Genomic DNA, 72,089 nt, shown 5'->3' on the forward strand with positions numbered 1-72,089 from the left:
ACACACATTGGCCAATAGCCATATGCACTATGGTAAGTGCAACACAGGAAAGAATGTACAGGACACAGACATAGGCCCTCATTCCGAGTTGTTCGCTCGCAAGGCGATTTTAGCAGAGTTACACACGCTAAGCCGCCGCCTACTGGGAGTGAATCTTAGCTTCTTAAAATTGCGAACGATGTATTCACAATATTGCGATTACAAACTACTTAGCAGTTTCAGAGTAGCTTCAGACTTACTCGGCATCTGCGATCAGTTCAGTGCTTGTCGTTCCTGGTTTGACGTCACAAACACACCCAGCGTTCGCCCAGACACTCCCCCGTTTCTCCAGCCACTCCTGCGTTTTTTCCGGAAACGGTAGCGTTTTTATCCACACGCCTATAAAACGCCGTGTTTCCGCCCAGTAACACCCATTTCCTGTCAATCACACTACGATCGCCGGAGCGAAGAAAAAGCCGTGAGTAAAAATACTATCTTCATAGCAAAATTACTTGGCGCAGTCGCAGTGCGAACATTGCGCATGCGTACTAAGCAGAAAAACGCTGCGATGCGAAGATTATTTCCGAGCGAACGACTCGGAATGAGGGCCTTAGGACACAATTACAAATACATACACTAACAAACAAAAACACACACATCTTCATTTTCAAATGTAATGTAATTAATGAAAGATGCAATATAGAAAATGCTCTGTGATGTGGCACTACAAACACACATGAGCACAATATGAGCAAAAAAAATAAAAATAAAAAAATAAAAAGCCATCATAATAGTAAGGTAACTAAGTCTGCAGTGTTGTGTTAGGGTACAAATGCAGCCTAAAACTGAACCAACAAATAGTGGGTTTGCCTTAAACAAGATTACATTCAGTACTAATGAAATTACACGTGTAACTGGCTTCAAATTGACTTTGCACTACTCCAGCCTCTAACATGTCAACCACTGTTTTGGAAACATTGCACATGGATAACTGAAATAAAAAACATAGTCCTACTTTCAAACTGTAAAATGTGCTAAAGGAAAACATTATTGCTGGCCAATTCTATGACACACCAAGGCCAAACTACACATGGAAAATGTACTGTAAAAATACCACATAACATACAGTAAAGTACTATGTGACATTGGCTTTTGTTGAAAACCTTACCCAAAACGATGTCTTTGCTGATGCACACTTGAAGATGTGAGTAATATGCAACGTCACATGACACACATTTGCAAAAAACATTAAGACAGAAGTAATGTAATAGAATGTTTAGACAAATACACATGCTCACCATCCTCCCTGGGCCGAATGGAATCACGGACATAGGTTGCAGACACTACTTCAGGAGGTATTAAACTCTGCATGAGCTCCTCATAGTCCAGATATCTGGCAATAAAGGGCTGTCCACCACCGGTTTTGCGAGCCAACTTCGCCTCCTTGGCCATTTTGGACTTGACACGTCGCTTTATGTCATAGTACCGTTTGCGGCACGTGTCCTCCGTCCGCTTGACCACCCCCTCACTATTTACAGCAGCAACAACTTTCGCCCACAACACCGTCTTCTTCCATGTTGGCACCTTGGCGGACTCAGGCCCAAATAGCTGCCGCTGATACTTCACCAGCTCCCGCACCAATGCCACATTTTCAGCATAACTAAACTTTACATTCCGCCCAGTCTTAGTAGTGGTGCGTGGCTGCGGAGCTGTCTGACTGTCACTATCACTGTCACTTGAGGCTGCTGCAGCAACCTCACCCACCTCCTCAACCTCACTAACCTCACTCTCACTCACCTCCTCCACCTGACCAACCTCCTCCCCCTCACTCACCTCACTCACCTCACCCACCTCACCCACCTCTGACTCACACATAATTGTGTGGTTCAACAATTAACACAGAAAAAAATAAGCCAAACAACACACTCCTCCACTACCACTGCACAACACACACACACACACACACACACACACACACACACACACACACACACACACACACACACACACACACACAAACACTGACAAGGGACTATAAAGCAAAAAAACTTGGACAAAAAATTAGACAAAACCAAAAAAAACAAGACTACAAGAATGACAAGACTACTTTCAAACACAATACTACACTCAGAAATCGCTAACAAAACTCCTCACCAAACCAACTACTCACCAACCTCCACAGCACAACCTCCCTCCTCACCACTAACTAAACCCAGGAGGTGCGGACGTTTTGGGGCGTATTTCTATGGTTGCGCACAGACACTCCTACATCTGAAACACAACCAATCATGAACGTGGATGAAAACGAAACTAAAAGTGAAAATGCGTCCGTGGTTGTTAAAAAAAAACTGCAGCGTTTAACATTGAAAAAAAACAAGTAAAAACAACAGAAACACGAACGCAAACAGCAATGACGGCCGTAAATGGGCCAAAAAATACGACTGCCATCGACATCGGAAAACACGAAAACCAATAACTCGACAGCTTCGTAAATTAGCGTAAATAGATTAAAAAAGTTGCATGAAAATGCACCCGATAAAAAATGAGTTTAAACTCTACACAAACCGACTCAAACACGAATATTAGTAAATAAACCCCCTGGTGTTCTACTGTGTATGTTACCGAGCCTTTATTTAATGCAGATAGAAAGTGACGGAGTGATCCAGTCTAATAAAACAGTTATCACTTCCCCACCAGTGTCATGATTGTGTTGGGAAACTAAAAGAGTCTCCTGTCTCTCTGCCATGGCGTAGGGATCCTGAAGAGAAGGTGCAGGCCACACTGACACACGGCAACATCGCTAGGACGTGTAAGTCTGAAATAAAACTGGAGTCCAATGCAAGGCCCATGTTCTTTATATCATAAAATAAGTAATTAACAAACAATTTTAAAATGAACTTTTTTTATGTGTATTTATTAGCAAACCTTTGTCTTCTTAAAGTACAAGAATAAGAGCAACAATTAAATTTGGACATTGAAAAGTAGAATGACACAAAGGTGCAATCAATTCAAGAGCATTAAAGAATAGACACATACATAACAGTACTAAGATTGATACAATATTGGGCATTTGAAAATATGAACAATGTCCTATCATATTGAATATCTAAATAATTTAACATTATTAAAGCGAAAATAGGAAATAACAGAAATAGTGAAAGGTTTTGGAGAGTAAGAAGGGGTGGGGTGGAATCAGTCAAAAGGTTTCAGGCCATGTGTGGTATTGTAAATAGCAAGTAACTGCAAAATAGTGGTCAGCTGATTGGTGGGTCATTAGAGAAGTTCCTGTTTCATACCACAATGTGGACTGGAAACAGTTCTTTACCACTTGTCTGGCATGGTCGCATCAGATGCCACCAAGCCAGGTTGGGCTTTCCCTGACATGGTCACAGCTGATGTGACCAGTCCATGCCCACTCAAATGGACCTACAAGCCCTCTTGCATCCGCCGTGGCTCTGCCCCCAGTTTATCCCGATCACTGTGGTCAGCAGTCCCTGAGGCCCCCTCAATCCATGGTACCCTCCATCCCCGCTCCTCCCTCTGCCCCGATCACTACACCCAGCAGTGATCAGTGAGGCAGCCAATCGCCAACCCTCCTGCCGGCATAATCGGAAAAAAACATGGTTAGCCGCAGTTCTACACTTCCACTGTCCTGATCACTGTGGCCAGTGCCACCACCCCCCTCTCTCCCAGCTTACCAGCATCAGTCATGATGATCGCAATGTTTTTCAATGTTTCGCTGCTAATAATTTGATGTTCCGATGTTTGAAACCTCTAAATATATATTTTTTTTAAATATTTTGGAAAGATTTGGGGGTTTTTCATTCCTTTTTTATGAAAATTGTTTTGCGTAAGTTTACATACATGTTCTTCACCTAATTCACTCATAAAAAAAACCCTCTCAATTTCAGAGCTGTTTTCAGGGAAAAAAATTGCCAGTTAAGTGGTTAATCTGTGCTTTAATGTATTACAATAAACTTTACTTGAATAACAGATTCTCTGGACTATAGTCAGGGCTAGCTCTACCATTAGGCAGCTTTAGTCAGATGCTTAGGATGCCAGGATCTGGGGGGTGGGGCATCTCTGAGTTTGTTTATCACAAAATGAAGGATAACTCTGAAAGATGCATCCCTGTTACATAGTAACATAGTATCTGAGGTTGAAAAAAGACAATTGTCCATCGAGTTAAACCTATTGAACTTAATGCAGGTGGCAGCTGTTGAACTTCTCATCTGAGGCTGGAAAGTGGGTACAGGTGTGTGATTTGGGAAGGGGAGGGGGCAGCAGGCTGAAGTTTTGCTTAGGGTGTGAAGAAACCCTGCACTGGTTCTGTTTATAGTTCATCAGTTTACAAATAAAGAATATAATTTTATTTCTTGGTCCATCATAATTTTAAATGTTGAATATCTGGTTACTTAGATCTTCACCCATTGCCAAGGCTAGACTGATCTGCCTCTATTGCCTCTCCATATCTGCAGCACCACTCTGCAAATCCCTAATCTGGTATACAGTACCAAATTCCCAGTCTCAGCATCCCCCGACACTTATCAGCTGGCACAACATGCTGGAGTGTGTAGTTTCACAATGCCTGAAGAGCAATAGTTTGTCTAGGCTGCTCTAGAATCATATTACTCACCAAGACCTACATAGCGTCCAATAACAAAAACCATTATACTGTACTGTGGATTCTGTATGATTTACTGTACTCCTCTTCCTCACACTCCATAAGATGTGTCTGTGGCATGCTACCCTCCTATGGAACTCATGATCATGTCTGGTCAGACGTTCCACCAGCATTCAGATATTCCTCTCTGAAATCTCTTTCTTCAAACATTAGAACAAATGATGTTAATTCTTTCATGATGTGGCTGTGTGCTAGGTTTCTTGTCTTGATTGTCAGCATGAATACAGGCCAATGTCACATGAGAATTAGCCCATTATGTCACCATTAATAAGCTCTGTCAATAAGTATAGAGTCTGGCTCAATCATATTGTATTGTACACCTTACACAAACAGGAGTGTCGAATGCTCTAAGGTCACCACATTAGGGTTCAAGAATATGTTTTTTATTTTAAGTAACAGGCTGACATGACAACCATGGAGCTATTATTATCCTTGTTCCATGATGCACAACAGCTTTTCTGACTGTATACATTCCCACACCCACACACAAAATGTAAACCTACACTATCGAGAAACACACGTGAAAAAGATAATATTACATTATCATACCTCCCAACATGGGTGGTCATTCCGAGTTGATCGCTCGCTAGCTGCTTTTAGCAGCATTGCACACGCTAGGCCGCCGCCCTCTGGGAGTGTATCTTAGCTTAACAAAATAGCGAACGAAAGATTAGCAAAACTGCTACTAAATAATTTGCTGCAGTTTCTGAGTAGCTCCAGACCTACTCCTAGACTGCGATCACCTCAGTCCGTTTAGTTCCTGGTTTGACGTCACAAACACGTCCTGTGTTTGGCCAGCCACTCCCCCGTTTCTCCAGCCACTCCAGCGTTTTTACCTGGCACGCCTGCGTTTTTTAGCACACTCCCTGAAAACGGGCAGTTTCCGCCCAGAAACACCCACTTCCTGTCAATCACACTACGATCACTCGAGCGATGAAAAAACGTCGCTCGATCTTGTGTAAATCTACAAAGTTTTGTGTGAAAGTACTTAGCGCATGCGCCCTGCATACCATGCGCATGCACATTTTTGCCATTTTTTTACTTAATCACTGCACTGCGAAAATCGGCAGCAAGCGAACAACTCGGAATGACCACCATGACCCTCTCCAGGAGGGACAGAATGCTCTGTTCCTGGACTTTTCTCTTAATGTAAGTCCAGAAGCAGAGCATTGTGTCCCTCCTGGAGAGGGTCATGTTGGGAGGTATGCATTATGGTGCTCAACATGTCAGTGATGTAAAAGCATGCAGCATGGATTAAGGGGGTAATTCAGAGTTGACTGCAGCAGCAAATTTGTTAGCAGTTGGGCAAAACCATGTTCACTGCGGGGGGGGGGGGGGGGGGTGCAGATGTAGCAGATGTAACATTTGCAGAGAGTTAGATTTGGGTGGGTTATGTTGTTTCTGTGCAGGGTAAATACTGCCTGCTTTATGTTTACAATTTAGATTTCAGTTTGAACACACTCCATCCAAATCTAACTCTCTCTGCACATGTTATATCTGCCCCCCTGCAGTGCACATGGTTTTGCCCAACTGCTAACAAATTTGCTGCTGCGATCAACTCTGAATTACCCCCCAAGATCACAGGGAAGGTTATGGATCACAGGGGCAACCTGAAAAAGGTTGACAGTGTCTAGGCCAAACCCAAAAGGTCGACACAGAGAAGTGGTAGATATTAACAAAAGGTCAGCACCGTAAAAGTTGACACAGGAAAAGGTTGACATGAGTTTTTTTATATTGTTTGGTGTCGTTTTCTCTGTAAAATGACTGGGAACCCCAATTATTGCACTGCGTCCTCTTGCAAGGCTCGCTTCGCTCACCATGCTGCGGCAAGGTGCCTCGCTCAGCTACCGCTATGCTCAGCACAGGTTGCTAATCCCAATCATAGTCTACGTGGATAGTAAATTATGAAAATGTTGGAAATTACAAAAAAACCATCATGTCGACTTTTCCTGTGTCGACCATTGCCATGTCGACCTTTTGTCAGTGCTGGCCTTTTGTCCATGTCAACCGAATGCATGTCTACCAATAGTGGTCAACCTATTGACTGTCATCTTTAGTACTGTCGAACTCTCATCTGGATTACCGCAGGGAATAGGATGACTGAGAAGTTACTCAAATCCACGCTAAAGGTTCTATTTATTATACTATACAGCGATAAGCCAAATTCTATAGTAAGTGGATGTTGCTGCATTTCATTTCATTTATTACGGGTTTTTTGTTTGTTCCTCCCCTGCCTACCTTTTGCACACATCTCTGATTAAATCTTACAAGATTTCCAGCATTATATACTGCTGCACCTGTGTGTAATGCCCACATGCACTCTTTGGCTCATAAATTGTGTGTAAATCTGGCTCTGGTACTAGCCAATGCCTCCTCAGCCATTTACCTCACTGCACGTCCCTGGAGTGTACAACTGTATATAAATGTCCTCAACATAATGGCGGCCATCATGGAGGAGACAAAACAACTGACAATTTAAACCACATATCACAGAATCACAGCAAACTGCCTATCAGACTGGAAACTCCAGCTGCTTAACAGCATAGATGTGCAAGGGCGGTGAAAGGGCAGGAGGATATATGTGAGAGGTAGGTGGCTGAGGGATATGTGTGTCACAGGGAAGTGAATGAGACAGGTCTAGGGTGTATGTGTGAGAAGGAGGTGACTGGGGCAGGAATATATTTGCCTGTGAAGTAGGTGGCTGGGGTATAGGTGTGTGAGAGGGAGGTAGTTGATGCATACTTTCTACTCTCACAGAAAATCGGGTGACCCTCCCGGCCCCTCGGAACTGCAGACAAGTCTCTCCCGATTTTGCTGTTCCCCCCTGCCCAGCCGCCCACTTTGAGTGTAAACTGGGCGGTCCGGACAGTCGATGACGCAATTCTTGTTGAATCGCATCATCATAGTCACGCCCCCTGCTGTAAAATGCCGGTTGTAGTGGCATTACAGAGCGGGGGCATGGCTTAAATGTTGTGAAGGGGTAACCACGCCCCTTGACCCGCCTTCACCCCACCTCCGCCCGCCCCGTTCTGCCTCCACCCCGCCCCCTCTTCTCGTCATTGTCCCGCCCTGGCCCTCCACTGAGCTGACCTGCCAGCTCTCTCCTGGAGAGAGCTGCCAGAAAGTCGGTAAGCATGAGTTGATGCAAACCTAGGTAGGTGTGTGTGTGTGTGTGTGTGTGTGTGTGTGTGTGTGTATTTATGTACAGATGTAGAGTATGAGCCGTCATATAAGCTGCAGCTAGTCACTCCTGCAATGTTTGCTGCAGGGCATGTGTGTGTATAAGTGCTTGTGCATATATTTCCAACCACTGTGCATATACTTCCTATAGTGCAATCGTGGGTGTCAGGGGCGTAGCCAGATTTTTGTGGTCCCCATAGCAACATTTTGAATGGGCCCCGTCCCAATGCTTCTAGAGAGGCAATTCTCTGCAGCAGTTGTTAATTTTATGCCCTGTAATAGTGCCCTAGTTCATTTTCTGAACCATAGTAGAGCCTTATTTAATGTTATGCCCCATAGTAGTGCCCTAGTTTCTTTTATGAATCGTAGGCGTGCTTAAGTTCACCCTATATCACATATCAGAGCTGCGAGTACAAATTATGCCGCACAGTACCCCCAATTCACATTATGATATATATTGCTCCCTATTCATATTGTGCCTCATTACAGTGTCCCGGTTCATATTATATAACATTAAAATGCTCTCCAGTTCATTTTATACCACACTACAATAAGCAGGTCCAGGGGCTCCAAGGAAAAAGTTTGAAAGGACCCCTACGTACCACCCAATGGTGAAAAATGTATATAACAAATGTAACTTTGACGGGGAATGTGGGCCCCTCTCAGCTCTGGGCCCCATAGCAGCTGCACTGCCCGCACCAATGGCAGCTACGCCCTTGGTGGGTGTGACTCGTCCCAGCTGAACACACTTAGTCATTGCTGTGATTAGTATGCATGCAGGGCTGCTGCAGCCCATTCCATTCTTATATAGAAGTATTAGGTGAAGCCCTTTCTGGGGTGACAAAGGACCTGGGGGGGTTGACACAGGATCTGAACAAATGAGGGGGGAAGGGGCTGACACAAGACATGAGGGGAAGGTGAGGGACACAGGACCTGGGCAAATGAGGGGGGAAGGGGGTGACACAAGACATGAGGGGGAGAGGGACACAGGACCTGAGGATATGAAGGGGGGGAAACACAGGTCTTAGGAGGGTGACAAAGGACCTCGACATATGAGGGGTGAGAGAGTGATATGGGAAATGGGGAGTAGGGGTACAAGGCCTAGCGAAATGAAGGGCTGAGGGTAAGGAGGGACACAGGACCTGGGGCCATGAGGGGGAAGTTGGTGACATGGGGACATGAGTGGGGTGGAGGGGGAGTTGGGACACAAGACCTGGAAACATGAGGGGGAATGACACACAACATGGGGACATGAGTAGGGTGAAGAGGGGGAGTTGGGACACAGCACCTGGGGAAAATCGGGGAGAAGTATGTGTGTGTGAAGTTGTACAGGATTCCGCACTGCGCGGGTGGTTTGGCGCTATACAGGCGGGGGAAGGTGGGGGTATCTTCTCTCACCTCGTATTAGTTTCTCCTACTCCACAGGTGGCTCTGGGTCTTATTGTTGTCCTTGGTGGGCGGCTCTGGTCAAGGCGGTTTGGCAGGGCTGTCTTAACAGCAGTGTAAGCCCCTGGACACAGCAATGCACTGGGGCCCCTACCCATCCTCCAGCAGTAAGGGTGGGGGGTGCTATCAGCGGCAGCTTTAAAGTCCCGCGGGCGGTAGGTGGTGTTCTATCTTTCACTCAGCATGTAATTTCTGCTAATTATTAATTTACTGCACAGATGGGGCACGAGGGAGAAAACTAAGCTGTAGAAGGGGGCATTGTGCTGAAAGAAGGGTCCCTGATACATGACTTCCAGGGTGGTAGGGGTGTTTAATACGTAGGAGAGGGGTGGATAGTGGAGTGTGCTTAATATTCATCATTTTCCAGTGGGAGGGCAACATACTTGACTGCAAATATCTCCAGTTCCTGGAAATAGATTTCTTAGCTTCCAATGGGATAAACAACTAGAGAGTCCCACCTTCCAGGAGGTACTGGGGACTTGGGAATCAGAGTTCAGAAGCCAGAGCAATCCACCGACGAAAATATAAAACTGTATACCAGGCGTGTGGAGCTGGAGCAGGGAGCAGCTGCTGGAAGGCTGATAACTCCGGTTCTGGGCACAGTAGAGACAAGCTGCCAGTGTCCACTGAAACGGGAGAGTCAAAGCTTTTGGAGTATACCCTCAGAAAAACTTTAAGTCAGACAGAACCTGAGATATCTGGCTGGGAAGAGCAAGTAACAGGCTTGGATGGAGACCACTGCTTTGACATTGGATATCTCAGGTTCCCCAAGGCTGATTTTCAAAAATTTGGTATCCCTGGAAAGAGAGGACCGTCAGCTATCAGCCTAGCACCCTTATACTCCTGGGGCCTTTGGAAAAGTGCCCACTGAGCCCATACGAAAAGACGGCCCTGCGGTTTGGCGGTAACTGGCAAGAACTCACCAAACTACAAGCGACAGTGACACGCCACTCCAGGAGCAGTCAGCGCCGGCATGGTACAGCTTCTGTGCATGCGCAATGTTACCATGACTTACCATCCTCCTCACTCTTTGGTGCAGTGCCTGTGAAGCTGTCAGCGCTGCATCATTCCCCTCTCGCTGTTGCTGATCTCTAAGGCTGGGAGTCACTTGTGTCTGACTCCCTGAGCAGCTGTATGGTCATACACAGTGCTCTGGTCCTATGGACGCCAATAGAACCCTGGTCTTTCAGAGACATTTTTCTTCCAGGCAGCCTCAGCAGGCCGCCCTCAGGTCCCGACGCCCATAGGCAGCTGCCTAGTGGAAGCTCCGGCTCTGTACGCGTGTGCATTGCAGCAACCATAGAGGCTGCTATATTTGTACACTGAGGTGACTGAGGCAGGGCTATCATATAACGTATATGGTAGATGGACACGTTATAATAACACCTCCCCCCCCCCCACACACACACACACACACGCGTGCACACAGCCCAAACTTTGACAGTTTTCTTTTTAAACTGGTTAACGCTTTCTGCAACAATTTATGCCCGACCCCTGCTGTAGTTTCACCCACAGTATCCACAGCTCCCATCAGAGGTGGTAGAGACTAATACAGTAGCACAATGTAAACATGCTTGGGATAGATATAATGATATCCTTACAAAGAACGAATCAAATAAGGTTTGAGGTAACTAACAATATGGTTAAAGAAGGCTCAGACTAGATGCATACCTCCCAACTTTTGTCCCTTTGGAAGAGGGACACGCCGCTGAAATCGGGACAGTTGGGAGGTATGTAGATGCATAGGCAAATGCATGAGGGGGTTTCTGGTTGCCGGGAACCCCCCTCCCTTTTGCCAGCGGATCAAATTATGAGCACAATAGCAATAGTATGTGATATGATGATTACAGCTGCCACCCCAACATGCCCAGTGGCAGCAGTTTCTTCTACCAAGTTTGCTGTGTGTCTGGCTCTGAGCCATCAATCAATGCACTGGACCAGAGAGTAGCTCTCAGCAAGAAGAGACAGGAGTCTTACCATGAGATGGAAGACTGTGTGATTAGAAAGTGCATTTTTGTCTCCTATTGGTTCTATAGTTTGTATATTTATTTATTTATTTATTTAATCAATCATTATGCTGTGTTTAACCTTTTACTGACCACTTATTGCATTTATATTACTTAAATATGTTTAATACAGCCTAAACTATAGACCATCTATAGAGTTAAATATTAATACTGTATTCCATACAGTATTCAGAGTATAAAAAAGACCAATGTGTACATTAATGTCTGGGGTCGGAACTAGGATCTTCTACCGCTCCCCCAGACTCCCACGCTTGCTCCAATTTTCCACAGGGATATTGTGGATTGCATTTGTAAACCCCCCTCTGAAAATCCTGCGTTTGCCACTGAGATAGGCCAAGTAGTTCTTATCTGCCGTCAAATTCTATGTTTCTATGTGTAGCTGGAATCACTTCAAGTTTGGTAGTGTGTAGTTGAGATAATGCACTGCCAGGTAGAGACTGCATAATATAGAAATTGGGGAGAGACACTATATAAGAAAGGTGGAAAGTTGCAGAAAATTAATAGAAACATAATTAAAGGGGAAAAGAAACCGTGCATGGGTATATGTATATAACACAATATAAAAAAAACACATACAGAAACGCATATGTTATTTGTTAGAGTAAAAGGGAACACAATAAAATATAACTATAAACATTATATTTAATACAATGCACATATTTTAGACTAGCTGATCTACTCATTCTTTGTACAGGAGTTTCTGATTTTCACGGTTGTAAATATAAATGAGTGTTAAAAATGTGGTAAATCTATAGAGATGCAAATTTGAGATGTCTTAATGTAAGTAAATATTAATCCATGGTTCTACAGTAAAAAGTGACAGGACCATTTTTGTAGTTTATTACATTCTACCCACTGGAGATGTAATCCAAATTTTGATCCGATTGTCCGTTTGGCTGTTATCGTTCACACAAAGCAAGTCACGCATCGGTAATGACATCATTATGTCAACCCCCTGATCATCCCCTTAGGGGAGGTTTAATAAAATTTGAATTATGTAGTTTTCCTGTTTCCAACCTGATGAATACCTATGTTAACTGTAATCTTCCTAACATATCGGGAAGTAAGAGAATTAGTGATGAGTGAGTGAGTGAGTGAGTGAGTGAGGGCTTTCACATTTATATATTATTTATTTATTTATTAACAGTTTCTTATATAGCACAGAAAATTCCATTGCTCTTTTCAATTGTACACAATAATAAAACACAACTGGGTAATAACAAACAGTCATAGAGGTAGGAAGCCCCTGCTCGCAAGCTTACAGTCTATAGGAATGTCCAGCTACCAAATTAATATCAACTGCCAGCCACATGCACAATTTAGGTGTTTGGATATTGGAAGTGGTGGAGATGCTACTGATCTTTTTTTTCATGGAATATTATTCACTATGAAGTCCAACACTTTACTGCAATATACTGTATGTGCTAAAAAGTGATCTTTCTCAGGCATACCGTAATGCATGCTCTGCAGCAGGCAGGCGCTCAGGGTGTATAGGTGGAACTAATAAAGCTAATACCTGCATCCCATTTACAACTGATAATAAAAATACCATTTCTCTTACATGTAATAAACTGTTGATTCCCTTGGTCATGTCTAGTAAGCGCTGATTATGGAAATATAAGAATATCCTTGAAATAGAAATAGTTACAACAAATGAGAATTAAGATAGCTACAGTAACATCTGAGAATATTCCCACAGCATTCTCCTTGTGACTGTATAGTATATAAGGAGTAATCCCAGTTATACTTTCACTGCACAACTATTGCAAGGGATCCAAGATGATGAAGTTCCTGTTACTCGCTGTCCTCGTCCTCGTTGGTAAGATACACCTTGTAGTGTGACCTTCTCTCTTGCACGTTGTCTGTCAGTCTTCAACGCACTCATTGTGCCGTGATTTATCTGTGAGCCTTGTTGTTAAATGTTTTGCCAAACACATAGTAACTCTTTAAAATGTTTCCATTCTCAAAAGGGTCAATTATCACTTTTTTTTATATGGGCATCATTGTAACTTTAATGTTACACTATCACATCTGTCATCCATGAGCTCAGAAGAGCATGGTACATCTTGTACATGATACATGCAAGTTAGAACAGGAAGACCATTAACCATAAAGACGAATAATAACGTTCTGACGTGTATTGTGGTTGGTGCATCATGTGGTGATCTGAGTACTGTAAAGTGTTCTTGATTTTCCACAAGGTCTTATATAATATTGTCTTGTGCCGCCCGTTCACATTGTTGACTTTATCCATTGGTCACTATTTTTACCCCAAAACAAAAGCTTCCAAATAGATCCAATACAACCAAATATTGATGGTCAAGTCAGTGACTATTCAACTCAGAATGGATAGATAATGTTCATCAAAAGGATCAGTTTGAAACTGATCAAAATATTTGTGTTATGTGATTAGCGCCTAATGCTGCTACAACTATCCTATATTACTCATAAAATGCAGACGTACTTCTGCTCTGTCTCATTAACCTGTAATGTGCATGCGATGTAATCATTGTTTTTCTTTTTACTTACAGTCATATTGAAAACAAATAGATTATACCACAGAAATATAATCATAGATTTAGAATCAACTTAAGTAGATGCATGTGTCAGCTTAACTCTGTACCAGTGGTTGCCAAATTTTCATGAAATCAGTTTTTTATTATGGTAGCCCTAGGATAAAAGTTTATTATTGATATATTTGGAAAAAAATAATAGGTAAATTGTGCCTACATGTCATCCTTATGATCAGTTATGTGGTGTGTACAGTTGTGCTTCTGATTGTCCACATGTTTTATGATTGGCAGCCACTGGCGCTGGTTTTGCCTGTCACTTTGATCATAAATAATTTGATTTGGTCCTGGACCATCAACCCAAGCCACCCCTGCAAGAGCCTAGCGGCACCGCAGGGTGCCTAGGCACACAGTATAGAAACCACTGCTCTATACCCTATACCTTTTATTATTTTATGTTATGTAACAGATTTTTACAGCCTACACTTTCTGCTATTGAAAATTACACTATGCTATAAGTCAACAACAACTCTCTGGCCAGGCTACACCCTTAGAGGACAGTGGGATTGCGCCATCTTCACAAGGCGTAGTATGGAGAGAAGCTCTATCTGGATGATGTAGAGATGGAATTCATTAGATAAATAGGCCCCCTAACTTCTTGATCCCTAATCATAGCACTCTTGGAAGCTGTAGTACCCCCATTCACTACTGATTCTTTCAACTTTTAAGCAGAACTTCTATGTACTGTACCATATAGTAAGCAGACACATTGCAATATGCACAGCTTAATGAGCTAATCATGTGTCTCATATTAAGGTATTAACACAGTGGATGTATTTCTTTTTGATCTTTAGGATATTGTTCTGCTGATGTTCAGTACATTGAGGACATTGCAGACAATGCACGTGTGGTAGGAGGAACAAATGCAGGCAAAAATGCCTGGCCATGGCAGGTGAGCGATTATACCAAATGCTGTTATAGCCATAATGTGAACTAATCATGGGGCGGGTACTATAGTGATTATTTGTGATTTATTAGCTTCATCTCTGTCAGGGCTGCCCCTGAAGCCTGCACCAATTATCACCCTGCAGTAGTAATCAGTGACTGAGTAGGCTGCTTGATGTAAATTACTATCAGCAATGGCGTCTAATGATCATACATGTGCAGAGGCATTTTATTATAATGGGGTGGCAATGTGCAGTGGGTGACACTACCACCTCATACAGTGCCCCCTTTCCCTCATGCCTGGTGCATGTGCAGATCTGCATTGATGGCGTCATCTTTCTGAAGATATCGCTGGAAATATGGTGCAGTCTGCATACTGGCGCCGGGAGCCCGACCGCCGGCTTACCGACAGTGTGGCGAGCGCAAATGAGCCCCTTGCGGGCTCGCTGCGCTCGCCACGCTACGCGCCACACTATTTTATTCTCCCTCCAGGGGGGTCGTGGACCCCCACGAGGGAGAATAAGTGTCGGTATGCCGGCTGTCAGGATCCCGCCCCCGGTATACTGTGCGCCGGGATCCTGACAGCCGGCATACTGAAGACCACCCACACCGCAATGTATAAGAGAGTCCCCAGGGTCATCCAGTAAAAAGGAAGAAACAAAGCTATCATCCATTCTTTTTTGCACTTTTCATACATTCCTGAATTGATAACCTCAAGAAGAACTTACGTTATACAAAAGGAGAAATAAAGGAGAAATACATTTGTGGGGTGGGGGGGGGGGGGGGGAGAGATATGAAAAGAGAGCAAGGGAAATGTAAATGGGGAAAAGAAGCAGTGAGCTTAGTGGGGGAAAAAAGAAACTAAAACAGCGACTACTGTACTATAGTTATCACTTTCTCACCCCAACAGGGGACACAGTGGGTGTAAGGAGCTATCCCATCTGCACTGGGGGATCATTCAACAATATACGATTTTCATACCATTGTATGGTCTGAAAGCAGGTCTGAATTTGGGACTTGGTAGCATCAGATAAAGAATAAATATACAGTAACTTTCCCAGATGGTGATTTTTTTTTTTTAACTGTACCTCTTTGTGGAGTGAAGTCTCTATCCAATCCATTTTAAATACAAAGGTGGATACTCAATTGTTTGAAAAGTTAGATGTCTGTTATTTCTTATCTAATAGACAGACACCCAACCAACTTTTCAAACATTTGAATTCCTCCCATTGAATAGCTTTTCTTTAAAAAGGGCAAGGGAAGTATATAATTATAAATTGTTCTGTAAAATATGTTCTATCTTCTAGATATCTCTCCAATACATCTCTGGCAGCAGCTGGTACCACACCTGTGGAGGTACTCTGATCCGTGCTAACCGTGTGCTGACTGCTGCTCACTGTGTGGACAGGTAACAGACACAGAAACAATATCAGGTTCATGGTAAAAGGTCTCTTATTGAGACTCTTAAAGGAGACTGCTAGATATTAGCTAGGCTTTATAATATTTAAAGCTTCTACAAATACATTTGAAGCCAGAAAATCAGTTCACAAGGACATGTTTTATAAATTAGAAATACATTATGTTGTGTTCACAATCTACAGATTATTGTGTTCCGCTACAGCTTTGCCATGTATAGCAGCTTGCTGTAGCGGAATCACAGTGCGTACGCATCACAGCCATTGCAGTGTATGGCACAGCGGTAGTGAGCATGCGCAGACACATGACCTGATATGCCACGAGTTGTATGCTGGGATAGTATGCATTGCCGTAAAAATTTAAGAGGACACATCTATATTGAAACACCCCCGACTCCCCCCATAAAACATGCATCAGTATACTTGTGTTCGTGCAGCTGAATGTCTGGCTGCATAGGATGCTGCAACTTGTAATCCCGTTTATAGATATGCCCTGGGTCAAACTATTGTAACTATCATCATCAACTCGGACATTACTCCATATCTAGGGAATCCGGGAGAATAAAAAGTTACTTTGTTTATACATATAAGTTTAAATAGGACATATCTCTAAAGGGTGCTGTTGACTTGTCTCTCGACACCCCCACTGCGCACCTCCCAACATTTGGGAGTTAGACTAAGGGGCAGATGTATTAAGCCTGGAGAAGTGATAAAGCAGTGATAAATAAGTGATAAGTGGAAGGTGATAACGCACCAGCCAATCATTACAGGTTTGAAAATTGACAGTTAGGAACCGATTGGTTGGTGCATTATCATCTTGCACTTATCACTTCTCCAGGCTTAATACATCTGCCCCTTAGACCCTGTGTGTGCCAAAAGGGCTAGGTCTTGTGGTACGCCCACAGTTCCATCAGTCTGGGGTAGTTCCAGCACACCCCAAGCAGTTCGGCTGCAACCAGGCTCACACCCCCACACTAATTAGATCCTGTGCACATGCACATGACATCTGTTCAGTGTTTAACCTCCCCTACTGTGGCTGTCGGTGGGGCATGGTGACAGTGGCTGAAAATCGTGACATTTGGGAGGTATGCTACTGTACTCTGCACACATGTACTAAGGCCACGTTGTATGCATGAGAAGTTTGGAAAATGTTTACGAACCACAAATAAATTTGCTTTTAACTTATCTACTAAAGTAAAGGAAGCCTTAATTCCTCCTATTATCATCAGTTACATAATAAATAATACATCCTATATTACAAGGTAAAATACTGACACAATAATTGAACACTCCACTGATACATTTTAATCCCAACATGATCTTCTAGGTTCTGGACTGTTGGCAGCTATGAAGAAATAAATGAGGTTCATAAAGAATTTAAATGCAATAGAACAAAGTAACTAGAGATTGTTTTTTAATTCACCCATGGCAATTTAGAATACGAGAGTATTTATACATGGTGCTGTAAGATAGACCCCACTGCGCTGCTTCACTGCATAGACCCCACTGCCCTGCTTCACTGCAATTCAGACAAAGTAAATTACCCTAATACAAAAGCTCATTTAAGGCGTAAAGTATCTCTATTTAGTGCAGAGCACTATACAGGGCGATGTTGCGCAAACAGTTATATTAATGGGAACGGCGCATTGATCTGTTATTTTAGGATTCTTGTTGAAAGTGTATTTAGAACCTGGTATCTCTATAAACTGTGACCTAAGTCTGTCTGCTTATTTCTACCTGCTGTTTAGGGTAGCCACCTACCGTGTGGTCTTGGGAGAACACAACCTGAGCGCAAATGATGGAACAGAGCAAACTATCTCAGTGTCAGCCATCCGTATTCATGCATCCTGGAACACCAACAATGTTGCTGCCGGGTACGTTTCTGACACAAATTAAGAGTAACATATAGTTTGCTCCTGAGTAGATTTACTGTTTGGCAAATCACATTTACTGAGCACAAACAGCAATAAGACTTCCTTTTCCACTCTCCAGTTAACTTTTTAAAGGGAAGGACCTCAGTACCTCAGTACTTTAACAGGAAAACTTTCCCATTGAAGGGGAATTTCTCCTTCAGTAGGCTTTCATTTATTAACTTGTTCGTAGTCTCCATTCTCTTGCAGCTTTTGCTAAATACATAACTTTTTCTCTTGGTACCATCTTTGTTTTTCAGGCATATTATTATATCATCAGGCCACTGTTTCACTTTGTTTCTCTGTGATATGATACAAAGCTGGTCTCTGGATATTATTGTATCCAGGCGGTTATTCAGGTTTGTTAGCAAACCATAAAAGTTAGCAATTGGGCGAAACCATGTTGTACTGCAGGTGGGGCAGGTGAAACATGTGCAGAGAGAGTTAGATTAGGGTGGATCATATTGTTTCTGTGCAGGGTAAATCAGGGCCGGATTAAGATTTATGGGGGCCCGAGGCACCTAAGACAGGGAGGATCCCCCTCCCCCCCGGTCCGCACCAGCGCAAGTCCTACTATACCTCCTGGGCAGCCGGCAGGAGATGGGACCTGGGGATCTCATGATTCCGGGGCTGGTACTGCAGCAGCATGCTGGGTAGTCAGCAGCCGGAGGAGCAGGGCTGCAGAACATGGAGGTCAGTGCGGGGGCCTAGCTGGATTGCAGCCGTGGTGCTGCCTGATGCAGAGAGTGGCGGTCGATGCGGCGCGAGCCTCTCTCCTGAGTGCTGCCGGGTGTAGACAGTGATAGCCCCAATCTGTGCAGCCGGGTGCGGTCCGCGGCAGTCAGTACGGGGGCCTCTCTCCTGGGCGTGGATTGAAGACTGAGCCTCAGGAGAGAGCCCCGGTCACCTCTGCCCAGGTCAGCATCCAATCTGTGGTGGCTGGCGGGGGGCCCTTTTATAGATCCCCCAGAGACCCCCCCCCCCCCCCCCCCCTTAATCCGGCTCTGGAGTAAATACTGGCTGCTTAATTTCTACACTGCAAGTTAGATTTCAGTTTGATCACACCCCACCCAAATCTAACTCTCTCCGCACTTGTTACATCTACCCCACCTGCAGTGGAACATGGTTTTGCCAATTGCTTACTTTTTTGGTTTGCTAACAAACCTGTATAAGGCCCTAAGTAAAGAAAGTATCACAGGGCTATGTCATAATCCAGAGCAGCAAAACATAAACAACTAATGCTGATTATATGATAGATGGAAAGACCCATAGACGAAAGATAAAACAAAAAACAATCTTGCATAGGTATGAGATCTTATTACAAGTTTATTTCTCTCATCCCATATAGTTATGATATTGCCGTCCTCCATCTGGCATCCAGCGCTACTATTAATAGCTACGTGAAACTGGCTGCCCTGCCCGCTAGTGGCGTTGTTCTGGGTAACAACCACAACTGCATTATTTCAGGATGGGGAAGAACCACTAGTAAGTTATCCTCCAAGATAGCTTTGTAATTGGTTGTCTATGTAATTGTCCAAGAAACCAGATTGCATGTATAGTAACAGAATGGGGAAGTCCCACTGCTAGGACTACCAGCTAATACATCATGTGCCCTCTAACCTTTGTTACCTGCAGTGTACAGACCTTGCTTCTTGGGTTGGGTCAGAGAGCTCCAAGCAATGTGACATGGACACTGTAGTCATTATACTATGGGTTATATAGATAATAAAGAGTTAATAATAATAATAATAATAATAATAATAATAATAAATATGTACATAGATAATTAAGGTACACATATGGGGTAAAATGTAATAGCCTGTGAGATGCAGCCTGTGCAGGACTTTGTGCTAGTCTGCCCGGATTTTTAAAGAAGCAATTATTTACAAGGCAAAACCAATCTCGTTTTGCTATGTAAATGATTGCTGCTTTAAAAATCTGGGCAAACTCGCACAATGTCCCGCACAGGCTTCTTCTCACAGGCTATTACATTTTACCCATGGTATTTGATAAATATATGTTGCATAAAGCTGAATGGTTGCTGAACAGGGTGTAGGTTGCTGGATGAAGAAATAAAAAACTGTATTAGAGTGAGTGCTGTCAGGGTTATCGTGCACAAATAGAAATGACATTTCTATATTTCCAGCTTTGGATTTTGAGAAATAAAAGTGGCATTCATGAAGCGTCTATATAGGGGCCACAAATAGTGACATGGTGTTACTGACAATTATTTACCTGTAAAGAACGAACTACAAAAAGTTGCCTCTTTCCAGCAATGCTGTATTTACCATGCAGGAAACTAGACATCACATGGTACCACATGCTAGTGGATACATATCACATGCATTATTCATATTGATTAAATTTTCTTTTTTTCCTAATATTTTTATTTTCAATTTGATCTTTATAAAAATCATCTTTGTTCTCAGCAATAACAATAGAGCAAAGGGTGTGCACAATATCTGATTTAGAGTATATTACTCACAGTGTCTAAGATAGTGTAAACGCTAAGTACAGACTTGTTTGCCTGCTACGGTGAATAATTGTATTCTTATTTCTTCTGTTCCAGCCGGTGGATCTCTGCCATCCATCCTCCAGCAGGCCCCTCTGCCCGTGGTGGCCCACGCAACTTGCTCAACCGGCTCTTACTGGGGCAGCACTGTCAAGACCACTATGGTTTGTGCTGGTGGTAATGGAGCCCAGGCTGGATGCAATGTAAGGCTTATAAAAATGCTGATTCTTATTACAAGTATTGTTTTGCTAAATTGTACCTATAAATAGACATCTACATTATTTTACAGTATTTTTAGGTTGTTTGTGTTTGTTGTGTGGGTGTACTACACAGAGCAATGCCCAAAGGGACTTTCACAACATAAGTCAACTGGTAAATAAATAATTAGTTTGTTAAATAAAAGAAAAAGTTGAAAAGAAACCAAATCTGAAATAGAAATGTATAAAATAAACCAGACATTGTGAAACAATGGCATTCATATGGAGAGAAGATATAAAGGGTGAAAGGGGAATTGAATCCTGTAAAACAGGCATGGTTTAGTTTGGGTGGGACTGGCAGTGGTTCATGTTAGGTCACACAGGTGCAGAGACACTTCTTAAAATGGACCTGGTTGGATGTTTTATTGAGCAAACCACAGAGTTCCAATCTTTAGGCATCCCAGGGGAACTTTATCAAAGCTTGGAGAAAGATAAAGTACCAACCAATCAGCTCCTGTCATTTTACAGACTGCGTGTGATTGCAGAAGACGATTGGTTGGTACTTTATCTCTCTCCAAGCTTTGATAAGTCATCCCCATCATATGTGAGAAGGCTTGCTCTGCATGTTGTTTCTGCATTTAGAAATGAGAAAAGTTGTTTGTTATGTGGATGATAATCTGCAAAAGAAGAATATGAGGGCTACAGAGAGATAATGATCAGTGACAGACCTACTCTGATGACACTTTCAATTAGAGGACTGAACACTTAGAAGAATCAATAGCTGGAGTAGTTAAACCAGTTTAAATCAGAATAGAGTTGGCAATAAAGCTTAAACTGTTGAGGATGAGGAGGCATTGTGGCAGATTGCAGTACAGGCTGTGTCCAAATATGAAGGGAAGATTCAGAGGCTTAGATGAATATGACTGAGCAATAAAGGTGTAATTGGATCAGTGGTGTATCTATACTGGGTGCAGTGTGTGCAGTCTGCATGGGCCCCTAGGTCCAGGGCAGAGGCGTCACTCACCTCTTATGCACCCGGTGCGGCCGTGGGCACAATGGGGCGTGGCTTCATGGGAGGGGTGTGGCTAAGCAAACCGACCCATGGGAGGAATGTGGCAGATTGCATTACAGGCTCTGTCCCATACAGTGTATGAAGGGAAGATTCAGAGACTGAGATGTGACTGAGCTATAAAGGTGTAATTGGATCAGTGGTGTATCTATACTGGGTGCAGTGTGTGTGATGCACATGTGCCCCTGGGTCCCGGGGGACCCACTCCACACATGCTGCACTCATTTATTCAGCACTTACCTTTCCGGAGTCACGTGCTGGCATCGGTACCACTGCAAAAGCACTAAGAAAATGGTGCGTTCCCATGTTGCCAGAGACATGCATAGTAGACTCTAGCACAGCGCTAGAGTCTGCTAGAACTCAGGCTCACACAGTCCAAACACAAATATGCTGTTGGTCGGCTAGAGTGGAGGGGGCCCAGAAGGAGACTGCACACGGGCTCCATCAACACTTAAGACACCCCTGAACTGGATGGTCCACAGTTAAAACATCCAACTACTGTACACCTATATCCACGTATTTAAACTATGCTGTTGCACCTGCAGACAAATCAGTGAAGTGTCGTCTTTTTCTTAAAAACAAATGTGTGGATTACCAAAGCAGAAGACTTTGTTACAACAAGAAAAATATCTCCTATAAGAGTCCATATCAATCGAGATAGCATTGGTTCATTTTAGGAGGGCAGTAGTGGCACTGTGTAGCCTTTGTGGAATCCATGTTGTGATCATGATTAAACAATGAAGTGCTGGCGATTATCAACAGATTGGGTTGACTGCCAGTTTTTTTCAGTAGTTTACTAAGATCAGAAAGAAGTGTTATGGTTTGATAGTTCATAAGTAATGGGCAGTAGTTCATATGAGCTTTGGTTCCAGGCCATTAGGTCCAGGAATAGAGAGTAGAAAAATGTCACCCTTAAGAAGGGAGGTGATATAGGTTCAAATACTCTAGCTGGACAGTTCTGAATTAAGTATTGGAAGAGTTAGCTATTGTCACTGGATTACTGCAAGGTATGAAGTTTAGATACATTTCAATACTGTTTAAAATACCTTTGAATTAAAAAATTGAATGAAAAGTTATGGAATTATTATCAGATGTCACAAACATATATTTCTTTTTTTTCAGGGAGATTCCGGTGGACCCCTGAACTGTGTAGCCGGTAGCGGATATGAAGTCCATGGTGTGACTAGCTTTGTGTCCTCCCTTGGATGCAACGCCTACCTTAAACCAACAGTGTTCACCAGAGTATCTGCCTACACTTCCTGGATCAACAGTGTAAGTATTTACTTATAGATAACTTGTTTCTGGAACATAGCTATTAATTTCCTTTTCTACATGTATATTTTCATTTATATGTGCTCACAAACCCCACAGGTTAGTTTACTTGGGATGGCAGTGCCTATTTTGTTGTGTTTATACTGTATATAGGAGAATGTACAGTCACTAGACACAACCTATATAACCCGTTGAAGTATCAGAGTGTGTACAGAAGACATTGCTCTCCATCTGCAGTATGCTAACTTCTGTGTTTATTAGTTTCCGCAACACAGCTCATACTGTATGCAAAATACAACTAATTGTCCTTTGGCAGCATACCAAAGATGGAGAGCAATACCATCTGTACAGAGCCTTCACATAGTTAGGCCAACTTGTAGCCAGTAAGAACACTTAGAATAATATTCATTGAATTAGACTAACCTATAGCCAGTTATACCATTAGAACATTCTACCTTCTTTAGATAATTAGAACATTTAGAAGGCAAGAACAAGATGCTGTCAACCAGTATTGGCAATTTGAATTCTCTGTGATATGCCACCGCAATGTCTAGCTGAGCCCGTTACCACTTACAACAGTGAGCAATCCTTGTCCATTTTCCTGCACGCCTCTATGGGGTGCAAGAAAATATGAGCAAAGAGACATACTGTACGTGGAGTGTATTCATGACCGCTCTAGACACAAATTGTGGGGAACTGCATTACAGCAAGAATATTTAAACTTGACTTAAGGCAAGAGGTGAATCAGCATAAGTAGTTCATAGCATAAATATAATATGTGTGAAATATAGCTCCATGTTAAACATTTCAACAATGCCAATAAACTATGATCTAAGTTTAATTCATTTTTTATGTTGTCTATCTTGCAGAACATCTAACCTTGCCTGATGTGATACAGAGTGAAGATTTGGTAACATCAAAGATACAGTATCTGTAGGGAAAATATTAAATTTCTCTTTATGAAATCAAAGATACAATAAAGACAATATTATTATACGTGCTTCATTTCAGATGTGTATCATTTATTTTACTTCTTTTTAAAGGGAAAATATCAAAATGATAAAGGAGAGATGGACAGAATAGGATAAAATCTAAAGCAAAAATCTAAAATAGTATACAACAATATATAACAATGGCTACTAGTACACCAGTTGATACTCTCCATCCGGGACATTGGCTCTTACCTTCCCCCATAAACCCGTCATTGCTCAAAGAAGCCTGCACACAAAGGGGTATATTTACTAACAGTCGTAATTCTCCCGATTTGGTGGGAGAATAATCACGAATGACATCGAAAGTGTAAAACTGCAACTTTTTGAATTTGTTACGACGGATTTACTAAGCTGTCGTATTCGGGTTTTTCTTTTGTTCCGATGTCGATATCATTCGTGTTTTTTTTTTTTTTTTTACGGCAGTGATTAGCAAAACACTGCCGACTTTTTTACAATGAATCTCGGCCGGATCTGTGTGATCCGTGCTGGGGTTCATTTTTTTTTTTTAAATTAAACACTGTAAAATCCCCAAAAAAAATTGCGTGGGGTCCCCTCTCCTAAGCATAACCAGCCTCGGGCTCTTTGAGCCGATCCTGGTTGCAAAAATATGGGCAAAAAATTGACAGGGGTTCCCCCATATTTAAGCAACCAGCATCGGGCTCTGCGCCTGGTCCTGGTTCCAAAAATATGGGGGACAAAAAGAGTAGGGGTCCCCCGTATTTTTAAAACCAGCACCGGGCTCCACTAGCTGGACAGATAATGCCACAGCCGGGGGTCACTTTGATATAGTGCCCTGCGGCCGTGGCATCAAAAATCCAACTAGTCACCCCTGGCCGGGGTACCCTGGGGGAGTGGGGACCCCTTCAATCAAGGGGTCGTCCCCCCCAGCCACCCAAGGGCCAGGGGTGAAGCCCGAGGCTGTCCCCCCCCATCCAATGGGCTGCGGATGGGGGGGCTGATAGCCTTTTGTGATAATGAAAAGATATTGTTTTTAGTAGCAGTACTACAAGGCCCAGCAAGCCTCCCCCGCATGCTGGTACTTGGAGAACCACAAGTACCAGCATGCGGCGGAAAAACGGGCCCACTGGTACCTGTAGTACTACTACTAAAAAAATACCCAAAAAAAGACAAGACACACACACCGTGAAAGTAAAGATTTATTACATACATGCACACAAACATACATACATACTTACCTTATGTTCACACGAGGGTCTGTCCTCTTCTCCAGTAGAATCCAAGGGGTACCTGTTGAATAAATTCTACTCACCAGATCCCGGGTCCCAGGGTCCTCGGGGCAACCATTTGTAATCCAGGTACTTGAATAAAATAACAAAACGGAAAGCCGAGCCACGAACTGAAAGGGGCCCCATGTTTTCACATGGGACTCCTTTCCCCGAATGCCAGAAACCCACTCTGACTGATGTCTAAGTGGGTTTCTTCAGCCAATCAGGGAGCGCTACGTTGTAGCACCCTCCTGATCGGCTGTGTGCTCCTGTACTGTCTGACAGGCGGCACACGGCAGTGTTACAATGTAGCGCCTATGCGCTCCATTGTAACCAATGGTGGGAACTTTCTGCCCTGCGGTTGACCTAAAGTGACGTCACCGCTGAGCAGAAAGTTCCCACCATTGGTTACAATGGAGCGCATAGGCGCTACATTGTAACACTGCCGTGTGCCGCCTGTCAGACAGTACAGGAGCACACAGCCGATCAGGAGGGTGCTACAACGTAGCGCTCCCTGATTGGCTGAAGAAACCCACTTAGACATCAGTCAGAGTGGGTTTCTGGCATTCGGGGAAAGGAGTCCCATGTGAAAACATGGGGCCCCTTTCAGTTCGTGGCTCGGCTTTCCGTTTTGTTATTTTATTCAAGTACCTGGATTACAAATGGTTGCCCCGAGGACCCTGGGACCCGGGATCTGGTGAGTAGAATTTATTCAACAGGTACCCCTTGGATTCTACTGGAGAAGAGGACAGACCCTCGTGTGAACATAAGGTAAGTATGTATGTATGTTTGTGTGCATGTATGTAATAAATCTTTACTTTCACGGTGTGTGTGTCTTGTCTTTTTTTGGGTATTTTTTTAGTAATAGTACTACAGGTACCAGCGGGCCCGTTTTTCCGCTGCATGCTGGTACTTGTGGTTCTCCAAGTACCAGCATGCGGGGGAGGCTTGCTGGGCCTTGTAGTACTGCTACTAAAAACAATATCTTTTCATTATCACAAAAGGCTATCAGCCCCCCCATCCGCAGCCCATTGGATGGGGGGGGACAGCCTCGGGCTTCACCCCTGGCCCTTGGGTGGCTAGGGGGGGGACCCCTTGATTGAAGGGGTCCCCACTCCCCCAGGGTACCCCGGCCAGGGGTGACTAGTTGGATTTTTGATGCCACGGCCGCAGGGCACTATATCAAAGTGACCCCCGGCTGTGGCATTATCTGTCCAGCTAGTGGAGCCCGGTGCTGGTTTTAAAAATACGGGGGACCCCTACTCTTTTTGTCCCCCGTATTTTTGGAACCAGGACCAGGCGCAGAGCCCGATGCTGGTTGCTTAAATATGGGGGAACCCCTGTCAATTTTTTGCCCATATTTCTGCAACCAGGATCGGCTCAAAGAGCCCGAGGCTGGTTATGCTTAGGAGGGGGGACCCCACGCAATTTTTTTTTAGAAAATAACCACTTTTCCACCCCTTCCCACTGATATACATGCACGGATCTCATGGATCCCTGCATGCCTATACAATCACGGATTAAAAAAGCAGGTCTGGTTTTTTTTAGCACTTTTTTACGAGTTGTAATTTTTCACGGCAGTGTTTGTTTTTTTTTTGCTTTGCACTTCTTAGTAAATTACCGAGATTCATACTTAAACAGCCGCGTTTTGACCGATGGTGTATTCATTTGTATTTTTTTTGTTGGACTTCCAAAAAATTACGAATGCCCTCATCACTGCCGTGATTATTGCTTAGTAAATTACCGAGATGACACTTTGATGAAAAAACGGCATCTCGGTCAAAATCGGGACCTTAGTAAATTTACCCCAAAGATGTAGCTACCTTCACCTATGTACACAATGTGGAAGCAGCAATTCAGTTGGTGTACATGATATGCATGAAACCTATGCCTGGCAATTCACAGCTGTTACTAGCCGGTATTAAGTGGCAAAAAATTATGCATTACCCAGTGATGTCACCAGTTACTAGAAAACTGGTTGGTTCAGGTACATAAATATAGACTGACTCCACTACATTCAATAAAATTAGCTCTCCCAAATGATCCCATATTAAGAAGAATGGTTGTGAAGCATGCTCCTAATGGCAATGGGGGTCATTCTGACCCAACTGTACGCTGCAGTTTATCAAAGCGGTGCGATCGGTTCAGTACTGCGCATGCGCCAGCGCATGCCAGACGGCCGAAGGCCAGCGTTGCCTAGCGATCGCCTCTGCCTGATTGACAGGCAGAGGCGGTTGATGGGCGGGAGGGGGCTGTACGGCGGCGTTAAGCCGCCATTTAGAGGGCACGGTCTGGCCAATGCAGGCGTGGCTGGACCGTTGGGGGGGGGGGGGCGGGCCGCGGCGGCTGCGTGACGTCACACGCTGCCACTGTGACCCGGGCAGGGGAGAGGTTCTCCCAGCCAACCGCCGAAGCTGCGCTGGCCGGGAGGTACTTCTGCAATGCAAAAGCATTGCCGTTGTGCGATGCTTTTGCACTTCTGCGGTAGGGGGGGGTGCACTGACATGCGGGGCGGACTAGCCCTGTGCTGGGCATCCCCCCGCATGTCTGAGTACGATCAACTCGGAATGACCCCCAATGTGCATATACCATAACATGTTGCAGTGCAAAATGATGTAGGCTAATAAAATACCAATAAACAGAACCCTGCTTGCTGAGTGGCTGGTTAAAATAACATTGGGCTTTGGGTGGTAATCCGACATGTTACCCCATGTCCAATCTATCTGGCAATTATCAGCCAATCAATCATCTATTTTTTATCAAGTTGTAAAAGTACCAGTAATTGTTTAATAAAATTTAACATTCCCAGTAATTGCCAATCGGGACTAAAGTATGTACATTTTTAGAAACATTCCAGCAACATGTAATATATCCAGTGACTAACTAGTAATATATATTCCCAATAAATCGCTATATTACATGAACAACATGTAATACGCCCAATGGTATAATGTCTACAGTACTGTAACATTCACAGCAATTTCACAGTAAGTAATATATAAATTGGAAGCTGCTCAAATCAAATTGGTAAAACTCTTTAGGTGCATGGAAGGGAGGGGATAAACAGAAAACAGAAAGGGGCTATCCCCCAGGTGTCCCCCAGCACTCTGAATTGTACCTGCGACAAGATTTGAAAACTATACGGTAATACAAATACAGAGATTTTGGTTGCAATGCATTTGCAAATACATGGTAAGCCTTCAGGCCACTTCACAGCTTCTCTGACACTGGTGGTGCCTACACTGCATTATAACAGTATCCACTCTGGGCCATGTAATTGTCTATGGTAAGGCCTCGTGATAAAGGCACATACAGAAATACACCCAAATTGAGAATCAGCTTACCTGAGAGTCAGCCCTAGGAGCATAGCCAGATTAAGGGGGGGATGCAGGGCATACTGTACCTCGGGCCCCCCTCTGTCAGGGGGCCCCCGTCCAGAGCACACTGACATCACTCCCTCTTATGCAGCAGCAGAACCAGACATCCAGAATGTGAGCAACAGCAGTATCAGATTTCATGAGCTATCGACGGAGCTTCCCAACCAGAGGAGAGATAGGAGGGTGGAAATAGCTGCAAGTGTCACAGAGTGGGATCACTGTGGTGTCGGAGTCCTGTGTAACTTGTTATCTAATGAGGGTCTATGCGCGCGCGCACACACACACACACACACACACACACAGTCCTCCTGAGTCCTGTCCCAGTGTGTAAGTAGTACAGAGGCTGCTGCTTTTTTTGCATGTGACAAGATAAATTATACATTAGATTTTATTTTTCTATGTGTATTTTAAGATTAAGTTGTTTTTTGTTCCACTACAATAACATTTTATAAAATAGTTGTCTTTCAATTAGGTGGAGCTATAAACAGTAGCAGGCATTATTAAAGTATTAGTTTAAATCTAATATACACCACTGGGCTAAATTTAATATACACAATCCATACATCCCAACATGACCCATTCCAGTAGGGACAAAATGCTCTTTACCTGGACTTCCTTCTTAATTTATGATTGTAATCACCTGTGTTGAAACATCCTGATTATCAAGGAAATAGTTCAACACAGGTGACTACAATCATATATTAAGAGGGAAGTCCTTGAAAGAGCATTTTGTCCCTCCTGGAATGGGTCATGCTGGGAGGTATGCACAATTTTATATACACCCCCCCCCCTTTCCACTGGGGCCCCTCTGTCTAAAGTGCCCCCGGGCACCCCCAAGGCTTAATCCGGCCCTGCCTAGGAGTCTCATGGAATGCAGTGTATTTGCACCAGCCATAAGTAATAGCGCTTTTACAAGCATTTATGCACTTGTGTGCCAGTCTCCATTGTTTGCCTTGTCAGTGGTGTGACACAATATACAATATACCTGGCCATTTAGAAGCCAGATACTGATACCCACTTGTCACATATTCTGATATGTAATATTAGGCACTGCCGGGACAGGTCTACAAGTTGTATCAAGTTGGGATCTATGTACTAACAAAGGGGTTTATTTATTAAGCCTTGGATGGAGATAAAGTACCAGCCAATCAGCTCCTAACTGCCATGCCACAGGCTGGGTTTGGAAAATGACTGGCTGGTACTTTATCTCCGTCCACTTTACCTCCATCCAAGGCTTAATAAATAGACCCCCCAAGTACCTATACAATGCATGACGCAGAATTATCAAAGCTTGGAGAAAGATAAAGCACCAACCAATCAGCTCCTGTCATCTTTCAAACACAGTGGTCTATGTACTATGGCTTGCCGGTATATTTATCAATATTATTTTTACTAAAATAAGGTAAAAAGGGGTGTTTTAACACCCTTTTCACATTATTTTAATATCAGTTAAATATACTTATGAGCAATTGGAGGAGAATTTGCAAAATTCTCCTCCAAGCCCTTAATATACATTTTTTTTGGAAGCAAATCGCATTTCCCATATCTATAATGGGAAATGCGATCTGCTCAAATGTACTAAAATCAAAGTGTTAAAAAATACCAGAGATAGGCTTACGATATTAACACCATCGGAAAGAGGCCGCCTCCATGTAGCTCTTTGGAGATATGTGTTTTTGCAGGCAGAGAGGTAGAGTACAGCTCTGTCTCCCGATATCTCCCTCCTTGGCTCCGTGCAGCTGTGCATGCTCAGTAACAATCGGGTCTCTCGCATTTGCAATTATTATCTACAAAATACGTACATCTTTCAACGGGATATGGTCAAAATGGCAGCTGTCGGGATCCCGGCAGTCAGAATGCCGACGCCAGAATCCCGACAGCTGTCAGAATGCTGAGGCCGGAATCCTGACAGGGTCAGGAGACCGGCGCTGGAATCATAACAACTGTCATCTCAACCATAAGTATAGTGGGCAGTTTAGGGCCGGGGCTACATGTTAGGTTTAGGCGCCAGGCGAGCTGGGTTTAGGCACTAAGGGGGTGGGGGGGGGGGTTAGGGTCAAGCACTAAGGGGGAGGTTAAGGTTAGCCAGTGGAAAGGGAGGGTTAGGGTGAAGGGGTAGGGGAGAGGGGGGACAGTCTTACCTCTCCCCTGTCAGGATTTACACTATCAGGATGCCGGTGTCTGTATTCTGACCGCCGGCCTCCCGTCATCCAGGATATCTTACTGAATCCCTTTCAACTGCCACTTTTTCTATTACACCCTTATGAAAAGCCCCTTGTTGTGTTTCAGGATGCTCTCCTAGACTATTTGAATTCTAGATTCATGAATGGATTAGAAATACTGTATAGCTCACTTCTCTGATGGAGGACATACACATATCATTAACATTTGCTGCATAATATTCTTAATCCAAGGTTTAATATGAAAAGTTTTGGTGGGAAATAACAAAATATCTAAATGCTTACTGATAGTTCTTCCCTGGAACTCGGCCAATTAGTTAAAGTGATAAAAAAAAGTGCATCCAGTAAATGGCCCAAAAATACAGACATTTAAGTCATTGGTTGAAAAGATGTTTCTTCAACTGCACCATCCACTTTAACCAGGATCACTGATTTGGAGTACATCAAATTTCTTCCAAAAAATGTGTAGGTAGTTTGGGTAACCAAAATACACAAGAAAAAATAAAAAATAAAACAAGTGAGCGCTAGTAAAATTGGCTATGAGACAACTATACTTTACATTGACTGCAGCTTCTCAATTTGAGGTGCTGAACCTCAAAAAATCATGGACAATGGTAAAAAACAAAGAAGCGCTGTCATTGAAAGTATTATACAATTTATTAAAAATATATATATATGATAATCACAAAAATAAAACCTGGTATCCTGTAATTTGATAACACAGCATATATAGTATAGCAAGCATCAATACTTATTAGTAGCAGCAAATGATGGACATATTAACAAAATCCCCTAAAACGATATAACCACCTGTGCTTCAGATGGTAATATAGCACTTGTAATTTAAAAAAGGGCTCCTTGCTGGGAGCTCCACATGTGGGTTAATTAGACGTATAGGCTCATAAGATGATTTTATGGATTTAAAAGTCCATCCGTGGTGTAAATATAAACAGTTCACCTTTGTTTTGTCCACTTTATAATATCTGCTCCCAATACTTATTCCGTATTTTAGAAAAGGCTTTTTACGGGTGATTTTAATTAGCACAATTCCGTGCACAGCACAATGACATTTAAGCATGGAACGCTATTTTGACAGTCTCGTATTGTGCTTACCCCAGCCTCTGCTGATTGCAATTATTCGGTATTTCCTTTGAAAATGTTGGGCGCCGGCTGCCCACGCCGCTTGACTGCGGCACCGAAGGGATGAAATAAAGCAGAATGTATTGGTGAACTGAACGCTCGGAACCGCTCACTTGCAGTGATATAGCGGGAGCCGTCAGAGACGTGCCTGTAGCTGGAGCCGTTCGAAGATGTGCTTGTAGTCTCTGGTGGTGGAGAGAAGCAGGATACCAGACAGGATACTGGGAGGAATGCTTGACGCGTTTCTCAGCCTCAATCCTGGGGCTGTTTCATCAGAAGTACCGCCTCCAGATCCTTGGGCATTTTTATACTCCTAGCCTCACTAATCATTGATACAGCTGTCTATAAACAATTAAGCAATTAAAAACTGATATAATGAGTGTTTGCAAGCTTCTATTCATATAGCAAGACAATCTAGGGAAATATAAATAATAAAAGGTTTTTATACCTCGCCATTTAAATCATTATACAATATTTAGAATAAATAAAACCAAACAGTGAGGCAGGAGAATTATAACAAAACAATTATTAAAATTTAAATACATAAATATACCTGTGGATGTCTCATAGCCAAATAATTACCATATATTTGTTCTATTAGAATGGTAGTGTCAATAGTCATTATAATAATAAAAAAAAAATATATATATATATATATATATATATATATATGTATATTCCTGATAATATAATTTCTAAAACTTAGATACGCTCTCAAGGGCCAATGGGCTCCTCTAACGATTCTTTAAGGATTTTTTATAACTTCAGGAAAAACAGCAAAGTGGAAAAACATTATTGCATTGATTTTTCAAGAACCCTTAGATATAAATATCCAATTAGATCATATCACGCCTATATGTAAACATATGTGTATAGTATCAAAAATTGTTTTTTTTTTTTTTTTTTTATATATTTTTATTTTATTTTTTTGAAAAAACATAAAAACTACACCCAAGTAGAACTACTGATTAAATTAATGCGGAGCTACCTAACCCAGTATAATATTGGGGGGTCTAGATGATCATTGGGGCTTCGCCAGTCCTTTTCAGAACTTCCTCAATGTTCTAAACTTACTAAACATTATAACCTGAAAATAAAGGGAGAGATAGAACCGAAACTGTGTTTGGAAGTCTGCTAAGGGGGAGAAATAAGGAATTTTTTCTGGAAATGATGGAAAAGGGTAGTGCACCTGGGATGCCTATCTATAGCCTCTATTCACACAATTAAATATTGTTGAGCTCGATAGTATCATTCAGGCCCGCAGGAACCATAGTTCCAAGTTTGTAGATCCAAAAGGCCTCCTTGCGGCACAACTTCTTATATCTATCTCCCCCTCTGGTCGATGGGGGGATCTGTTCAATAGCTTGTACTTTAATGTCCTTGAGAATCCCCTTAGGACACAATCCAAAATGACAAGGTAAACTATGTGTTCTATTATCTTTAATAAGAAGCCTCCTATGTTCCAGAAACCGAACATTAAGTGTTCTCGTGGTACGGCCCACATATTGAACCCCACACCCACATGAGATGACATAAATAACATAACATGATTGACAGTTGAGAAAAGATTCTAACTTATATGATTCATTATTGCTAAATGATGTGACGGTATTACATCGATGTGCTGCATGATCACATGTATGGCACCTTGACTTGCCACATCTGAAAAACCCTTTTGGTTTCGGGTTTGACCCCAACCAATTCCCCGTAATCGCCTCTTTAGTGAAAAGCCCCTTGTTGTGTTTCAGGATGCTCTCCTAGACTATTTGAATTCTAGATTCATGAATGGATTAGAAATACTGTATAGCTCACTTCTCTGATGGAGGACATACACATATCATTAACATTTGCTGCATAATATTCTTAATCCAAGGTTTAATATGAAAAGTTTTGGTGGGAAATAACAAAATATCTAAATGCTTACTGATAGTTCTTCCCTGGAACTCGGCCAATTAGTTAAAGTGATAAAAAAAAGTGCATCCAGTAAATGGCCCAAAAATACAGACATTTAAGTCATTGGTTGAAAAGATGTTTCTTCAACTGCACCATCCACTTTAACCAGGATCACTGATTTGGAGTACATCAAATTTCTTCCAAAAAATGTGTAGGTAGTTTGGGTAACCTTCAGGTATACAAGGTTACACTTCAGGAGAGGTAGATTGATCTACAGTATATCACCATTGCACAAATAGAGTTACTTAGAAATAAAACAGTTACCTCTTTCCTACCGAACAAATAAATACTATCACTCAACTCAAGGACTTGCAATGCAGTAATGGGAACCAGGGAAACATCTATCAGAACTCAATGTGATGGTAGTAGCTGAGGATGTACACGCTCTGCCTGAATGCACTAACCAATGGTAAATTGACTTGTTTAGGTAATTTATGGGAAAACAGCCGTCAGATATTGTTTTATATTAACCTATAAAGCATGGGTCTTCAACCTGCTGCCCTCCAGCTGCTGTGTAACGACACATCCCAGCATGCCCTGCTTCAGTTTTAGCATGCCTTAATAGCAAAACTGTGGCAGGGCATGCTGGGATGTGTAGTTAGTTCCACAGCAGCTGGAGGGCCGCAGGTTGAAGACCCATTCCATAAAGCTTTAATTTCAGATAGATACTACCCAAGATTTTATGCAAGATTTTCCCCAGAGTTGCCCCCCAATGTGGTAGGTCTGGTTGGTATAGTGGCAGTCTTGTCATATCTTCTAGGTCTGTCAATGAAAAGATTAAAAGATATGTGCAATATGTAACAGCTGAGACTTAAGGTTCAGAGCTATCTTGCTGTAATTACTGTTGCTTTCTTGCCATGGCTAGCATTTAAGGAAATGGATTGCGGCAAGACTCAGATTCTAGGTAATCAGGGCTTAAAGTGGTCCTGGAGAGGTGGGGGAACTCATCTTCCCCACAACCCCTCCCCCTTAGCGCGCGCCTTCGGCGCGCGTGCCGCAAAAGAGGGTGTGGATTCATAAGGAAGGGGCGTGGCCACACAAAAGTACCCCAAATTCTAAATAATGCCTCACTGTAGCACAATCTTATTCACATTGCCCGCCCCACATGCTTACAGAATGCCCCCAGTAGTGCTCACCATTAAATAAGTAAACATATATATATATATCTCATGTTTCTCCAGCAGAACTCAATAAGGACAAGAGTCGGCTTTAGTGACTAAAGCCAACTCTTGTCCTTATTGTGTGCCGCTGGAGAAACATGTATGTCTAAATAATGATAAAGAAAGCACACTCACTCACTCACATGACCTGACGGCGGGCGCAGCAGGAGAAAGGCACAGGAATGTGCAGCAATAAATGTAGGGCACGTGTGGGGGGTGCGCACACCTATGATCCTATGCATGTGTGCGGGGGGACCCACTGTCACGGGCTCCGGCGGTCCCATTACGCTGTGCTGCGGGGAGACAGATTTGCCGGTCCCAGTATCCGTATAGGGGAAGGGGCTGCGCTTTTAAATCTAGCACCGATTGCGCACCAATCACGTATCGCGGACTGTTAGCCAATGAGAAACTGCCACTAGGCAGCTTCTCATTGGCTGGCGGTCCGCGAGCCGTGATTGGCTCACGCCAGCTTTTGAAATAGCCGCCCCTTCTTTTAATTGGATCTGCAGCTGGTCCGCGAGCCGGGATTGGCTGGCGGACGCTGCAAACTTTACAATGCAGCCGTGACCTGATGCTGTGGCCGGACGGAGGCGGAACTGGTTCCGCCTGCAATTAGAGGTGACGGAACGCAGTTCTGCCCCGTTCCGGCCCACTTTAACCCCTGTAGGTAATAAAAGTAACATTCAATCCTTTTTGCAAACACTGGTACACACAACTACCGTCATCCTTCCTTCATAATATTGCCTACACTCCTCCTCCAGAGTGTCCTTGGGTGAAGAGGTGTGGAGGGTGTGGTGCAGGTGTAATAAAGCATACCTCGCTCCGACCCCTCTCTCACCCGCTGGTATGTTGCAGAAAGAACTGGAACAAGAGTCAAACAACTCTCCAAGGGGGAGATGTACTAAGCAGTGGTAAGAGTGGAGAAGTGAGCCAGTGGAGAAGTTGCCCATGGCAACCAATTAGCATTGACGTAACATTTATAATCTGCATACTATAAAAGTATACAGAGCAGCTGATTGGTTGCTATTGGCAACTTCTCCACTGGCTCACTTCTCATCTCTTATTACTGCTTAGTACATCTCCCCCTTAGAAAGAGAAAGATGTGGCAATCACACAATGTTAAAACATAGACAACATGGACATCCAATTCAAGTTGCTGGATTGTATGAAGGGTCATCACTGGTACAGTAGCCTCAACCACCATTTTTTTACCTATAAGTGCTCTCACACTAAGGTGAAACTGTTGACAACCTGACCAGCCTATGGGTAATGTCTTAAGCAGGGGCAGTATAAGAGCGGAGGCGGCTTGTATGCAGGCTTCGTGCAGGCCCCCTCCTCTATGGCAGCGCAGTAGATTTTGGCTTTGTACCAGAGCCTACTTTGGATGTGCAGGTCTCCGAAAACAAGGTGTCTGCACCTAGTTCCAGGGGACATATGCACATAAGCAAATACCCAGGAATGGTGGAAGAAGACAGACATGCAACACAAATTCTACTCACTAAGAGGGTCATTCCGAGTTAATCGCTCGCTAGCTAGTTTTAGCAGCTGTGCAAACGCTATGCCGCTGCCCACTGGGGAGTGTATTTTAGCTTAGCAAAAGTGCGAACGCATGTGCAGCCAAGCTCTGCAAAAACAGCTTGTGCAGTGTCAGAGTAGCTCTGAACCTACTCAGCGCTTCAGATCACTTCAGCCTATTCGTGTTCGGATTTGATGTCATACACCCGCCAAGCGAACGCCCAGCCTCGTCTGCATTTTTTCAGACATGCCTGCGTTTTTTCAAACACTTCCTGAAAACGGTTAGTTGACACCCAGAAATGCCCCCTTCCTGTCAATCTTCTTGCGGCCGCCAGTGCGAGGGAAAACTTCGCTAGAACCTGAGCACAACCACAAAGAGCTTTGTACCCGTACGCACGCGTGCACATTGCGGGGCATACGCATGCGCAGAAATGCCATTTTTTCACCTGATCACTGCGCTGCAAAAATCGGCGGCAGTGAGCGATCAACTCGGAATGACCCCTAAGGCATCTGGGCAATTTGATGGATGACTCACTGTATCTGCATGAAACAAATATAGCCTCCCTTATGACTGCACTAAATCTACTGTATCTAACAAGATACAGTAGTGAGTTGTATGAATCCCTGTCCTCCTTCTGCCAGGCATCACCGCTGTATATTCTCAATAATTTACATTAAGTGACATGTTCTCCGGAGTAGCTTTATTTTCTCTGACTTACCTTTTTCGTGGATACAAATACATCCAACACCCAGTTAATTTATTGTTGCTGTGTTTTATTTAAAGTTACCCACCCTGCACGCCTTCCTACAAATACTTACCTGGTGTCCATTGACATTACCTCAGGAGTTCACCATCGCCGTGCAAGCTTAACTAATCGGAGACACGGATACTAAACGGAAGCCACAGCACAGGAACTGAATGTTATTACTTGGTGCACAGCGCCACCCTGTGGACAGTTTAGATATTGTGCCAATTTAGTGCCAGTTTCTTGCCCTAAAATACCTGCAGCGGGTACTTACTTATACGTTAAATGTTTGATGTTACACGTGATTTATGTGATTGTTTGACTAAACCATTTCTGTGCCTTACAAGTTAGCAACCTGTGATTGCTGTTTTAGATATTAATTGAACTGGAGTATTGCTAATAAGTAGTACTTGCAACTGATCCTAACAGGAATTGATTAACAGCGGTGACTAGTATTTTCCCGTTAAAATAAATGGTTGTCACCGTTCTTATGCGTGGTGATCCTTGAATATACCGTGGTTGGGTTTTGCCTTCCGGGGGGTCTCCTTGTCCAGCCTCAGTTATACAGGTGACGTGAAGAACAGTTACTGACCCCAAAATCGTTGAGTAGTGGATTCAGCTGACAACGAGCATTATCGAGTGCCAGGTATGAATACACCTCACCTACATTACCGATACATTACACTAGGTTTATCTAGACACCTAAAACCAGATATTTAATGGCATGTTCTGTGTTCTATCATGTTAATAGTGGATATGTGTTCCCCATTATATTTATGCTAAGCAGGGCAAAGTGGGTACAACAGAGGTGCCATAAACCAGGATTAACACTAATATATTGAATTGGCTGAAATGAGATAGCCGGAAAAGTTAACATCACTTCCAGCATTGTTCAGTTGGTATATAGAGGAAGGCCAGTGGCGGAACTAGCGTGCGGTGGGCCCAGGTGCGACAAAATGCTTTGCCCCCACCCCCCCCCCACATCCCATCCAAGTCCACCCCCACACCCCTGGAGAGGATCTGGTGAGGGGGACCTGCTCAGGGCCAGAGAAATAGATACCTAGCAACAGTGCTGTAACTAGACATTTTATCACTGTGTGCAAGAAATGGCATCGGAGCCCCACCCCTGCATGCAAAACAGGGGCAGTGCGCGCCGTAGGCGCGCGCAAAAATACATAGTGGCATGGCTTCGTGGGGAAGGGGCGTGGCCACAAAATAATACCAATTCATAAAACGGTGCACAGTAGTCTCCATTCTTCAAATTACGCCGCACAGTAGCACCACTACACCAGGTAGAGACCCTTTTACACCTTACAGCGGACAGATTCCTCTTTTTACACATTACGGCAGACAGCGTCCCCTTTTTACACATTACGGCAGACAGCGTCCCCCTTTTTACACATTACGGCAGACAGCGTCCCCCATTTTACACATTACGGCAGACAGCGTGCACTTTTTACACATAACGGCAGACAGCGTCCCCTTTTTACACATAACGGCAGACAGCGTGCCCTTGTTACACATAGCGGCAGACAGCGTACACTTTTTACACAACGGCAGACAGCGTGCCCTTGTTAAACATAGCGGCAGACAGCGTACACTTTTTACACATAACGGCAGACAGCGTCCCCCTTTTTACACATAACGGCAGACAGCGTCCCCTTTTTACACATTACGTCAGACAGCGTGCCCTTGTTACACATTACGGCAGACAGCATCCCCCTTTTTACACATTACGGCAGGCAGATTCCCCCTTTTTACACATAGCGGCAGGCAGATTCCTCATTTTTACACATAGCGGCAGGCAGTCCCCCCTTTCTACACATTGCGGCAGGCAGATTCCCCCTTTTTACACATTGCGGCAGGCAGTCCCCCGTTTTTACACATTGCGGCAGGCAGATTCCCCATTTTTACACATTGCGGCAGGCAGATTCCCCCTTTTTACACATTGCGGCAGGCAGTCCCCCATTTTTACACATTGCGGCAGGCAGTCCCAACAAAGAAAGAAAGAAAGAGACAGAAAGAAAGAAACAGAAAGAAATAAGAATTATACTTACCCTCTCCGCCTGCTCAGGCTCCTCGGTGCAGCATCAGACGATTCCCGGGCTGGAGAGAAGGAGGAGGAGGGAGGTGGAGGAGGGAGCCGCAGCAGCGCTGTGTTATTGGTGGAGGTGCTGCTGCTGCTGCCCCTCTGCATCACTATAGGCTGTTCTCGGAAGACAGCCTATAGTGAAGCAGAGGGGCAGCAGCAGCAGCGGCATGTAATGAGTCAGTTTGAGTCATTACATGCTTTGGGCACTGGTTGCGCTGGCGGTAGTTCCGCCTCTGAGGAAGGCATTCTTAGAGGTTATAGGATGTACTTACTGCATACCTAGTAGCTAGCCCCAGTGGCTTCACAAGGCGGGTGCGCGGGATGCAGCCCACACCCGGGTGTGACACCTGGAGGGGGGTGACACCAAATGTCAGCTCCTTCACAGTGACAGGAGCCAGGTGTTGCAGTGTGAAAGTCTCCTACAGCACCCGGCTCCTGTAAAAGAGGCGCCGACAGCGCACTGAGACTGTCTCTGGGGGCAGCCCATCATCTCCAGAGATGCTGGCCACACCCCCAGAGTGACGATTCCGTGATCCCCATGAGGCTATGCCCCCTGTATATAAGGCCATGTGTTATGCACACCAGTGCCTGCAGGAAAGTACTGGTGTCAGGACTGTTATGCACTCCAGTGCCTGCAGGAATGTACTGGTGTTTGAACTGTTATGCAAAACAAATGGACTTACAGACAGACTGGGGAATATGACATAACGTACACAGAAGGTGATAGGTAAACAAAATACACACAAAGTGAACAGAGAAGCCCAGAGGCTAAGGAACTGGGTATCTCCCTTGTATTAGAACTGCTCAGATGGGAAAAGCAAGATGTTGTGTTTTAATACGTAGAGAACCCGAAATGCTGTTGCTAAGGGCAACAGCAAAACCCTAAAGGGTTACCAACGGGTGTGGCAGTAAACTCCTTGGTCAGAGATGGAATGATAGACACAAGGAGAGTCTCCACAATCCTAATTCTCACTTGCAGTGCACAGGTTCAGCTTACTGCCACTAAACTGACCCCTGACACCTAGCACAGTGAGACAGGATTAGACAGGCAAGTCTTAGAATACAGCCGCAAACTTGCTAAGTTCACAGAGTAGTAACAGAACCCCAGCAAGCTAAACGACTGACTCCAGTCTTACTGCTAGGTCTGGATTGGCAGAGTGTAATACCAAATCCCCAGGCCTATTTGCAGTAAGCAACAAACAAATACAAAGCTACACAGTACTGACTAACTTTCAGAAACTGACTAACCAACAAAGATTCAGCAGCATCTGCTTACCCTGAGAAGAGGCCTTATAAAGCAGGTGCTGTCCACGCCCCACTCAGACCTCACAGACTGTGAGCACAAAAACCAGCACCGGATCCCCTGCCATGCACAGGGCCTATAACCACTGCACAGCAAAAGACCCGAACCGGAGTATCAGCTGCGCTTAGGTCACTCCGCTAGCACTTGTCTCCCGGTTGCCATGATGACGTGGCAGCACAGGGCAGGAGACCCTAACAGTACCCCCCCTCTGACGAGGGGTCAAAGAACCCCTACCACCAGGTTTATCGGGGAACTGCGAGAAGAAAGAGCGTATCAGTCTGGGGGCATGAAGATCACAACTGCTCACCCACGACCGCTCCTCCGGGCCATACCCCTTCCAGTGCACCAAAAATGACAGCCGACCCCGAACCACCTTGGAGTCAAGAATCCTTTCAACAACAAACTCCCTCTGGCCACGTATCAGAAGAGGGGAAGGTCTTCCACTGGAAGAAGGATTACTAATCGCCCGTTTTAAAAGGGAACAATGAAAGGTTTTATTGATACCCAAAGAACGGGGCAGATCTAACTGAAATGCCACCGGATTGATAACCCTGGTGATCTTATAAGGGCCGATGAACCGGGGGCCTAACTTATGAGATGGCTGTCTCAACTTCAAATTCTTGGTAGACAACCAGACGAAGTCTCCTAATTTGAAGCTGCAGGGTCTTTTCCGCTTATCAAAAACCCTTTTGGTCACTAATGACACAGACACAAGGGCTTTCTTCACTTTCCGCCAAATACCTCTAAGGACCGAAACCACAGAGGAACCACCAGGCGTGGAGTCCAGGGGGTCAAAAGAATTGGCCTTAGGATGATGCCCATACACACAAAGGAATGGAGAGATCCCTGTAGCAGAGTGAGCCGCGTTGTTATAGGCAAACTCCGCCATGGACAGATGAGCAACCCAGTCAGTCTGACACTTGGAGACATAACACCTGAGGAACTGCTCCAAGGACTGGTTCACCCTTTCAGTCTGCCCATTAGACTGCGGATGGTAGCCCGACGACAAGCTGACAGAAATCTGGAGATCGGAACAAAATGCCCTCCAGAATTTGGCCACAAACTGGGATCCGCGGTCAGAGACCACATCAAGTGGCAACCCGTGGAGACGCACAACATGCAGCATAAATAATTCAGACAGGCGTCTGGCCGATGGCAGCCCAACCAGTGGAACGAAGTGCGCCATCTTCGAAAACCTGTCAACGACAACCCAGATGGCTGTCATCCCCGAGGATTTGGGCAAGTCCACCACAAAATCCATTGAAATGTGGGTCCATGGCTTAGATGGGATAGAGAGTGGATGTAATGGGCCAACCGGAACCCCTCTAGGAGTCTTATTTCGGGCACAGATGTCACATGCCCGAACCCACTGATCCACATCCTTAGCCACCGAGGGCCACCACACCGCCCTAGATAGCAACTCCCGAGTTCTGGCAATACCCGGGTGACCTGCAGACTTCTTGGCATGGAATTCCAGGAACACTCGCTGTCTTAACCTAGGAGGCACAAACAAAAGACCTACCGGAAGGTCTGGAGGAGCCTGCTCCTGTGCTCTAAGGACTAATGATAAGAGGTCCTGGGTAATGCCCACTTTAATACATGATGGGGAAACAATGGGCAACGGCTCCTCGGTGGTCTCCTGGATTGGAGCAAAACTCCGCGAGAGCGCATCAGCCTTGATGTTTTTTGACCCAGGGCGATATGTTATCAAAAAATTAAAGCGAGCAAAAAACAAAGCCCATCGTGCCTGCCTGGCATTGAGACGCTTCGCTGACTCTAAATATGCCAGATTCTTATGGTCAGTGAGAATTGAGACCACAAACTTAGCCCCCTCAAGCCAGTGTCTCCACTCCTCGAGTGCATCCTTAATAGCCAACAATTCCCGGTTACCCACGTCATAATTCATCTCGGCAGGCGAAAATTTACGGGAAAAGTAAGCACAGGGATGAAGGCGATTATCAGACACTCCCATCTGAGAAAGCACTGCCCCAATACCCATCTCAGAGGCATCCACCTCCACCACAAAAGGACGCTCTGGATCTGGGTGTCGCAGCACCTTGGCCGAAACAAATGCCCTTTTGAGACGGGCAAAAGCCGCTTTAGCCTCACAAGACCAGTGAGCAACATCCGCCCCTTTCTTAGTGAGTGCCACCAAGGGCGCCACTATAGACGAAAATCCAGCGATAAATCGTCTATAAAAATTCGCAAAGCCCAGGAAACGCTGAAGCGCCTTCAAACTAGTTGGCTGCACCCAATCCAGGACTGCCTGTACCTTGGAACCCTCCATTTGGAAACCTTCTGGGGAGATAATATATCCTAGAAATGCGATTTGCTGAACTTCAAATTCGCACTTCTCCAGCTTCGCCCCAAGCCGGTGGTCTCTGAGTTTCTGGAGGACTAAGCGTACATGCTTCCGATGTTCCTCCAGGGAATGGGAGAAGATTAGGATGTCATCTAAGTATACAACTAAGAATCTATCCAAATATTCCCTGAGCACATCATTCATGAAATCCTGGAAGACTGCCGGGGCATTACAGAGCCCAAAAGGCATCACCAAATATTCATAATGCCCTGAGTGGGTATTAAAGGCAGTCTTCCATTCATCCCCCTCTCTTATTCGGATTAGATTGTACGCACCGCGTAGGTCAATCTTAGAAAAAATGGTGGCAGTACGAAGCTGGTCAAACAAGACCGAAATGAGAGGCAGTGGGTATGAGTTTTTAATCGTGATACGGTTCAATTCCCTGAAGTCGATGCAGGGTCGCAACGAACCGTCCTTTTTACCCACGAAGAAGAACCCCGACCCAACTGGAGACTGTGAAGGTCTGATAAATCCCTTAGCCAAGTTCTCCTGAATGTACTCTGCCATAGCCTGAGTCTCAGGACGTGACAGGGAGTACAACCTGCTCTTGGGAAGCTTAGCATTTGGCAACAAATCAATGGCACAGTCATAGGGGCGATGGGGAGGTAGTACCTCTGCAACTTTTTTGGAGAACACGTCCGCAAAATCTGCATAACACCCTGGCAATCCTGGCAAACTTAGCTGCGAGAGCCTGACTGGAAGGCTCAAGCAACTCCTGAAACAATCAGTACCCCAACTAAGAATCTCCCCAGAGACCCAGTCAAATTGAGGATTGTGGGCCCTTAACCAGGGTAACCCCAACACCAATGGGGCAAAAGTACAGACAGTCACATAAAAGGACAATTTTTCAGAGTGTGTGGCTCCAATAAACAAAGAAATCTGGCTAGTGCAAGAGGTAATTTTACCTTGGGATAATGGTTCCCCGTTTAACCCACAAATCTCAATTTCCGATGCCAAGGGTACTAAGGGAACAGAGTGTTTCAGGGCGAATTGGCGGTCCATAAAAACCCCGTCGGCCCCACTGTCCACAAAGGCCTCAGTCTTGACAGTTTGACCGAGGATCTTCAAGGTCACCGGAATGATAAAAGTCTTCTTGGGAAATTCTGACTTCTGGCCTGACAGGATATTTCCCATCACCCTCAGGCCCTGAAGTTTTCCGGCTTTTCTGGGCATGATACTACCACATGACCTTTATTCCCACAGTACAAACACAACCCCTGCTGTCTCCTCCGCGTCTTCTCACGCGAGGAGAGGCGGGTAGCCCCAATCTGCATAGGCTCCTCTGAAAATTCCTCAGAGTCTGAGGTTCCCTTGGGAAGGAAGGAAATCTCAGTCTCCCTTTCAAGCCTACGCTCTCTCAGCCGTCTATCCACCCGGATGGATAACTGCATGAGCTGATCCAAGCTATCAGGCAAGGGATATTGTACCAGTTGGTCCTTTATCTGGTTAGAAAGACCTCTTCGGTACTGGTGTCTCAGGGCTGGGTCATTCCACTGGGTATCATGGGCCAACCTCCGAAACTCCGTACAGTAAACCTCAACTGGCCTTCGCCCTTGCTTAAGGATCGAAATCTGAGCCTCGGCTGAGGCCGTCTTGTCAGGGTCATCATACAACATGCCCAGTGCCGTAAAAAAAGCATCAACACTTTTAAGCGACGGACAGTCAGGCTGCAACCCATATGCCCAGACCTGTGGGTCTCCTTGTAGCAAGGAAATCACTATGCCCACCCGCTGAATCTCCGACCCAGAAGACTGAGGCCTAAGCCGGAAGTATAGCTTGCAGCTCTCCTTGAAACAAAAGAACTGCGAGCGATCTCCAGAAAAACGATCCGGGAGATTTACTTTCGGCTCCTTAACCCCTGCAGGTGCTGCTGCTGCGGGAGCTCCGCCAGCAGCCTGGGAGGTGTGCATTTTAATGGACAAATCATTAAATTGTCGAGTCAGGACCTGCACCTGATCGACCACCTGTTGCAACGTATTTTGAGGGGTATGCTCCATATTCCCACAAAATTTCAACAGGAGTATTAGGCTGCTGAATATGTTATGCACACCAGTGCCTGCAGGAAAGTACTGGTGTCAGGACTGTTATGCACTCCAGTGCCTGCAGGAATGTACTGGTGTTTGAACTGTTATGCAAAACAAATGGACTTACAGACAGACTGGGGAATATGACATAACGTACACAGAAGGTGATAGGTAAACAAAATACACACAAAGTGAACAGAGAAGCCCAGAGGCTAAGGAACTGGGTATCTCCCTTGTATTAGAACTGCTCAGATGGGAAAAGCAAGATGTTGTGTTTTAATACGTAGAGAACCCGAAATGCTGTTGCTAAGGGCAACAGCAAAACCCTAAAGGGTTACCAACGGGTGTGGCAGTAAACTCCTTGGTCAGAGATGGAATGATAGACACAAGGAGAGTCTCCACAATCCTAATTCTCACTTGCAGTGCACAGGTTCAGCTTACTGCCACTAAACTGACCCCTGACACCTAGCACAGTGAGACAGGATTAGACAGGCAAGTCTTAGAATACAGCCGCAAACTTGCTAAGTTCACAGAGTAGTAACAGAACCCCAGCAAGCTAAACGACTGACTCCAGTCTTACTGCTAGGTCTGGATTGGCAGAGTGTAATACCAAATCCCCAGGCCTATTTGCAGTAAGCAACAAACAAATACAAAGCTACACAGTACTGACTAACTTTCAGAAACTGACTAACCAACAAAGATTCAGCAGCATCTGCTTACCCTGAGAAGAGGCCTTATAAAGCAGGTGCTGTCCACGCCCCACTCAGACCTCACAGACTGTGAGCACAAAAACCAGCACCGGATCCCCTGCCATGCACAGAGCCTATAACCACTGCACAGCAAAAGACCCGAACCGGAGTATCAGCTGCGCTCAGGTCACTCCGCTAGCACTTGTCTCCCGGTTGCCATGACGACGTGGCAGCACAGGGCAGGAGACCCTAACACCATGCCCCTTTTTGCCGTGAGCGCAGCGGGAGATCAGGGGTGCGCACCAGGTGTCACCGCACCCAGTGACGCCTCTGGCCAGCCCTCTGGAATCCGTCCAGACTCAAATTTCTCCCATAGAGCTGACTGGTGCAGGATGTCGAAAATGTGACAAACCCAAAGATATCAGATAACACATTCATCATTAGATTTACATCACAGGCTATATACACCAGTGACGTGCGGTGGGGTGAGGCAGAGCCTTTACTGTCATACTAACGTATATGCCAGAGTTTTGACTATATAAAGTATATGAAAAATACAAAGATTATATTAGAAATATCTTTTTTGTATTATTCTAATAATTTTTATAGTTAACACTCTGGAGGAAAAAGTCTATGACAGGTGAGCCATACATCTCTGATCAATGCAAATCAGCAAATTTCCAGTAGTATATATATTGATGCACCTGTGTATAATGCCCGAATGCACCCTTGGGCTCATATAGGGGGTCATTCCGAGTTGATCGCACGTAGCAACTTTTTGCTGCTAGTGCGATTAACCTGACGCCGCCTATGGGGGAGTGTATTTTAGAATAGGAGGGCTGCGAACACTTGTGCGACCCTGCTATACAAAAAAAGTTTCACGCAAAATAAGACCAGCCCTATGTTGTCATTACAGAGTACTTTACCAGCGCAGTCAGGATCACCTCTGAGCTATCTTTGATCCATGATTGTAGGCACACACTGGAAAGCTCTTTGTGGTATAACTTGTTTATATATTGAAACTGGAATGGATCATAATACAAACTGATAGTCAAAAATGTATATCTGTGCATGCCATCATGCATGCTCCATCTCTCTCCTTCATGTAACCTTCAGAATACAGGAACAAACAAGTGTGAGACATACATCACAGACTGTAAAACACATAACATATATACGACAGCTCCAACTGCTGTCCCTCCTGTGTAACACATCAAGTCTGAATCTATTGAATGCTGTTTCTCAACACCCTAGACCTACTTACCATTTTCGACGGATCCAGCGATGCAGGTCCTGGATTTGACGTCAGACATCCGCCCTCAAAACGCCTGGACACGCCTTTGTTTGCTGGACCTCTCCCGGAAAACGGTCAGTTGACGCCCCGACACGCCTTCCTCCTGTCAATCTTTTTGCGGTTGCTGCTGCAACCGCTTTCCTCGTTCCTGGCGTCATTGCATCACCAGGCAACAACATGTGTGCGCAATGTGCACGCCACGCATGCGCAGTTCCGACCTGATCGCACCGCTGCGTGTAAATTTGGCTCTGGTACTAGCCAGTGCCTCCTGAGGAATTTACCTCACCACACGTCCCTGGTTCCTACACACTGAGGGAGTGGGAGTAATTATTTAAAGAGCATTATAGAGGCTGTGCCGATATGAGGCTGGGTACATCTATCCTAAGTACATATCTTCCAAAGTGCAGTTAAAATTTTAAACATAATTTCAACGTTACACGAACATTATTATTTACTAGGTGCTTCATCGCGCCCTACAGGCTCTCTTCACACCGTCGCAATGGGCTACGCCCCCTTAACCCTTGCATGCCTATCTGGGGTTCAATATTTGTATTATGTGGAGTATTACCTGCAGCTTCCGGGCACTGTGGTAAGGGGAGACTGGGAGTGACTGGTTAGCCCCAAGGAGACGCTGCGGCTGGAGGGAGGAGGGGGTCATAGCATGCACTCGGCGCGGACCTCGCGGCTGCCGGGCACTATGTTAAGGGGAGACTGGGAGTGACTGGTAAGCCCCCAGGAGACGCTGCGGCTGGAGGGAGGAGGGGGTCGGAGCCTGCAAGCAGCGCGGACTTCTGCAGCGCTGCCCACTGGCTAAAATGTGTGAAGGAGCTGGGAGCACCTCACTGCGGGCGACAGCGCTGCAGCTAGCAGGTTGCCAGGGCTGGAGATAACAGAGGCAATACGGAACCTGCACAGCGGCAGGTGCCCCACAAAACTGCAGCTAAGAAGCGTGAGTATGCCAGAAAGTGACGCTCCTCCGCGCCAGAGAGACCCTGAGTATGCTGATGTGGGGGGTCAAGCACACAGTGAGCTGGTGCCCGTCTGTCTGTATGGCATACCCCATCACACCCCCCCATGCCTCCCAAGTGTCCCGATTTTCGCGGGACAGTCCCATTTTTTTGGGTCTGTCCCGCTGTCCCACCCACGGGCCGCAGTTGGGGGGGGGGGGCAGTTGGGAAGCTCCTGGACTCGCTGTTCTGCTTAGCAGAGCAGCGGTGAATAGACGCTGTGCACATGCGCACAGCGTCTATTTAGTGGAGACAGAGGGGGTACCGCGGTCGGTATTCTGACCGCCGGCATTTAAGACCCAATCCGTGTGTGTGTGTGCATACCTCCCAACTGTCCCGATTTTGGCAGGACAATCCCGTTTTTCACGGTCTGTTCCACAGTCCCACCCACGGGTCGCAGTGTCCCGCGAGTGGGGAGGCAGTTGGGAGATCCCTCCCTGTCACTCGTTGCTCTTAGGAGAGCAGCGGTGAATAGACGCTATGCGCATGCGCACAGCGTCTATTCCTGGCAGAGAGGGACAGGGGGCAGGGCCAGCAGCTCTCACAGCGCTGTCCATGCCCTCATAATGCCGAAAATGGGGGCGTGGCTTGCGATTGCAGCACTTGCTGTGAGGCCACTCCCCCTAATTACGGCGAGCGCTGATGTCCCTCCTTAGATGCCAGCAAAGTTGTGAGGTATGGTGTGTGTGTGTGTATTTAGTTTTAGAACTCAGGGCCCCCCGTCTTAAGTACCCCGTGCCCTCCAATGTCTTAATCCAGCTCTGGTGCAAACGCTATGCCGCCGCCCACTGGGGAGTGTACTTTAGCCTAGCAGAATTGCGAACGCAAGTGCAGCCGAGCTCTGTAAAAACAGTTTGTGCAGTTTCTGAGTAGCTTTGAACCTTCTCAGCGCTTGCGATCACTTCAGCCTATTTGTGTCCGGATTTGACGTCATACACCCGCCCAGCGAACGCCTGAATCAATCGAAGGTCCGGCACTTGCTCATTATGTTCGTAATACATTGACTAACCTTTTGGGGATTGAATAGGAATGTCGTGATCTGGTGATGTAGAGGGTACATCGGGTAGGTCCTGCCCCTATCCCCAACAAGCCTCGCCCGAGGGTTCCGCTGTTTGAATAATCTCCACAAAACTGCCTTTTGGTCTGTATCCCGTTGTGTCAAGAACTTTCAATGGGAAGGCCATAAACTTAATTTTTCAGGACTACTCCGTGGAATTGACTAGGGCCCGGAAAGCCTTTCCCCCAGTTTGCTCACAACTAGTTGTAGAGGGCCACAAGTTTGGCTTGTTATACCCAGCCCATTTACGTGTGTACGATGGCACCTCATATAAATATTTCCTTTCTCCTGCGGATGCTCAGGCTTATTTGAGAGATCTTCCTAAGTTCTCGGACTCCGACATCAGTGACCCTCCAACCACCTCTGCTACCTGAAGGTTTTTTCCTGTTTGGTCTGCTGACCGCCACTGTTATTCCTTTACCTGTGTCCATGCATGCTCTGTATTCCAGTTTTTCATTCATTTTTTGTATATTCCCATGTTATATGGAGATGTATACTGCTTTTTCTACCTTTATGTTTATTATTGCTGACTGCGGCCTCCTACTGTCATATACCAGACTCTGTGGCTGCTCCACTATGCATGTTCTAATTGTGGGGTTTTCTTATCACCTTATTGTTATTACCACTACAGTCATTAATTATTTGGTTCTTTTTCACTTGCCGTTTACATGTCTGTCACTGCTACCTCCCGCTCTCTTCATTTATGCAGGGCAATGGCATATTTCCTCTCCCATCTATGTTTGGGTGGGAATGGGCGGAGCTCCTCCCTCACATTCCACTACTGGATTGGTGCATTAATGTGGTTTATTTACTCAGTTATGCTTGAACTCATTTTAGGAAGTTTTGAGTCCTTTTATCTTGCAATTTTTCCTCTGATTGGACCACTGATTCTCTGGACTCTTTTTGTGCGCCTAACACTCTATGGAGGTCATTCCGAGTTGTTCGCTCGCAAGCGGATTTTAGCAGATTTGCTCATGCTAAGCCGCCGCCTACTGGGAGTGAATCTTAGCATCTTAAAATTGCGAACGATGTATTCGCAATATTGCGATTACACACCTCGTAGCAGTTTCTGAGTAGCTCCCGACTTACTCGGCATCTGCGATCATTTCACTGCTTGTCGTTCCTGGTTTGACGTCACAAACACACTCAGCGTTCGCCCAGACACTCCTCCGTTTCTCCAGCCACTCCTGCGTTTTTTCCGGAAATGGTAGCGTTTTTTCCCACACGCCCATAAAACGGCCTGTTTCCGCCCAGTAACACCCATTTCCTGTCAATCACATTACGATCGCCAGAACGATGAAAAAGCCGTGAGTAAAATTACTAAGTGCATAGCAAATTTACTTGGCGCAGTCGCAGTGCGAACATTGCGCATGCGCATTAAGCGGAAAATCGCTGCGATGCGAAGATTTTTACCGAGCGAACAACTCGGAATGAGGGCCTATGTTCTTTGTTTATCTCCCTCTCCACTCTCCTTCCCCTCTATCCCTCCCCCTCCCCCTTCTACTTCATTATGGTTTTCTATGTTTACTGTATATGACATTTTCATCTATGCCACACATGTCTCCTTTCTCGCAAGTCTAACCTGACGATAGGTTCGTGGAATGTGGGTGGGTTTAACTCACCTGCAAAACGTAGGAAGATTCTCATTTATCTTAACAAGCAAAATGTTGATGTTGCATTTTTGCAGGAATCCCATTTAATCCCTGAAGAAGTAGCTAAATTGAATACTCTTGGTTGGTCTGTACTGGGCTCTAGTTCCTATAACTCCAGAGGCGTAGTCATACTTATTAAGAGACACATTGCCTATGATGATTTGACTGTCCACTCCGACACAACAGGTAGAACTGTTTTAATATCCCTTAAGGTACATGGACAGCCTCTGACACTTTGTAATATTTATGCACCCTCTAATTATATTAAGCATTTTCTACAGTCATTGATTGCTTTGTAAAAGCCCACACCTTTCTTCCCCTATTATTATGTGTGGGGACTTCAATTTGGTATCCTCTCTTCTCTTGGATAAATCCTCTACACCTCCTAAAGGGTATGACACTCCCCAAACTTGGTATACCCTTAGTAGCGGACAAACTTTTTTAATTGATGTCTGGAGGGCCCTCCACCCCACAGACAGAGAATTGACTATATATTTGTTTCTCATTCTCTTTTTCCTTGCGTGGTAGATGCTCACATTTCACCGATTTTTTTGTCTGATCATGCCCTTGTGACATTCTCTATTCAGATTACAGACTCACAGGATTCCCCCAGATTGTGGAAATTTCCCTCTTATCTCTCTAAATCCCTTAAATTGCATAATAGACTCGAAGCGGCCTGGGAGACATTCGCCTTAGATAATGCTTCACATGCAGACTCTGACCCACTGCTCTTTTGGTTATCTGCCAAATCTGTTCTACAGGGTGAAATAATCTCGTCTGTTGCCAGTTCTAACAAGAAATATACATCCCGATATCTGGAATTTCAATCTGCCCTGACGTCAGCCTTTCAGCAGTTCAAATCTAACCCAAATGATCATACTAAACATGATTATCTTCTGGCAAAAACACATTTCGATTAATTTTTACAGACAATGGGGGATAAATATATGTTCAATGTCAATTATCGGTTTCATAAATTTGGTAACAAAACTGGTAAATTATTGTCCAAGCTGCTCAGAGGTTCACACCCTCCCTTGACCACACGGCCATTATTGACCCCGACGGGTACTTTAACCCAGACTAATGCTGATATCTCTGAAGTCATGCGCTCTTTTTATTCGGACCTCTATACTTCCACTGTCCGGACTTCTCCCCCGCCTGATTCCCCCACTACATCTACATCTCCCACCCCATTGTTATGAACCACAGGTAGTGGTTCATTCCTATTTTATGTTATAAAGTTGTCTTGCATGCCAGGATTTCCTGTTGCTCTGTTTTAGAATACTATTGTCTGCTGCCGCTGGTGAGTCTGTGTAATTGCAGCTTGTTCCCTTGTGTTCAGCCTCACCTGGCTGCTAATTGCATCTGGTCAGTTTGGAATCATGCAACAAGGCAGCTGCATGGGATTATTAATTAGGCCTCTCTGTTATATGCTGGCTGATTGCAGTTCGCAGATGCTGGTGATATTTCTTGGTTTTCAGTCTGCTTGAAGTCTGACCTGGTTCCTGCCAGTCCCTGAGCTCCTGTATAGCAGTGTCTGACTAGCTGCTTCCTGTGTTGATTCCTGTGTCAGTCCCTGTGTCGATTCCTGTGTCTGATCCCGTGTCCTGCTGTTAGGCGTTCCATCCCTGAGGTCCCGTGGCTTTGCCTATCCCTGGTCAAGTTCCTGGTTTCCTGGGATCCTCCGGTCTGTCGTTTGGGATTCTGCCTGTCCTCCAGATCTGGGAGTGTGTGTCGGCATCATTGAGGGTTCCTGTCTGTTTGCCAGTATTCGTACCGGTTCCGTGAGTAGCGGCACTGCCGCGTCCGTTGGCCTAGGCCGCTATATTTCATTATTGTTTCTGTCCCTGGTGTTTTGCAGAGGGTTCTGCTTGTGCTGTCACCGCCGGTACACAAGGGTATTGTGTCGGCGTGTGATCAGCATTTCCTTTGTTGTTGTTTTCCTTTGGCGGTTTCTCCGCACATACTTTAGGTTTTTAGTTAGCTTGTAGCCCCTGGCCTGTTTGCTTAGTTAGAGGGCCTCTTGTTATCATCCTGTCTCGGATTTCCCTTTGTCTCTCACTAAGACCGGGGGGCACCGGAGTTGGGCAGACATAATCCGCCTTTCAAACGTGGCTGCCAGGGGCTCAAGAAACCATAGTCTCGCAAGGGATTTCTGACAGCACGGGTGAGACAACAGAGTTAGGGCGCCAGGGGCTATTCCCTTTCCATTCCCCTTTCCCAGCATTACGTCCTGGTGCTCTAGACTCGCTTCATAACATCTCCCTTGTTCTGAGCACCAGGAACCTAACATTATCACCAGCCATACCACAAAAAAGAAATAAAACTTTTTTTCTTTTTTGGCCCAGTCCAGTGTCTAGTCTAGAATCCAGTCCTGTCTAGATTTCAGTGTGTTAGAATCCAATCCGGTGTTAGAATCCAGTCCGGTGTTAGAATCCAGTCCGGTGTTAGAATCCAGTCCGGTGTTAGAATCCAGTCCAGTGTTAGAATCCAGTCTTGTCTAGAATCCGGTGTTTAGAATGCAGTCCGGTGTTTAGAATCCAGTCCGGTGTTTAAAAAAAAAAAAAAAGTCTTGTTTTGTTTAGCAAAATTTAGTCTTGCCTTGTCTTGCCTTGTCTTGCCTTGTCTTGCCTTGTCTTGTCTTGTCTAGTTTTAAATCCTCCTATGTCTACTATGCAAGCCCTGCAGGCATCTCTCGCAGCCCTGAACTCTGTATTCAGGGCTTTGAGACCAGAGCGACTAGAAGTTTTGCAGCAATCCCTAAAGCAACTGCAAAACCTACTGACTAAAATCTTGCTCATCTTGCCAGAAGTCGTTGAGAGTACATCTATCTCTAAAGAGACTCTTGTTCACAGTATGGTGACAAGAGAATCCTCTGGTTTAATTGAAGAGAAAAGGTTTAAAAGTTTTCTGCGGCCCAGGCTCTCAGAAGAGGAGCGTCTGCGTCGCAGAAACTTAAACTTATGCCTATATTGTGGGGGTTTAGGCCATTATCTGCAGACCTGTGAGTTGCGCAAGCCAAAGTGTGGTGACGAGTCTTGCCCTCTGGCCAAGTTGAGTCATGATACAAGACCTACTCCTGTCTCTACTGTGGCAGAGGTACTTGTCACACAACCCACACAAAAAAGCTCTCTGTCCTATAATTGGGGTCCTTGGGCAAGGGAGCCCCATTATAGATTCAGGAATCAAAAGAGAATGTTTCTCTCCTCTCTTGAGGTTCCTGTGGAAGCGGAGTTGCAAGTCCCTGGAGTGGTGCCCGATGCCCAGGTTCCTGGAGTGGTGCCCGATGCCCAGGTTCCTGGAGTGGTGCCCGATGCCCAGGTTCATGGAGTGGTGCCCGATGCCCAGGTTCCTAAAGTGGTGCCCGATGCCCAGGTTCCTGGAGTGGTGCCCGATGCCCAGGTTCCTGGAGTGGTGCCCGTAGCCCAGGGTCCTGGAGCGGTGCCCGTAGCCCAGGGTCCTGGAGCGGTGCCCGTAGCCCAGAGTGCTGGAGCGGTAACCGATGCCCAGAGTGCTGGAGCGGTACCCGATGCCCAGAGTGCTGGAGCGGTACCCGATGCCCTAGCTTATAGAGGGACATCAAATATTATAGTTCAGGTGTCCATACCGGAAGGGGTCTCAGAAGCTGTTACCCCAGGTAGGGACTTGAAAAGCGCAACCCTAGAAAGGGTCTCTAAAACCATAGTTCTTGAGGGGAACTCGAGAAGCAAAACCCCAGAAGGGATCTTTGAAGTAATATCCCCAAGTGGGGTCTCGAGAGACGCAGCCCCAAAGAAGGGTCTAGAAGTCGCTTCCCCAGGAAAGAACTTAAGAAGCATAGCATTAATGGAGGATCTGAACGTTATTGCTTCAGCAAAAGTCCCGGAAGTCATAGTCCCGGGAGAACTTTCGATAATTATCGACTCAGAGAGGGAGGCCGATGGCCCGATCCCAGTCAGGGAGGCCAACGGCCCGGTCCCAGTAAAAGAATCCGAGGTGCTGGCCCCAGCGGGGTTCTCGGAGGCCACTGCCCCAGCGGGGTTCCCGGAGGCCACTGCCCCAGCGGGGTTCCCGGAGGCCACTGCCCCAGCGGGGTTCCCGGAGGCCACTGCCCCGGGTGGGCTTCAGAAAGTCACTGCCCCGGGTGGGGTTCAGAAAGTCACTGCCCCGGGTGGGGTTCAGAAAGTCACTGCCCCGGGTGGGGTTCAGAAAGTCACTGCCCCGGGTGGGGTTCAGAAAGTCTCAGCCCCGGGTGGGGTTCAGAGAGTCTCAGCCTCGAGTAAGGTCAATAGTGACCAGGTCCTAGCAAAGCACTCCAGTCAGTCAGATGAGAAGGAAACAGATCCTGACTCTGATATCTCAACATCCATAACCTTTGATGGGGACTTCGCTCAATTTCTGGCGCTTTTCAAACACTATTACACTATTATGTTGTCTAGACCATTTCTGGGCATCACTTCTGAAAACCTTGGGCTCTATCTGATTTATTCTTTTAGAGGAGAGCCTTCTGAGTGGGCGAACAGTCTAATGAAAGCTGAAGATCCCATTCTTCAGGATCCCCTAGCATTCTGTGATGCAATTGTTAAAAGATACGGTTCCAAAGAAATTGGTTCAGGTTCCTCTAAGTCACCCGTCTTGTCTGCTGAGAGTCCACCAAATACTGTAAACTCTGCACAAGAGTCCCAGCCCGTTGTTTTGACTGCAGGATGTGCTTTTTTGACTTCTTCTAATAATAGTACTTTACCAGAAAGTTCAGCTCCCAAGGGTAAGAGAACTGTCTCTGATTTGAACGCAGCCTTGCTGGGTGGCACCATCAGTTCAGACAATGTTTGGGGAATTACCTTGGTCAGACCTAAAGAGCTTTGTAAAAAGAAGAAGAAGAAAAAAATTTTTTTTGACTCTTGCCTTGATAAAAAAAAAAAAAAATAAAGAGATTTTTTTTCCCCTTGTCTTGTGTCCAGTGGCCACCATCAAGGGGAGGGCACTGTTACAAGTTGTTGCTACAACTTGTTTTTTTTTTGTTTTCTTGTCTGTTAGACCAGTGTGTCAGGTTTTTTTTTTTTGTATCCCTTGTTCTGGATAGTCTGAATTTTGGGGTCTTTTGACCCCTCCTCAAGGGGGGGGTAATGTTATGAGCCACGGCTGTGGCTCATTCCTGTTTTGCAGTTTTGTTCTGTATTTCATGTTATACTTCTGTTTATGTTCCCCGTGGGTGTCATGGGGTGCTCGGAGCTCACCCTTAAGGAGGGGATACTGTTATGAACCACAGGTAGTGGTTCATTCCTATTTTATGTTATAAAGTTGTCTTGCATGCCAGGATTTCCTGTTGCTCTGTTTTAGAATACTCTTGTCTGCTGCCGCTGGTGAGTCTGTGTAATTGCAGCTTGTTCCCTTGTGTTCAGCCTCACCTGGCTGCTAATTGCATCTGGTCAGTTTGGAATCATGCAACAAGGCAGCTGCATGGGATTATTAATTAGGCCTCTCTGTTATATGCTGGCTGATTGCAGTTCGCAGATGCTGGTGATATTTCTTGGTTTTCAGTCTGCTTGAAGTCTGACCTGGTTCCTGCCAGTCCCTGAGCTCCTGTATAGCAGTGTCTGACTAGCTGCTTCCTGTGTTGATTCCTGTGTCAGTCCCTGTGTCGATTCCTGTGTCTGATCCCGTGTCCTGCTGTTAGGCGTTCCAGCCCTGAGGTCCCGTGGCTTTGCCTATCCCTGGTCAAGTTCCTGGTTTCCTGGGATCCTCCGGTCTGTCGTTTGGGATTCTGCCTGTCCTCCAGTTCTGGGAGTGTGTGTCGGCATCATTGAGGGTTCCTGTCCGTTTGCCAGTATTCGTACCGGTTCCGTGAGTAGCGGCACTGCCGCGTCCGTTGGCCTAGGCCGCTATATTTCATTATTGTTTCTGTCCCTGGTGTTTTGCAGAGGGTTCTGCTTGTGCTGTCACCGCCGGTACACAAGGGTATTGTGTCGGCGTGTGATCAGCATTTCCTTTGTTGTTGTTTTCCTTTGGCGGTTTCTCCGCACATACTTTAGGTTTTTAGTTAGCTTGTAGCCCCTGGCCTGTTTGCTTAGTTAGAGGGCCTCTTGTTATCATCCTGTCTCGGATTTCCCTTTGTCTCTCACTAAGACCGGGGGGCACCGGAGTTGGGCAGACATAATCCGCCTTTCAAACGTGGCTGCCAGGGGCTCAAGAAACCATAGTCTCGCAAGGGATTTCTGACAGCACGGGTGAGACAACAGAGTTAGGGCGCCAGGGCCTATTCCCTTTCCATTCCCCTTTCCCAGCATTACGTCCTGGTGCTCTAGACTCGCTTCATAACATCTCCCTTGTTCTGAGCACCAGGAACCTAACACCCATGGGACACTCTACCAAACCCTACTCTCTCCCCGGACCTTTGCCAATCCCTTACAACCCCAATTATTCTAGAAGAAATCTGCGCTGTTATTGCTCACTTCAAACATGATAGGACCCCGGGACCAGACAGTTTTTCTGCCGATTTCTATAAGCTCCTTTTGCCCAAAATTGAGACTCCCCTGATGCATGCTCTTAACTTTTTACTTTCATACAGGACTCTCCCTTTACATTTTAATACAGCTATTATCAAGGTTCTCCCGAAACCTGGCAGGGATCTCACCCTCCCGGGATCCTATCCCATTTCCTTACTAAACCTAGATTATAAATTGCTGACCAAAATGCTAGCTGACCGTGTGAAAATTCTCCTACTCCATATTATACACCCCGACCAAACGGGCTTCATTTGGGGGAGACACTCCGAAGTCAACGTTCGACGTGTCCTATCCGCAGTTCAAGCCTCCTCTACCTCAAAACAGACGACGCTGAGAAAGCATTTGATCTTGTTGAATGGTCCCACTTGTTTCACTCCCTAGCTCGTTTTGGTTTCCCCTCTGCTTTTATTGACTGGATTAGGTTATTATATCTTCACCCATAAACCCAGGTTTCTTGTAATGGCTTTCTGTCTACCCCTTTTACTATTGGTAAGGGTACCCGGTAGGGATGCCCATTATCCCCATTGTTATTTGCCATTGCCCTAGAACCGTTGGCCATAGCCCTACATGCATCCACATTGTTCAAGGGGATTTGGATTGGTGACATTGAACTCAAGGTGCCCTTGTTCGCTGACGATATGCTCCTCTTCATATCCAACCCTGAAGCCTCTATTTTGGAGATTCTCCATTTGATTTCTTTGTTTGGAGCCACAGCAGGTTATCGTATCAATGTCACCAAATCTGAATTGCTACCCTTGGGGACACCCCATATGGTTCCTCCCAGTATAACTTCGGTCCTTTCCTTTAAGAGAGTCTCCGATAACTTAAGTATCTTGGAATTCAAATCCCGTCCTTTCCACTCTATACAACATCAATTTTATACCTATGCTAGCCAAACTTACTGCTTCACTGGAATCCTGGAAACTTTTGCCCCTCTCTATTTTGGGTCATGTGGCTGTTCTACAAAGTGTGATATTTCCACGGCTATACTACCTCATGCAGATGATGCCTATTGGCCTCTCTACAAAAGAATTACTTTACCTCCGTAAAATTCTATCCAAATTTCTTTGGAAAGGGAAAAACCCTCTAATCGCTTTTGAGAAATTAGCTGCACCACGCACTGCTGGTGGTATTGGCTTACCTGACTTTTCCTCTTACTCCTTGTCTGCGCTTTTCCATTGTGCTGCTGATTGGCTGACTGATGGTTTTTCTTTTACAGACCCCGCCCTAGATAAAGTGTTATTCTATCCATTTTCTACCAGTGCTCTCTTACACTCCAACCCGAAAAGTATCCCTCTGCATATTTTATATTCCCCATTATTTCAGGACATTTACTCTTCCTGGCTCAAGCTGAATAAAACATTTCACAGGAATCATATGTTTACACTAAGTATTCCTCTCTGGGGTAATCCTGCGTTCCCCCCCACTCTTACCAATTCTGCCTTTAAACTCTGGAGAGACAAGGGATTGTCTCACTCATCCAAGGTCTTTGATCCTGGTGGGAGGATTCTCTTGTTCTCTCATCTTAGTGATAAATATGATATTCCTCAAACACATTTTATATGTACTTACAAGTCCATCACTACCTCTCCACGCTGCTTCATTCTCTCGGTCGATCCTCCATCTCCCCTGGGGTCTCTGATCCACTACAATTGGTGATTTCGTTGTGTGAATGCATACCATTTTGTACTAGACTGATTTATAACCTCCTTACTAGCCTTCCCTCGGACTCCAGATGGTGTAAATTGTTATTGCAATGGCAGAGAGACATCCCCTCCTTACAGACCCCTCAGTCTTCAGTAAACATTACTGCTCCACCATGAAAATTTTATCCTCTGCCTATCTACAAGAAGTACATCTCCGTACGTTACAGAGGGCATATGTTCCCCAAATACAACATGCCCGTTACAACTTACAACCCTTCGATTACGGGTGAATGCCCCAAATGCCATTAACATTCTGCGACCTTTTACCACAATGGAAGGCACTAAGAATGACAGAGTAGCGTCTTTTTATATTGAGATTGTGGCTTTCATAAAATGTAAAGGAGCCAAAAACTAGGACATATGGGCTCCATGCCCTGTATCCCTCCAGCAGCTTCCACACTTCTATTGTCACTCCAGCCCCCTCTCATCTTGTCTTCAAGATGCACAGAGCCTGCTCCTCTTCATGGCTCCTCTTCACTTCAGCAGCGGTGACAGCATGACCCCACATATGCCGTGATGGAAAAGGAAGCTACTGGGCCCTGAGGAGGGGATGAATGCTGTCCAACAGACATAGCGTGTGTACCAGGAGGGGTGGCCTGTAGATGGAGGACCATGGAGCCACCAGGACCTGAGGAAGGGGGAGGTGGCTGCAGCTCATCAGTAACACATCTATTGATGAAGGTGATGGGGCAGGTTTTTCTGTTGTAATTACTGTGTAGGGAAATGGAGGTAGTGGAACTAGTTCCCCCTAAGATTAGAGGTGGTGGAACTCTGTTCCACCTCTTTCCACCTCACGTTAACCCCTGCTCCCTAATATGTTTTCTTCCTCTGTGAATGTGCTAGTAATGGAAACAAATTACAAGGTACTGGTTTCGCTGTCTGAGTCTGCTGGCTAGGGTGTATCCTGGAGTCCCAAACACCTGCTGGAGATGCAAAGCGGCTGTTGGTACCCGTTTGCATAATTGGTGGGATTGTTCGCTACTTCAGCCTTTTTGGCGTAAAGTAGTAGAAACGGCTAGTATCATTCTTGAAGAAGACCTGCCCCTATGCCCTAGTTTTTGGCTCCTTTACATTTTATGAATGCCACAATCTCAATATAAAAAGACGCTACTCTGTCATATTCTTAGTGCCTCGAAGGTGGTTGTCCCAGTACAATGGAAGTCTAGTGTTATTCCCACCATGACTGAGTGGTATATGCGCATAGAGCACTATATAGTTATGGATGACCTGGTCTCTTCACTAGCGGTCAAAAATAAAATCTTTTCTGCCACCTGGTATCCTTGGTTGACATATAAAGAGTCAGACAATTACAAATTTTTGCACTAGGAGGCAATGTGAATCTTTAGGACTCGTCTGATGCAATTCCCTAATATCTCTGTTTTAGGATTGGTGGGGGGAGAGAGACTCTCTATTCTCTTTTCCTAGTTTTTTTTTTGTCTTCTCTTTCTTACATGTTTTTTCTTTTAGTCTTTTTTAAGGTCTATTTCACTCTACTTTTAATGCGCTTTATTTTATCTGATGCGGTTTGTTTAATGGGGGTAATTCTGGGTTGATCGCAGCAGGTACTTTGTTAGCAGTTGGGCAAAACCATGTGCACTGCAGGGAAGGCAGATATAACATGTGCAGAGAGAGTTAGATTTGGGTTGGGTGTCTTCAATCTGCAATCTAAATAAATCAGGCAGTATTTACCCTGCACAGAAACAGTATAACCCACCCAAATCTAACTCTCTCTGCACATGTTATATCTGCCCCCCCTGCAGTGCACATGGTTTTGCCCAACTGCTAAAATAGTTCCTGCTGCGATCAACTCAGAATTACCCCCAATGTGCGATGGTGATTATCTCTTACAAGAAATGGCCATTTTGTTATCAGGCTATTTGATCTTAAGATTAATATGTGATGTGCGGTCAAAAATGTTCCTATATGTCGCATTTCTTGTTTGTAATATAACTGAAAAACTTTAAATAAAAAATAATTTGCAAAAAACAACAACAATTTGCCTGGCATGGTCACATATGATGGGACCAAAGCCAGGAGTCCATTACCTGGCTTGGTCGCATCACATGTGACCAGCTGTCTCCTGGCGTCCGCAGCCCGTGACATTGTGCGCTGCCCCATCCTTGTTCCCAGACCCTGCAATGATGAATTAAGCCTCAGAATGCTGTGGCCAGCATTCTGAAGTGCATGCTCTGTGAATCACAGTGCAGGGAGGGGAATGTCCATTCCTCTCCCTGCACAATTTAGTTGATCTCTGTAGAGATAAGCTGCAGCAGGAGGGGGGGTGATTATCGGTCCCCCTTGCACATGCGCTGGGGGAGCATGCGCAAATCTAAATCTCTCTACCCAAATCTAATTCTCTGTGCACATGTCACATCTACCCCACCTGCACTGCAACATGGTTTTGCCAATAGTGTGCTTTTTTGGTTTGCTAAAAAAAACCTGAATAATCCCCTTTGTTAGGTGCTGCAGCACCCTTGGGGCACCATATAAGAACAGGATAATAATACAGGTTGAGTATCCCTTATCCCAAATGCTTGGGACCAGAGGAATTTTGGATATGGGATTTTTCTGTATTTTGGAATATTTGCATATCATAATGAGATCATGGTGATGGGACCTAAATCTAAGCACAGAATGCATTTATGTTTCATATACACCTTATACACACAGCCTGAAGGTCATTTTAGCCAATATTTTTAATAACTTTGTGCATTAAACAAAGTGTGTGTACATTCACACAATTCATTTATGTTTCATATACACCTTATACACACAGCCTGAAGGTCATTTAATACAATATTTTTAATAACTTTGAGTATTAAACAAAGTTTGTGTACATTGAGCCATCAAAAAACAAAGGTTTCACTATCTCAGTTTCACTTAAAAAAGTCCGTATTTCGGAATATTCCGTATTTCGGAATATTTGGATATGGGATACTCAACCTGTAATAATAATAATGCTTATTGACAAACACTTACCCCCCTTAAATGCTTTGCTCTCAGTGCAATATTATTATTAACATTTATTTATATGGCGCCACATGGGATCAACAGCGCCCAATTACAGAGTAAACAAATAAGCAAAACATGATGACAATGACTTACAGTTCAATACAATATAGGACAAGTACAGGGTATAAAAACATAGCTGCGTCAGTAAACAGTACTGAAAAAAGTATCAGGGTGGCAGAAAACCGAGGGATTTGGTGCCATCAAAGGGAGTATTGAAAAGAAGATTGGTTAAGTAAGAGATGTAAAAGCACATGAGGGAAGAGGACTCTGCTTGGGAGAGCTTGCATTCTAAAGGGGAGGGCACACATACAGTGACACAGATGGGGTAGAAAGTGAGTGTGGGCTTAGGATGAGAGATGGCTAGGTTGGGTGATGAAGTGTGTTTAGAAATCCTGTTTGAAGTTTTGTAGAGAGGTGGAGAGCCTGAGGGGGAGAGGTACAGAATTCCAGAAAAAGGGAGCAGCACGTGCAAAATCTTGAAGGTAGGATTGGGAGGAGGTAATCAGAAGGTAGGAGAGGCGGTGTGCATTAGCAGAGCGAAGAGGACGGGGCGGAGTGTAAAGGGAGATAAGGTCAGAGATTTAACTGGGAGAATGCTTTGTAAGTGAGTGTGAGAAGCTTGAAATGGATTCTGAAGGAGAAGGGAAGCCAGTAAAGGGCTAGTAAGAGAGGGGAGCTGGATGTAGTGCAATTGGTGAGGAAGATGATCCGGGCAGCAGCATTGAGGATAGATTGGAGTGGAGAGAAGTATATGTTAGGGATGCCAGTCAGGAGGAGGTTGCAGTAGTCCAGTCTGGAGATGTCCAGTGAGTAGATAAGGGTCTTAGTGGCATCCTGGGTGAGAAAGAGTCTGATCCTTTAAATATTTTTGAGATGAAAATGACAGGTTTGTGATAGGTGCTAAATGTCTGGTTTGAAGGAAAGGGAGGAGTCAAGGATTACGCCAAGATAGCGCACTTGGGGGCTAGAGGAGATAGTAGTGCCATCTATAGATAATTAAATTGTGGGAGGTGAGGTGGTGCAGGAACGTGTGAAGATGATCAGCCCAGTCTTAGACATGTTAAGTTTAAGAAAGCACTGGGACATCCAAGAAGAGATAGCAGAGAGACAGCTGGATACACAAGTGAGGAGAGCAGGAGAGAGGTGAGGGGAAGAAAGGTAGATTTGAGTGTCATCAGCATAGAGATGATATTGTAAGTCAAAAGAGCTAATGTGTTCTCCTAAAGAGAATGTATAGAGAGAAAAAAGGTGAGGACCAAGAACAGAACCTTGGGGATACCTACAGTTAGTGTAAGTGGGGGGGAGGTGGAGCCATGAGTGGAGACAGAGAAGAAACGATCAGAGAGGTAGGAGGACAGCCAGGAGAGGGCAGTATCATGCAGACCAAGGGAGTGAAGGATTTGCAGAAGGAGAGTGTGGTCCACAGTGTCAAAAGCAGCAGAGAGGTCAAGGACAATAAGCAAAGAGTACTGACCCTCGGATATAGCAGAAAGGAGGTCATTGCAGACTTTTGTGAGGGCAGTTACAGTGGAGTGGAGAGGACGGAAGCCAGACTGGAATGTGTCAAGTGGTGAGTGGGAGGAAGGAAAGGCAGTTATAGACAATACGCACAAGGAGTTTGGAGGCAAAAGGAAGGAGAGAGATGGGTCGATAGTTGGAGGGAGTTTGTGGATCAAGGGTAGGTTTTTTAAGAATAGGGGAGATGAGTGCATGCTTGAAGGCAGAGGGGACAGTGCTTGATGAGAGGGAGAGATTGAGGAGGTGGGCAAGATGGGAGCAGGCAGAGTGAGAGAAGTATCGAGGGGTAAGGGTGATCCTGCACTACTGAAACATTTTTTGATGATGATAATTGTGTGGTACCTACTATACAAGAAATTAGAGGATGGAATTATTCTTTTAATATTATTGAGTGTGTGGTGCTCCCCTGTGACGAAATGACAGTTAAATCATTAGAGGGATGTTTTTGTAAGAGAAAAAAAAGCAGAAGTTTTGTCTTTTGGGGGGCACTCTTGAATATAATTATGTAATTAAAATTTAACTTTTATTAAATATACATTAAAACATGTACGTGTGTTTATTAACTTTAGTTCACCTTGGTTTATCTAATTCTAATGACTGATCTTTACTTTGTTTACCCAAAGGGTTTAATTTAATTAGATAAAATATAGGTTCCAATTGAACAGTTCATAATCAGTTAAGGCATACAGAGGTAATTTAATATTTAACCTCTGTTTTGGTTCAATAAAAATGGGTGAAAATATCAACACTCTCTGAAATAATAAATGTATCCAATATTTGCTGAAAAATTCCTTTATTTTTCTAGAGAGAGTGTGTGTGGGAGTGGCTATCATAAATGAGAGGTTGTAATTACCTTCAGGCACAAACAGGGCAACCTTTGTAATTACTTAATTCTGTCAAAAAGTTTCATGCAAGACAATTAATTTCTTATTTACTGTTTTTACCATAAATAGCAAGACAAAGAAAGAAAAAGCCTCAGCCAATTAATAGTATTTAATTAGTACAATGTATCACTGTGTGAAGATCCAGCTTTGGACTTAAATACAAAGGTCAGGTAACTGACTGTTACTGAAGATATTACCCTTCCAGATACACATAATCTATCCTGATATACAATTTCCAATGTATATTTATCACAAGGTCAGAAAACCAGCTGGTACTGCCACAAAAAGATTGGTGCTTATTCATAAATACATTGCAAATATGTTAATTAAGTCATCTAGTATAAATATATATTTGCAGTCTGTTAGCAGCATTAATTAAATTATTGTGACAAACCACTTGAGATGTAAGAGACAGTATAGTATCTGCACTGGTAATCCAGTAACTGGTACTGCTTTCCCATGTGGATAACCAGTGAATGGGAGGTGAGAGAGTTAACTGGTCAGAGCAGGATGGAAGGAAGCAGCGGTGTGTCTGCTGTCAGGTGCTGCAGGGAATGGCCGCCCTGGTTACCCTTCGGCAATTGCAGGAGGACCCCCATCGCTGACCCTGATGAGAGGACACTGGAATACCTGTGTGTGTAGAGGGGGGTGTAGGTGGCTGGATCTTCCACGCTGCTGGATATGTCCCATGTGCCTGATACCGGGATCCCTGTGCGCTGCACGGAATCCCAGAGTGATGTCAGTAGCGATGTCAGCTGCCCGGACGTATGTTTAACCCAGATAGAGGGCTTGTTCACTGCAAAGCCTAACCTGGGTATTCTCTCCTCCCCCTATGAAGGTGCTCTGGAACATCCAAGAAGAGATAGCAGAGAGACAGTTGGATATACGAGTGAGGAGAGCAGGAGAGAGGTCAGGGGAGGAAAGGTAGATTTGAGCTTCATCAGAGAGGTAGGAGGACAGCCAGGAGAGGGCAGTATCATGCAGACCAAGGGAGTGAAGGATTTGCCAAGTGTGAAGGAATGTGTCAAGTAGTGAGTGGGAGGAAAGAAAGGCAGTAAGGTGGTTATAGACAATACGCTCAAGGCGTTTGGAGGCAAAAGGAAGGAGAGAGAAGGGTCGATAGTTGGAGAGTTCGTGGATCAAGGGTAGGTTTTTTAAGAATAGGGGAGATGAGTGCACTCTTGAAGGCAGAGAGGATAGTGCCTGATGAGAGGGAGAGATTAAGGAGGTGGGCAAGATGGGAGCAGGAAGAGTGAGAGAAGTAACTGAGGAGGCTGGATCGGATAGGGTCAAGTGGGGAAGTGGAGGGGGGTGAGGAACAGATGAGGGCCATGACTTCCTCCCCAGATACTTGGGAGAAAGATAAGTGGCAAAGTCAAGAGCAGAGAGTCAGGGGGGGAGATGAGGTGGGGGTGGGTAGAGAAGGGAGTGGAAAAGAGGTGTCCGGGGTTGGAAGACTGGGAGGAAATGAGGTTCTTGAAGTATGACTCTTTAGTGAGGGAAAGGGCAGCACTGAATGAAGAGAGCATAAGTTTGAAATGGAGGAAGTCTGCTTTAGAGCGTGATTTCCTACACTGTTGCTTAGCAGTACGTGAGCATTTTTGCAAATATCTGGTGCATTTAGAGTGCCAGGTTTTAGGTGTTGATCTGCGAGGGTTAATAGTTGTTGGTGGAGCATGAAAAGCTGTTGGTGGAGCAACAGAGTTAAGAGCAGAAGTAACAGAAGCATTGTATAGGGATGTGGCTTGTTCAGGGCATGAGAGAGACAGCATAAGAGGGAGAAGTGAGTTGAGTAGGTGGTGGATTGAAAGGGGAAGTGGGGAGTTGGAGAAATCAGAAATATCACAGTGGTGAGTGAAGACCAGATCAAGTGAGCTCCCATTCACATGGGAGGTGGAGGAGGTCCACTGGGAGAGACCTAGTGAAGATATATGTTTAAGTATAAGGAGTTTAGAGGCAGAGGAATTTGTGGGGTTATCAATTGGTATGTTAAAGTTGCCTAAGATAATGGAGGGAATGTCAGAAGAGAGGAAGTAAGGAAGCCAGGAAGCAAAGTTGTCAAGGAATTTGGAGGTAATGCCAGGGGGCCGGTAAATGACAGCTACTCGTAGATGGACAGGTTGGAAGAAGCGTATAGCATGGACCTCAGATGTAGAGATTGTAAGGGATGGTTCTGCGGAGATGAGTTGGTAGGAGTAGCTAGAGGGTAACAGGTTCCAAACACCACTGCCTAGGTGACTCCCGAGTAATACCTAACACCCTAGAGCACACAGATGGTCCTGTGGCCATAAAGTGCAAGCAACATAACAATTATGAAGCCCTGGCACAGCATAGTTATCTCCAGACAAATGCTCAAAATAATTTCTTACCTACTCATAGAGATTCAGGAGAGTTGTATGATTTAACCAAAACATTTGACCCACCTAATCAGCTGAGGAGCTCAGGACCAGTCTAGAGCTATAGGAATATTTCTGGCATAAACCATAAGTGGGTCCTGGATCTGCTGTTCTTCCTGCACCGTCTTCCTTCTCTGCTCCTCTCATAGGCAATAATGATAAGCCATTAATACAGTCACACAGAAGGGAAATGGGCTGTGGGCAAGTTTTTTATAGGCTTTTCATAGACTTTTTATAGTCTTAAAAGGCCACATGTGTGTGTTAATAAGACTGAGATGTGTAATCTCATTAATCTTGCTGGACTGAGGCCAGTCTATTGGTTGCCAAATTATTCTGGTAAATTTATGGCTGAGTTTTACACCTTGTGAGCAGTATATTTAAAATTAGGGCATATTGTGTCTTGGCGAGATTAGTTGGAGCAAGATTCTGCCGAGTTTGGCTGTATTGACATTCTGTTACACAGTATACAGCAATGTGAAACTCACTGTAAAAATGCCAAAAATATGCTACTTTTTTAAACTTGCACTCTATTACATTTAATCCATATTTTTACTTTGGTGAAGGCCTCAGGAGACATCAACTGGCCTCCCCTTTAAGACTCAAAAAAAGAGATTATTAATAAATAAACATCATGGTAACTGAAAAACCATCTACAATTAGATCTACTTTACATGAATACCTGGAACATCTATTTATCGAATTGCTAAATTGTGCTGAAAAGATGTACTGTATCTGATGTGCAAATGAATATTATATTGAAGATATAATGATACAAGATTCACCTAGACTGCACCACAGGCAGGGGCATAGGAACCGTGAGGAAGGGGGGGGCATGATTTCTGTCGGGTGGGCAAAGACTGTGTTTTGTCTCCCCGTGAACTTCGACACTCCAGCTGTTGAAGAATCTGCCCAGTGAAGCACCAACCTACTGCAGTGGTTTCACTGAGAAGCTTAGTAAGGAGTCTGACACAATGAGAGTCCTTCTCCAGCAGGTGGTATTGCTCTTAATGTTCGTCATGACTGTGCCCACTTTAGCTGAGACATCGGAGCACACCTTTAGCGCACTCCCCCACCTGAAAACATATCTGAGGGCTACCATGATGCAGAAATGCCTAGTGCAGATTCTGATACTTCATGTCCATCAAGAACACACAGCTGCGCTGAACTTGTACTACAGTGTGTTGAGCAAGTTTGTAACCAGAAATGAAGAAAGGAAATGTATTTTTGCCAAAATGTAAGAGTAGGTCCTTCATGCTACTTTCTGAAGTCATGGGGGTATATTTACTAAAAATCGTATTTTCCCGTTTGAGGTCAAAGTTCAACCACGAATGACATCGAAAGTGTAAATATGCAACTTTTTGAATTTAGTACGACTAATTTACTAAGCTGCCGTATTCTGCATTTTCGGGTGACCGAAAGTAACCTCACCGCTGACCACAAAGTTCCCACCATTGGTTACAATGGAGCGCATAGGCGCTACATTGTAACACTGCCGTGTGCCGCCTGTCATACAGTACAGGAGCACACAGCCAATCAGGAGGGTGCCACAACGTGGCGCTCCCTGATTGGCTGAAGAAACCCTCTTAGACATAAGTCAGAGGGGGTTTCTGGCATTCGGGGAAAGGGGTCCCATGTGAAAACATGGGGCCCCTTTCAGTGCGAGGTCGGGTGTCCGTTTTTTTATTTTGACAAGTACCTGGATTACAACTGGATTAAAAGAAGAAGAGGCTTCTACACTGGAGTATGTGAGTATAATTTTTTCCACAGGTACACCATGGATTCTACATGGAGAAGAGGACCGACCCTCGTGTGAACATAAAGTAAGTATGTGTATATGGAGGTGTGTATGTATGCATTAAAGTTATACTTTCAAGGTGTGTGTCTTATGTTTTTATTGGGGTATTTTTTTAGTAGTAGTACTACAGGTACCAGCGGGCCCGGTTTTCTTCCGCATGCTGGTACTTGTGGTTCTCCAAGTACCAGCTTGCGGGGGAGGCTTGCTGGGACTTGTAGTACTGCTACTAAAAACAATATTCTTTTTTTTTCCAAACGGCTATCAGCCTCCCATCCGCAGCCCTTGGATGGGGGGGTCAGCCTCGGGCTTCACCCCTGGTCCTTGGGTGGCTGGAGGGGGGGGACCCCTTGATTGAAGGGGTCCCCACTCCTCCAGGGTACCCCGGCCAGGGGTGACTAGTTGGTTATGTAATGCCAGGGCCGCCGGGACCTATATAAAAGTGTCCCCCGGCTGTGGCATTATGTATCTGGCTAGTGGAGCCCGGTGCTGGTTTCAGAAATACGGGGGACCCCTACGCTTTTTGTCCCCCGTATTTTTGGAACCAGGACCAGGCGCAGAGCCCGGTGCTGGTTGTTTAAATATGGGGGAACCCCTATCATTTTTTTCCCCATATTTTTGCAACCAGGGCCGGCTCAAAGAGCCCGAGGCTGGTTTTGCTTAGGAGGGGGGACCCCACGCATTTTTTTTCCCTAAAAATAACACTTTCCCATCCCCTTCCCACTGATAAACATGCACGGATCTCATGGATCCGTGCATGCCTATCCAAACACGGTAAAAAAAAGCAGGTCTGTTTTTTTTTAGCACTTTTTCACGAATTGTATTTCAGCACGGCAGTGTTTGGCTATTGTCGGCAGTGTTTGTGATTTGCACTTTTTAGTAAATTACCAATTTCTACCAAATTGCAGGCGTATTTGACCGATGGTGTATTGATTCGTGATTTTTTCCTAGGACTTCCAATATATTACGAATGCCCTCATCACTGCCGAGATTTTTGCTTAGTAAATTACCGACATGACACTTTGAAGAAAAAACGGCATCTCGGTCAAAATCGGGACCTTAGTAAATATACCCCATGGTATCTGTTCTAAACTTGTAAAACTTTTTTAAAATATAGATTATCATAGTATAACTACCTAATGTTCTTTAATATAGATTGCCTTAGTATACAGATTCACTGATTTGTTTATTAAAAAAAACTCGAAGTGTTCCGTTCATAAACATTCAATAAATAACCTGTATTGATGAACAACTATTCACTTTACTTGTACCCTAAATTTCATGTGGTGCATACAATAACAAACATGAGATATAGCAATTTAAATTTATAGGACATACCATAGCCAGTGAGGCAGTGACTATAGATTTAAAAATACTCCCAATCAAATGAGATTAGGCTGTCAACAAAATCTGAATAAAAACTAGGTTAATGACTATGAAAAATCAACATTTTTAAAATGAACAATTGAATTTTTCTCCTTCAGGGTCTACAGTGATCCACAGGATCTACCTTGGGATATGATGAAGTGGCAGTGGATTGGGCACCAAACAGTCAAACTCTTCAGACTCCCAGGATGCACTGGGCCCGCCCTCTGTATCCCTGCCTCCCGGCTCAGGCAATTCAGTTTTTTGTTTGGTGCATCAGGAGCCGGCCACATTAAACAGTAGGGCTGCTAGCTTTTTTGCAGCCACAAGCTTTGTTATTTTCTAGTATTTTCCTTTTTTTTGAGTATTCCTGCTATGCGTCTTATACGTGTGGTTTAAGATACTCCAACAACTCTCTGCCAGGTCGCGACAACTGTTACCTTCGAGTACACTGCTGTTTCGGTAGGAGTCAGACTGGATGTGCTAGCAAGTCCGTACTGATGATTCCAGGCTGCGGCCGGAGAACAGGAAGAAGCAGGGCCGCTGCAAGGTTTCCCAGCACCCTAGGCAAATCATCAGCAAACCCCCCCCCCCCCAAAAAATAAATAAATAAATATATATATATATATATATATATATATATCAGAGGCGTAACTAGAGATTTTGGAGCCCAGGGCTATATCATTAATGGCGCCCTCCCCCCCCCCCCAAAAAAAAGCGAAGGGTGAAATCATGCGCGCGCGCTCCGGAAAAGGGGCCGTGGCCACTAAACGGGGCATGTCCCTCAGTGTAGTAATACCCCTTATACTCTCTAGTACTGGTGCCCCTTTCAAATTTTAGCACACTGAATGAGCCGAAATTCACATTGTAGCACACTTATACCCCTTTTCCACTAGCTCAAAAAACTAGAGATGAGCGCCGGAAATTTTTCGGGTTTTGTGTTTTGGTTTTGGGTTCGGTTCCGCGGCCGTGTTTTGGGTTCGACCGCGTTTTGGCAAAACCTCACCGAATTTTTTTTGTCGGATTCGGGTGTGTTTTGGATTCGGGTGTTTTTTTCCAAAAAACCTTAAAAAACAGCTTAAATCATAGAATTTGGCGGTCATTTTGATCCCAAAGTATTATTAACCTCAAAAACCATAATTTCCACTCATTTTCAGTCTATTCTGAATACCTCACACCTCACAATATTATTTTTAGTCCTAAAATTTGCACCGAGGTCGCTGTGTGAGTAAGATAAGCGACCCTAGTGGCCGACACAAACACCGGGCCCATCTAGGAGTGGCACTGCAGTGTCACGCAGGATGGCCCTTCCAAAAAACCCTCCCCAAACAGCACATGACGCAAAGAAAAAAAGAGGCGCAGTGAGGTAGCTGTGTGAGTAAGATTAGCGACCCTAGTGGCCGACACAAACACCGGGCCCATCTAGGAGTGGCACTGCAGTGTCACGCAGGATGTCCCTTCCAAAAAACCCTCCCCAAACAGCACATGACGCAAAGAAAAAAAGAGGCGCAATGAGGTAGCTGTGTGAGTAAGATAAGCGACCCTAGTGGCCGACACAAACACCGGGCCCATCTAGGAGTGTCACTGCAGTGTCACGCAGGATGTCCCTTCCAAAAAACCCTCCCCAAACAGCACATGACGCAAAGAAAAAAAGAGGCGCAATGAGGTAGCTGTGTGAGTAAGATAAGCGACCCTAGTGGCCGACACAAACACCGGGCCCATCTAGGAGTGGCACTGCAGTGTCACGCAGGATGTCCCTTCCAAAAAACCCTCCCCAAACAGCACATGACGCAAAGAAAAAGAAAAGAAAAAAGAGGTGCAAGATGGAATTGTCCTTGGGCCCTCCCACCCACCCTTATGTTGTATAAACAAAACAGGACATGCACACTTTAACCAACCCATCATTTCAGTGACAGGGTCTGCCACACGACTGTGACTGATATGACGGGTTGGTTTGGACCCCCCCCAAAAAAGAAGCAATTAATCTCTCCTTGCACAAACTGGCTCTACAGAGGC

At 45.0% G+C, this 72,089-nt stretch overlaps 1 protein-coding gene across 1 annotated transcript; it reads left to right on the top strand.

Moving 5' to 3' along the window:
* The first annotated feature begins 7,161 nt into the window (after positions 1-7,161).
* LOC135050653 (chymotrypsin-like elastase family member 1) lies at positions 7,162-24,124 on the top strand. The gene is made up of 9 exons (XM_063957080.1): positions 7,162-7,251; positions 13,016-13,135; positions 14,681-14,778; positions 16,079-16,179; positions 17,935-18,060; positions 19,445-19,581; positions 20,666-20,811; positions 22,997-23,146; positions 24,016-24,124. The coding sequence occupies exons 2-9, from the start codon at positions 13,096-13,098 to the stop codon at positions 24,022-24,024; spliced, it is 807 nt and encodes a 268-aa protein (XP_063813150.1). The 5' UTR covers positions 7,162-7,251; positions 13,016-13,095; the 3' UTR covers positions 24,025-24,124.
* The last annotated feature ends 47,965 nt before the right edge of the window (positions 24,125-72,089 follow it).

This window comes from Pseudophryne corroboree, chromosome 2 (assembly GCF_028390025.1).
Source record: "Pseudophryne corroboree isolate aPseCor3 chromosome 2, aPseCor3.hap2, whole genome shotgun sequence".
Lineage (NCBI taxonomy): Eukaryota > Metazoa > Chordata > Amphibia > Anura > Myobatrachidae > Pseudophryne > Pseudophryne corroboree.

Coding starts and splice junctions, on each gene's coding strand:
- LOC135050653 (XM_063957080.1), top strand. CDS start 13,096: ATGATGAAGTTCCTGTTACTCGCTGTCCTCGTCCTCGTTG. Junction 16,180..17,934: donor GCTGCTCACTGTGTGGACAG/GTAACAGACACA, acceptor CCTGCTGTTTAG/GGTAGCCACCTACCGTGTGG. Junction 19,582..20,665: donor AGGATGGGGAAGAACCACTA/GTAAGTTATCCT, acceptor CTTCTGTTCCAG/CCGGTGGATCTCTGCCATCC.